Source organism: Homo sapiens, chromosome 4, assembly GCF_000001405.40.
Source record: "Homo sapiens chromosome 4, GRCh38.p14 Primary Assembly".
Lineage (NCBI taxonomy): Eukaryota > Metazoa > Chordata > Mammalia > Primates > Hominidae > Homo > Homo sapiens.
This window is the reverse complement of record NC_000004.12, coordinates 170,974,675-171,046,763: the sequence shown is the minus strand read 5'-3', so window position 1 is coordinate 171,046,763 and position 72,089 is coordinate 170,974,675. Positions and strand designations below refer to the sequence as shown.

Sequence of the window (72,089 nt, the reverse complement as noted above, 5' to 3'; positions counted from 1 at the left end):
CTAGCATGAGAGTGAGAAGCTCCTGGGAGCTGCAGAAACTCCTAGGAGCTATGGGTGTGGGGGCAACTTTTCATGAGTCTTCTCTCCCAGAAACACCTCAGTTCTTATGATGAGGAGCCAAGAAACACACTCTCCTGCCTCTGGTTTAGGGAGAGAAAGAGTCACCATCGTGATGAGCCTCTATATAATCCTCTATAAAAATATCCTATGCTGGAGGATAAAGGACTTTGCCAGAGCCTTATCTGTTGATAGGGGAAATCCTCCTCATCCCAGCTCTCTTCAGCCTTCCTGACTCATCTGAAAGAAAAATTACCAACAAAAATAACAAAATAGTTATCGGGTGTCAAAGCTTCAAAACATAGAGAAAGGCTGTTTCAACCAGCATAGACAGTAGCAGGTAAGAAAAAAAAAAAATCAACAACAACAACAACAAAGAACCAGCTATACCACTGGAGAAATACTTGTCAAGGTAACATCCCTGAGACATAGGCTCCGCTATACAACTGAGATTTAATGGAAAGATTACAGAATTCTCCTCTTCTCTCACAATTTACTACCACAACAACCAGGCTACACGGTACCTCTCTCTAAGGAGGAGTAAGAAGGGAAGCCCAAAGTCAAGAGGGGAGACAAAACCAAGAACACTACAGGAATTTAAAGCCTCTAGCACCTAAATGTAGCTACAACATACATTAAGCACAGTCCAACTCCCAGATTAACAAAAATCCTCAGACTAAAGGTCTGTTTACCACAGTTTCTTTTACCCAATACAGCATATCTGGCATTCAACAAAAAATGTCAAGGTATGACCGCAGGTAAGAAAAAAACAATCTGAAGAGAAAAGCAAGCATCAGAAGTAGACTCAGATATGAAACAGATACTGAAATTATCTAATACAGAATGTAAAATAACTGTGATTAATCCTAGGGACTCTAACGGAATAAGTAGATACACACAAGAACAAATGGGTAATGTAAGCAGACAGTTTAAAATCAAAGAAAGAACCAAAAGAAAATACTAGAAATCAAAACAGTAAAGGCAATAAATAATGCCATTGAAAGGCACATCAGAAAATTTGACACAATGGGCACAAATACTCAGTGAGCTTGAAGATGGGTCAACAGAAACTTTCCAAATTTAAATGCAAAAATAAAAATAATAATAAAAGGAAAGCAAGAACAGGACATAAGGTATAACATAAGTGCAATTGAAACACCAAAAAGACAAAAAATACAGATTAACAGCACTCAGAGAACACCAAGTAATACCAAAAGCCAAAAACAAACAAAACAAAAATCTAAACATATTCAAAATATAAAAACACAAAGAGAAAAAGAAAATCTTGAAACTGAGTAGAGAGAGATAGAGGAAGCACCTTACCTAGAGTGGAACAAAGATAATTACAGAAAACTTCAGTCAGAAACTGTGCAAGCAAGAAGAAAGGGAAATTAAATACGTGAAGTGTTGGGAAAACAAACTATCAACCTAGAATTTTATATCCCCAGTTAAATTATCGTTCAAAATGAAGAGAAACAAAATACGACATCTCATTCTCAGATAGTCCATGGCTCTGTTTCTTTCTCCCAGTTGTATCTGCACCTTTTATTTCTTTGTCTCTCTTGCCCTCATCCTGCTTAGGTTAAATTCTACTCCCAGAAGTTGTTTTCATCACGAGGATTACTCTGGAATTGAGCTTTTGTTGATTTTAAGAATTCTTTTAGTCATAAAACTACAGATTTAGTTTTAGATTGGTCAAGAGCTTTAACCTCTTTAGATATTACTATTATCTATTGACATCGCCTACTGCCGAATAATTGCCTGTTTCGGCTGCTATCCTCAATTTTCCTTGCTGAGTTTTTGATTGAACCCTTGTTTGCTTTTCTCAGTTCTCAAACTGGACGGACTCCATATTCCTTACTTCAGAGTCTTCCTGCACAAATGCTATGCCTTGAAATCCTGAGGTAACTGGCACCGTAAAAGTCTTGTAAGCATGGGTGGTTCGTGATCATGACTTCCTGTTTGAGGAAACTTTACCTCATAATTTTTTTCTTTTATTGGATACATACTTTCGTTATCCAATTTGTGTTCTTCTGCTTTTACACTTGCATTTCAACACATTCAAAAGCTATGCCTCAAATATAAACTTTCCACAATCCCTTTTATATTTTCTCTCTTTAAAGACACTTCCTAAAAGCAGCATGGGACACTTACACATTCCCGTTTGAATACAACTTAGTCATACTGCAAACCCAGCTTCACACGAGCTTTAAACGTTTCGTTTTTATTCTTGCCTGCCATGTGCACTGCTTAAAACCATCCGTTCATTTCGTGTCCGGAATTGGTGGGTGCTTGGTCTCACTGACTTCAAGAATGAAGCCACAGACCCTCACAGTAAGTGTTACAGTTCTTAAAGGCGGTCTGTTTGGAGTTTGTTCTTTCTGCTGTTCAGATGTGTGCAGAATTTCTTCTTTCTAGTGGGTTCGCAGTCTCCCTGGCTCAAGAGTGAAGCTGCAAACCTTGGCAGTGAGTGTTACAGCTCATAAAAGCAATGTGAACCCAGAGTGAGCACCAGCAAGATTTATTGCAAAGAGCAAAGAAACAATGCTGGGACACCAGACGGTTGCTACTGCTGGCTCAGGCAGCCTGCTTTTATTCTCTTATCTGGCCCCACCCCATCCTGCTGATTCGTCCATTTTACAGAGAGCCGATTGGTCTGTTTTACAGAGAGCTGATTGGCCTGTTTTGACAGGGTGCTGATTGGTGCATTTACAATCCCTGAGCTAGACACAAAAGTTCTCCAAGTCCCCATTAGATCAGCTAGATACAGAGTGTCGATTGGTGTATCTACAAACCCTGAGCTAGAGAGAGTGCTGATTGGTGCATTTACAAACCTTGAACTAGAATACAGAGTGCTGATTGGTGCATTCACAATCCCTTAATTAGACATAAAGAGTCTCTAAGTCCCCACCAGGTTAGTTAGACACAGAGTGCTGATTGGTGCATTTACAAACCTTGAGCTACATACAGAGTGCCGATTGGTGCATTCACAATCCCTTAGCTAGACATAAAGATTCTCCAAATCCCCACTACACTCAGGAGCCCAGCTGGCTTCACCCAGTGGATCCCGCACGCACCTGGGGCCTCAAGTGGAGCTGCCTGCCAGCCACAGGCCGTGCGCGCGGCCTCAAGTGGAGCTGCCTGCCAGGCCCCCGCCATGCGCCGGCACTCCTCAGCCCTTGGGCAGTCGATGGGACCGAGCGCCATGGAGCAGGGGGCGGCGCTCGTCCGGGAGGCTCGGGATGCGCAGGAGCCCTGGGTGGCGTGGGAGGGTCAGGCATGGCTGGCTGCGGGTCCCGAGTCCATCCCCGCAGGGAGGCAGCTGAGGCCCGGCGAGAATTCCAGCACAGCGCCAGTCGGCTGGCATTGCTGGGGGACCCGGTGCACCCTCCGCAGCTGCTGGCCCGGGTGGTAAGCCCCTCACTGCCCGGGGCCAGCCGGTGCTGCGAGTGCCGGGCGGCCAAGCCCACGCCCACTCGGAACTCTAGCTGGGCCGACAGCACCGCGCGCAGCCCCGGTTCCCGCCCGCGCCTCTCCCTCCACACTTCCCAGCAAGCTGAGGGAGCCAGCTCCGGCCTCAACCAGCACAGAGAGGGGCCCCCACAGCGCAGTGGTGGGCTAAAGGGTTCCCCGAACATGGCCAGAGCGGACGCCGAGGCCGAGGAGGCGCCAAGAGCGAGCGAGCGAGGGCTGCAAGGGCTGCCCAGCACACTGTCACCTCTCAGTTTCATAAGGTACTTTAAAACCATGGGCTACTTTCGTCAAAGAATGTAAGTTGAGGAAGGCAGCTAGCGGGACAGAAATCTGTACAGCTTTGTTCTGGAAGAATGATTCGAAGGGAACACACAGTCCCTCATTCTGTTGCTCGGTAAAGGCATATAGGAAAGAGGCAAATTCACCAGGCTGACAATATCAAACCGACTGTTTCAAATCTTTGTTTATTTTATAATTTGCTAAACTATGCTTGCGGGTCTTTCCCCATTTATTTTGTTTTTTTTCTGATTTCCCCACAATTTTTATGAAGTTCTTATTTAAAATCCTTCTGACAATTTTGAAGTTTCCTGAAAATGCTTATCATTTTCATGAAATGCCATCTTATTTCTATGAAGAAAGAAAATCTCATAATTATACAAAATATTTATATAAATACACATTTAAAAACTTGAACCTTTTAATATTTATATCTTAATATATTTACATTCTACATTTTTCTGTGGTAATATAGATCAACTAAAATAAGAGATTAAAATGTGATAGCTCAATTTCTCTAGCTTCCCTCCCAGTTCTTTATTAAAGCTATGTTTGATATTTCTTATATGTTATTTATTTCCATCATTTGGTAATTGGTTGATGTTTAGTTTTACTCATTTGTAAAAATACTTGAAGGTAGTTTTTTATTGTATAAATAGGCTCAATTTGAAAGTTTACAATGGGTTGGATAATTTGGGGGATGCTGTTCACTTTGACTACACCACGCTTTAGAATAAAACACTCCACCAAATTAGACATTTTGTAATCTCACTAGTAGCTAACTTCTGTTGAAATAAAACAAGTCAGCATGATGAAGTGGAAATAATTTTAAATGAGAAGAGATGCCTATTGGGTTGTAGACCAAGATATTCCAGTATCTTGCACTAAAGTTCATGTACAGGTCATGTACAGGCACTTATTTCCACTAAATGTTTCTGCAAGTTTTAATATTTCAGGAGAAGATCTATGTAAGTTATTTTTCTGTAACTTAAGATTTCTGATGTAGTTCTTGGCTTCCAAAGCTTTCAACTGAAAGAACATTGCTACTATTAGAGGGAACACATTTTATCTCTGCCTGGTTGACCTTACATGTTATGGAAGCTCAGCAGGTACAGTATTTCTAGCATCTCATGGCGTCTTCACTTTCTCAACACAGAGGAAATTGACTTCTCTGATAAGTAAACTTAAGGCGGAAAAAGCCTTAGTGGGTTCAGTTTCCTCTATTTCTTTTCTTCATAAAACATTCCTCCTTCAGAGGTAGGCTTTCCCAACTGTGGTTGGCCAACCGTGGGCCAGATTCCCTGAAGGGCCAGCACTTTCTCCCTCCTTTGGAAGCAGGCTGATCAGGAAAAGGCGTGGAATCTCCACTGCTTTCCTCCAAGCAGTAAATTTTACAGCAGCATGCTCTGACCCTTAGAGCAAAGTAGGAAGGCTGTAGTTTTTATTGGGATTAACATCAAAATCCCCAACATCTAGATGATTAGCCTTCAAACTATGAGAAATAAACAAATAGTAAAAACTGGGGAAATCAATAGAGCCTGGGTTAAAAAAAATCTTGCACAGAGTAAAGACTTTAAATGTTTTAGTCCTTTGCCACATATCGGGTGATGCAAATTGTATGGGGTAATGCCGATTGATGTTTAACTTTCAAGGCTTCATCCCTTGACAAATACGTAGGTTAAAAGGTCGCAGTAAGGAGGGGTATCAAGGACAAGATTCAAATGGAGGAAACAGAGAGACTTATTGTGTCCGGAAGTTTTGGACTTTATCAGGGTGAATATTTGTTACTATTGCTGTTCTTCTCAGCTAGGTCTGCCAGAAAAGTCTTTAAGTAGATAAATCATATATCTAACTATCATAACTACTACAGAGCACAGATATGTGAGGTATAAGGTGCTAACTTGAAATATGGGGTGGCACTCCACATTGTAGTATTATTAGGGTGTCCCTAATTATGTGCTTTTTTTTTTGAAATGTTGATTTCAGTAGCCATCAGAGCATACTGGGGAATAGTGGAGGGAATAACACAACCTTGAATCCATGTGGTTCGTCAACATGACTCGAGTAACTACCCACCCACCACTTCCCTCTCCCGTGCATGATGTTTCTGTTAGGTACTTACATATAAGAGAGAAACATCATAGCAGATCTCGTACTGAATTTAGTGCTCTGTGCAAGAGAGAATGATCTTCAAAAGTGAAATGGTGATTAAAATTTTTACCATACTAAGAAAAACTGTTCTAGAATTTTTCCTTACATGCCTGTGTATTTACTGTAATAAATATAAAGTTGTAATTCTACATAACTAGTATTAAGTGTTGACACTCCAGTGAAGCTAAGCACAGAAGATTTTCTATTAGCACTTAGTAACCTTTGAGTTTTTGTAATAGTCTTTGGTAACATTATGATGTTCTTGAAATAGAACTTTACTGGATAGAAATTCTAAGGGTTGAGATGTACCTATTTTTTAAAGTTGGCTATTGCGGGTTTTCAGTGCTTTGATATTGCATATGTTTTGATGTTTATTTGGAGCCTTTAGAGTAGAGATCCAGCCATTCGAAATTTGACATTTAGTTCATGCAAAGCTAGCTATCTGGAAAGAACAGTGACACCCATAGAAGTCCTAGTTCATTGCAATCCAGGCTCAAATTGGGATTGAAACTCAGAACTTTTACAAATGAAACTGAGGAATAAGGAGATAGTAGCAAGAGAGGTCAATGTTTGTAACTCATAAAGGAGAAGTTTTGATTTAAGAATTTACTTTCTTTGATACTGAGATTTTAACTTGCAAAGATTTGCTTCTGAAGCTTTGATTTCACCTTAGGATTTTGTGGCATCTTTTAGCTGTTGTTATTATGTTACTAATGTGTCATTATGCAATTTTCCTAGATTTTTTTTGTTTAACAATTATATGATGTTAAAAAAGTTATAATATCATTTAATATTATTGTTTAACCTTCAATAAGCAGATTGCATTATGTGGCAGAACATGAGTTGAAAAATACAAAAGAAAATGATGTTTCAGGTTTGAAATGAAATACTTTTTGATTAATAGAATAAATATTCTATTCAGATGCACTTGAGAGTTTTTTTCCAGGCAAATTCTAATTGAATTGACAGAATCCCACTAAAATACAGAAGAACTTACTGGTTTTGGCAGTGTGGATTAAGGAATGTGAGAGCAGAACAAATTGCCTCCTATGCCACAGAGAGCCAAAACTCTGGCTAATCATAGGCTTAATGTTCAATCTCAACAGGTAAATTAAGAAAATGAAAAAGAAAAAAACTGGGAAATCTTGAAAAAATATTTTTCACCATTCTTGATGCTTCTTTTTGATGTTTAAACAAGCCCAATAATATGCAACTGCTGGCCTCTCTTTACCCTTTTACTCATTCTACCAAAAAAGTGTTGGAGTTCTTTCACTGAATGATAAATTTGGGAAGAATCACCAGAGCCTGACTTGTATGTCTTCCAAGTAGACTGACCATGAAGTGATAGAGATCTCTGCTCTTCCAAGGACAAGACTTCCACATGGTCAAACCTGCCTTAGTCCATAATATCTGCAAAAGGGTAGATAAAACAGATCTTATCCCAAAGTGATGACCGCCAACTGAGTCCAAGCTATAAGTTGTGTGTTATGTATGTGTGTGAATGTGTGTGTGTTTCTCAAGAAAGTACTGAAAAACTTCAAGATCAAGTGAATTAGAAAATCATAATTAAGTCAAGGAAAACCAGCAAGGTAATTATGACAAGGGCAACATTTGGAAAAGCAAGAGGAGTTGGGCTATTACCTTAATGCCTGTATAAACAAAACTGTGGGCAACAGATTTTCCTCCCAGTTTGATTCTTAAGACCTATTATTTAAATTAAAGTCATTGCATTTCTTATAGTGAAGGAATGAAGTTAAATTAGTACTTAGATGGGAAATTATAGCACTTAAGGATTAAGTGGGAAACAAAAACCAGTGGCTTAAATTTTCACCTTGGATTTTTAGAATAAGTTTAAAATGAAACGCAAGCAGCAGAAAGAAATAAATGTGAGTAAAATAAAATAGAAAGCACAATAAGAAGATAAAATCAATGAAATCAAAAGCTGATTATTTTAAAAGATCAATACATTTGATAAACTGCAAACCAGATTCATCAAGACAAAGACAAAAATCACCAATGTCAGTAATGAAAGAGTTAACAGCGCTGCAGATTTTATAGATGTTAAAAGGAAAATAAAATAACATTATGAATAATATATACAAATAAATTCAGCATCTTAGATAAAATGAACACATTGCTTAAAAGTCACATGTAACCAAATCTCATTCAACAAATAATAGCTTATAGTTTAAAATCTTCCCACAAAGAATCCTATAGGCAAAGATAGTTTTGCTGATTAATTATACAAAGCATTTGGATGAAATATTACCAAACTCTTCAGAGTTGGATTAAAAAGAGCATATGAGGAAACATGAAAATATAATCACAAAACAAAAGAGACAAATGAGAAGTGAAACAGGCCCAAAGTTAATCTAGAAAATTGAGATATTTTGTAAATTTAAAGTGTTCATGGATATATAAAACAAACCTGACAACATTGACAAATAAGTAGAATATATAAAAACACAACAAATGGAAACTCCAGAACTAAAACGTTCAGAAATTAATACAATAGGTGGAGATAGGGCATAGCAAATACAAGACTAGTGTTACTTGTTACTTAATATTCAAAGGATTAACTTTGCTTTTGTAGAAAGCTAGACTCAGTAACAATCCAGATTACTTTAATCCGATTAGGGCTTCAGTCTTTGCAAAGGCCAATTAATTTCTAGTTCATTCTTACTGCTATTGTCTAGCCTTTCTGGGCCACAGATTACAGGATTGCAGGTGGTGGGAGAAGGTGGTTACCAAACGCTTTTTGTAGGTGGTCCTGAACTTCAAATTGCCTGCCTAGTTCTATGAACTTTCTAATGGTTCTGCTCAACTTCTCAATTAGTTAGGCACATCTGTAAGGAAGATGCATTTGGTCATATGATATAAGTGACTCCAAATATACGATGAATCCACTTATGCTTTTTTCTTTCTTTTGGTCCTTGCCTCATAAGTTTACATTGCTTTTTTGTAGCTCTCTGATGTCTCAAATTACATCTTCTTACTATTTTAAACCAAGTTTCTAATTATTTTCCACATAACTAATTTTCTGAGTTACCTTGTCTATGGATATCAGAGGTAGCACTTAAGTGTAATACAATGACAAAAATAAACTAAGGTATTTTGGAAACATGATTGGTTGACATACTTCTTGCCACACAGTTCATGTTATACTACCAAATATCTTCAATTAGCGGGGGTTCTCTATGGCAGTTGCCCAGTGATTGACTTGAATTCAGCAGGTTACACATTCATATTTAAGAATGTTTGCGGCCTGGAGCAGTGGCTCACGTCTGTAATCCCAGCACTTTGGGAGGCCAAGGTGGGCGGATCACGAGGCCAAGGGATCCAGAACATCCTGGCCAACATGGTGAAACCCCCTCTCTACTAAAAATACAAAAATTAGCTGGGTGTGGTGGTGCATGCCTGTAATCCTAGCTACTCAGGAGGCTGAGGCAGGAGAATCGCTTGAAGCCGGGAGGCGGAAGTTTCAGCGAGTCGGGATCACACCACTGCACTCCAGCCTGGGTGACAGAGTGAGACTCTATCTCAGGAAAAAAAAAAAAAAGAATGTTTGCAATGTGTTTTGACACACTGCAATATATAGTAAACATAAATTAGTTAAGTGATTGCCCACTCAGTCTCTGGAATCAGACAGACTGAGTTTATGTGATGTTATATTTACTAGCATTTTGACAGTGGGCAATTTTATTTTGTTTTATTTTATTATTTATTTATTTATTTATTTATTTTGAGACAGAGTTTCACTCTTGTTGCCCAGGCTGGTTAGAGTGCAATGGCGTGATCTCCGCTCACCGCAACCTCCGCCTCATGGGTTCAAGCCATTCTCCTGCCTCAGTCTTCCGAGTAGCTGGGATTACAGGTGCCCGCCATCAAGCCTGGCTAATTTTTTGTATTTTTAGTAGAGACGGGGTTTCTCCATTTGGTCAGGCTGGCCTCAAACTCCCGATGTCAGGTGATCGCCAACCTCGGCCTCCCAAACTGCTGGGATTAAGGTGCGAGCCACTAAGCCCGGCCGACAGTGGACAATTTACTTAATAATCCGTGACTTGGATTTTTCAACTATAGAATGATGAAAATAGTATATTATTCTTACAAAGTTTGAGTAAAATATAAAAGCAATAATGACACTGTGTATTCTTATGGACCAAAGCCTCCTCCACCAGCTTCAAACTATTTCATTGATTATTTTACCTTATATATTACATTGGAATTCATGTGTTTTGTTTGTGAATAACAGCAGTCTTTGCTGTCAAGAATTAGTCTATCAGTCAAGAATTTGACAGAAGTACATTATTTTAAATAATTTTGTTAACAATCTCAAAGCCAGATATAAAGAAACTGACCATCAGATAGGTTAAGAAATGTAAAGTTATATAAGTTTTTTTCTTTATCTTCAATAAATAAAATGAAAATAGGGCACACAGTGTGCAAAGATAAAACCCAAACAAAGGCAAAAAGCAGCAGCTTTAGCTGAACACAATGAATATTTCAGAGAATAAATAACATCACCGACTACAAATGTCACCAAGAGTAGAAAGAGTACTAGAGAGAAAGAAGTTCAATAGCAAAGAGTCAATTTGGCTAGAAAGTTTACCTTTTTCACCGGTCTTTCAAATAGTAACTATCTGACTCAATAACAATAAGTACATATAATTTTTTGCTATATCTAGATGTTCTACAAACTTTCATAATGATTCAAAATGTATTAGTCCATTCTCACATTGCTTTAAAAAAATACCTGAAATAAGTAATTTGTAAGAAAAGAGGTTTAATTGAGTCACGGTTCTGCAGGTTGTACAGGAAGCATAGCAGCTTCTGCTTCTAGGGAGGCCTAAGGAAGCTTCCAATCATGGCAGAAAGGAAAAGGGGAACAAGTACATCACATGGTAAAAGTAAGAGCAAGAGAGTGAGGGAGGAGGTGTTACATATGCTTGTAAACAATCAGATATCATGGGAACTCAATGACTCGCTTGGGGACGGCACCACAGGGGATGCCTTCATCTGGCATTCATTTCTTAGGAATGCCAAACCATTCATAAGAAATCTGCCACCCTGATCCAATCACCTCCCACCGGACCCCACCTCCAACATTGGAGATTACATTTTAATATGAGATTTGGGCGGGGATATACATCCAAACTATATCACATAACTTTCCCAAACCTCTCTTTTTCTTGAAGCAGGGAAAGAGAACTATACTTCTTCCACAAAGTAGTTTTCTCTTCAACAACTTACCCCTGCCAGTACCATCCAAGAAGGGTATTCAGTAGCATGATACTGTATACCTTTGACTACTCACCAGCCATATTTGGGTAGCTGCTATACAGAAATTAAACTTTCTCAGTTTGTGCTATAAAAAAGTTTAAGAAAGACTCATCAACATCCAATAAGCCCCTAAGTTTTGTCTTTTCTACTCCCAAAATATGTGCTGCACATGCTCATCCCCATCTGGCCTCATCGCCACCATCTCTGTGAAGTACATAAGCATCTTTTCACAGGTACTGAAGCAGCAACAATCTTGATCATTCTAACCCATTCTTCACAAAGCAGCTGGAGTGAAATATTTAATAAGAACTGATCATGTTACATTCTTGCTTAAAATGAATCAGTGCTTTTTCATAGGCCTTGGAATATAATACAAGCTCATACCATAACTTAAGAGAATCCCTTATAAGAGACTTTCAGTACTAATTCTCCTAGCATCAGCTCAGGCCATTCTATCTTGCACTTTTTGCTCCTGACATACTTGACTTTTTCCAGGCCTTTTAATCTGTCAGGCTCAGATTTAAATGAGACATATACTAATCGCTTTACCTGGAATACATTTACTGACACTTCTATTGGCCCCACCCCCATCCCCATGGCTATCTCCCAATCATCCGCAAAATATCATACCACCTGTAAAGCTTTTCCTGACCCCATACATTTTCATAAGAAATCAACTACTGCATCTGTATTCTCCTGTTCCTGCTGTAACATAACATGTTATGTAATATAACATGTCTTTCTGATTTGCTTTCCTACACCCAGTAAGTGTTGTAGTGTTTGGTGCACAGATAAAAATGAAAATCAGATTTCTTATGGAATTGTTCTTTCATATTGGACCCAGAAGTCTCTTGTGAACTCCATGTATTTAACCTGCAACTAAGAAATAGCGGATGCTTCTTTACTTACCCTTCAAGTGTTTGTTCTCTGAATCATTCCCAGAGCATATTGGCATTTTAAAAGTATAAAAATATTGTTTTAGAGCATTTCTCATAACACCCCAGAGTAAGGAAATAATAATGCACATCAAGGTTTTAATTTATCTTATGAGCAGCTTCTCCTATCACCCTCTCTATTTAAAAAAAAAATTGATTAGCAAGGTCAAGGTTCAGGGTAGTGGGATTTTTAGACCTGAGTTTGAGGTGAAGAATGTGGTATCAGCCAATTCTCTCAGTTTGAACTGTGAACCATCAACATAGCTCATTTAGGGTATTTGCAAGATCAGTCTAGTGTATACGGAGATTAAAAGGCTAGGGAAAAATGGACATAGTACCCCTTCCCAAGGAGCTTACATGCTAGATAGGGAAATTAACATTAAACCAAAAATTTTATACCAATGAATCTATAAATACAAACTGAGATGTGTGTTGTAAAAATATAAAACATAGTTTCATGGGAACTTAGAACAAAAGATTGTAATCTAAACTGTTATTGGAAGGGAAAGCTTAAGTTGAAATCAGAAAAACATAAAATTTAATTGAACAGGTAGAAAGTATTCCAGTGCAGGAAAAAATAGATGCAAAGACCCTGAATCAGGAAGAATTACTGCAAAACAGTGCAGCTGAAAGAACACAATGGGGGGCCAGGACACAGTCATTATCTGTTTTGGAAAAACTGTGTATTAGGCCATTCTTGCATTACTATAAAGAAATACCTGAGACTGAGTAATTTATAAGAGAAGAGGTTTAACTGGCTCAGTTTTGCAAGCTATTCAGGAAGCATGGCGCCATCTAATTCTGGGGAGATCTCAAGTACTTTTACTCATGGTGGAAGGCAAAGTGGAAGCAGGCACGTTACATGGCAAAAGAAGGAGTTAGAGAGAGATTGAGGGTGGAAGTGTTACATGCTTTCAGTCAACCAGCTCTCACAGGAACTCACTATCTGGAGACAGCACCAAGGGAATAGTGCGAAATCATTCACGAGAAATCCACCTTCATGATGCAATCATCTCCCACCAGGCGGACCTCCAGCACAGGGGATTACAATTCAACTTGAGATTTAGAGATCACATATCCAAACTATATCATATTATTTTTTATTTTTATCTTGAGGGCATAGGCAACCCATTTTTAAAATTAAGGTAACATAATCAAATTTGTATTTTGAAACAATTTATTTTTATGTGTGACTTGGTATCTAGAAAAATCATTATTGTTTAGCTGCTCGGTTTTTCCCATTCTAGTTTAGGAAGGCAAATTAAATTATTGAATGAACAAATGGAACAATCAAATCCTATGAGATCCTCAATGCTTCCTATGTTGGCAGGAAAGAGTCATTAAATAACTGAACTAAATTCTCCTTTCTTATGCTTCACATATTTGATGCTCAGTTTTGTTTGTTTGGTTTTGTTTTTTTTTGAAGTTGTGAATCCTTTGAGCATAGAATAAAATCTTTACTGCCAGGCATACACAGTAGTGTGATATTTGAAGAAGGAAAATCTTAATTTAATATAATAGGAAGAAACAAGTTTCAAGGCATCTTTAATAAAAAAGAGCTTCAGAGGTCAGTATTTTGTGTCAGAATTCAAAACAACTATAATAACCAGAAATTAGATAGCAGTATAAACACTATTGCTTGCGGAAAGTATGCATGCTTAAAATAAAAATACGTGGATATAAACATGATATTTAAAAGGGCTTAGCAAAAACAGTATGATCAGCTATATACAAAGTGATTTATATCTAAAGCTAAATATTTTAGCATTTGCATTCCATTTTCCACACTTCATAGTTCTGCCATGATGCTACTTGCCTCTTAAAGTTTCACATCATAGTAAATCAGCTGGATGCTTCAGCAAATAAGGAAAATGAAATTTAAAGTTCTTTTTTTCAGATGATAAACTATTCTGATTTAAGAATGAATATAATTTTATGGGTTTTCTGAGTATAAAAGGCAAAGATCTCAAGTATAGTCTAGGGTTTGTAAAGCTTAACAATTTTTTTATGTTTTATTTGGAATATTTATTAATTGTTTTTTATAGTTTATCATTAATGTATTTCAGAGTAATTATAAAGTTAAAAAGTCAAAATATAATGGTAATGACATAGTTTTTGTTACTGATAGGGACAAAATTTCATTGTTATTATCACTTACTAGGTAGGAAAAACAGGCTATGGAGTTAATTCTAACATTGAGTTCCAGCTCTTCCACCTTGGAGAAATTACTTAACCTCTCTAGGCCAAAATTTCTCCAATATGAAACATACTTCCTTCAAAGTTTTACAGTGGCTATTAAAAATCATGCATATAGATGAATAAAATATGCCTTGCCCATAGGAAGAGTATAAGCATTTTTGTGTCATAGCGGGAACTACATAACACTCCCAAATTGGATAGTTTGAAGAGAGATTTTATAAAGAACTCTTGAGAAAGAATTGTCTAGAGTTTAGGAAAACCACATGATGTAGGGAAGTAATCCAGGGCTAAAACCCACAAGATAAAGGGATTAGATTGAAAGGCTCACATAACAGAAGATTTGATCTTCAGTGATGGACACAGCCCACCTTACACGGAGGGAGCTATGTATTAAACATACTGATCTTACTCTCTTATTTCTCTTCTTCTCTATGGATCTTCTAGCACTGCTTATCTCTGACTGAATTTAGCTAGAAGCTAGAGAATAAAGAATACACTGATTCAGCCTTTACAGTTCAGCCTTCTGGGACACAGAGGAAGACAGAGCACACAGAAGAATGAGGCAAATGGAAGATGTACAGCTTAATAAATATCAACAGGTTTTTGTGTGTGTGTAAACTTTTCTGGCTAATAGAGATGTTCAACAAACAATAAAATAATACATTTGATAAATTTTTACAAAGCAATTATCAACCAATTCAAGAAACAGAAATATAAATTAATGGTTTCAGCAATGAGAATATAGCACAAAGTGTAGACCAAAAAAAAAAAGGAAGTTATTTTTCTTGAGCTTTTCCTCTCAAAACTGAAAGTAATTGCACCTTTGCACCTTGCTTATTGGCATGAAGTCCCTCTCTCCTAAGATGGTCCCTGGTTGTTTTCAGTGTTTCTACCTTGTATCCAGCTGCTTTAAGGCGAAAGGCCATTAGCAGTGGAGCTGAGGTCTGCCTGTGTCAAAGGGAACTGAGGAACATAGGCATCTGTCTAAATATGCTGGGAACTTGAAGGAGGGCAGAGACTCAAACTTTTATTACTCCACTGGTTACAGAAATGCAGACACTATCGTATCCACCCTTATGGGGACTGGTTTCATTTGGATTCAACTGTTGGGGTTTGCTGAAGGTCCATACTGAGGTAGGGAAGTTAATGTGAGCTCATGTTATGGGTAGAGCTCTTTGGGCCAATTCAATGTCCTGCTTTTGAGCTTTTTTATGGGAATATATAGTAGAAATTAATGTGTTATATTCTTATATTTCTTCATCTCATAAATGGCAAAGGAGATATGATGAAACAGTAAGATTCATTTCATGAAGTGCCACTGGGACAGACAAATCATTCCCAAAGCTTTTACATCCCCCCTGCTTTTTCCTAGGTGGTCTCAGCCTCCCGAGTAGCTGGGACTACAGGCACCCGCCGCCACCATGCCAGGCTAATTTTTTATATTTTTAGAAGAGACGGGGTTTCACCATGCTAGCCAGGATGGTCTCCATCTCCTGACCTCGTGATCCGCCTGCCTCGGCCTCCCAAAGTGCTAGGATTACAGGCATGAGCCACCACACCCGGCCTGGAACCTGTGTTTTTAATTTAATTTACATTTCTCTTTTTTATTATTATACTTTAAGTTCTAGGGTAAATGTGCACAATGTGCAGGTTTGCTACATAGGTATACATGTGCTATGTTGGTTTGCTGCAGCCATCAACTTGTCATTTACATTAGGTATTTCTCCTAATGCTATCCCTCCCCCAGCCCCCCAGCTCCCGACAGGCCCCAGTGTGTGATGTTCCCTGCCCTGTGTACATGTGTTCTTGCTGTTCAACTCCCACCTATGAGTGAGAACATGAGGTGTTCGCTTTTCTGTCCTTGTGATAGTTTGCTTAGAATGATGGTTTCCAGCTTCATCCATGTCCCTACAAAGGACATGAACTCATCCTTTTTTATGGCTGCATAGTATTCCTTGGTGTATATATGCCACATTTTCTTAATCCAGTCTATCATTTATGGACATTTGGTTTGGTTCCAAGTCTTCGCTATTGTGAATAGTGCCCCACAATAAATATACGTGTGCATGTGTCTTTATAGTAGCATGATTTACAATCCTTTGGGTATATACCCAGTAATGGGATCACTGAGTCAAATGGTATTTCTAGTTCTAGATCCTTGAGAAATTGCCACACTGTCTTCCACAATGGTTGAACTAATTTACACTCCAACCAACAGTGTAAAAAATTTCGTGACTTTTTAATGATCGCCATTCTTACTGGCATGAGATGGTATCTCACTGTGGTTTTGATTTGCATTTCTCTGATGACCAGTGATGATGACCATTTTTTCATGTGTCTGTTGGCTGCATAAATATCTTCTTTTCAGAAGTGTCTGTTCATATCCTTTGCCCACTTTTTGATGTTTTTTTTTAAATTGTAAATTTGTTTAAGTTCTTTGTAGATTCTGGATATTAGTCATTTGTCAGATGGGTAGATTGCAAAAATTTTCTCCCATTCTGTAGGTTGCCTGTTCATTCTGATGATAGTTTCTTTTGCTGTGCAGAAGCTCTTTAGTTTAATTAGATCCCATTTGTTTATTTTGGCTTTTGTTGCCATTGCTTTTGGTGTTTTAGTCATGAAGTCTTTGCCCATGCCTATGTCCTGAATGGTATCGCCTAGGTTTTCTTCTAGGGTTTTTATGGTGTTAGGTTTTACATTTAAGTCTTTAATCCATCTTGAATTAATTTTTGTATACAGTGTAAGGAAGGGATCCAGTTTCAGCTCTCTATGTATGGCTAGCCAGTTTTCCTAGCACCACTTATTAAATAGGGAATCCTTTCCCCATTGCTTGCTTTTGTCAGGTTTGTCAAAGATCAGATGGTTGTAGATGTGTGGTGTTATTTCTGAGGCCTCTGTTCTGTTCCATTGGTCTATATATCTGTTTTGGTACCAGTACCATGCTGTTTTGGTAACTGTAGTCTGGTAGTATAGTTTAAAGTCAGGTGGCGTGATGCCTCCAGCTTTGTTCTTTTTGCTTAGAATTGTCTTGGCTATGCAGGTTCTTTTTTGGTTCCAAATGAAGTTTAAAGTAGTTTTTTACAATTCTGTGAAGAAAGTCAGTGGTATCTTGATGGAGATAGCATTTAATCTATAAATTACCTTGGGCAATATGACCTTTTTCACGATTCTTCCTATCCATGAGCATGGAATGTTCTTCCATTTGTGTACTTTTTTATTTCATTGAGCAGTGCTTTGTAATTCTCCTTGAGGAGGTCCTTCACATCCCTTGTAAGTTGGATTCCTAGGTATTTTATTCCCTTTGTATTAATTGTGAATGTGAGTTCACTCATGATTTGGCTCTGGTTGTCTATTATTTGTGTATAGGAATGCTTGTGATTTTTGCACATTAATTTGTATCCTGAGACTTTGCTGAAGTTGCTTATTAACTTAAGGAGATTTTGGGCTCAGATGATGGGATTTTCTAAATATACAATCATGTCATCTGCAAACAGAGACAATTTTATTTCCTCTTTTCCTAATTGAATACCCTTTATTTCTTTCTCTTGTTTGATTGCCCTAGCCAGAACTTCCAACACTATGTTGAATAGGAGTAGTGAGAGAGGGCATCCTTGTCTTGTGCTAGTTTTCAGAGGGAATGCTTCCAGTTTTTGCCCATTCAGTGTGATATTGGCTGTGGGTTTGTTTTAAATAGCTCTTATTATTTTGAGATACGTTCCATCAATACCTAGTTTATTGAGAGTTTTTAGCATGAAGGGCTGTTGAATTTTGTCGAAGGCTTTTCTGCATCTATTGAGATAATCATGTGGTTTTTGTCATTGGTTCTATTTATGTGATGGATCATGTAATTCAACATATGCAAATAAATAAATTTACATTTCTTTAATGACTAATGAATGGCAGTTTGGATATGTATAATGTTACTGTTGAAATTGTTGCCTATTTTCACCTTGGGCTGTTTTCCTTCAGGTAAATTTGGTTTACTCTCTGATTTCTTAGAATGAATTGTTTCTAGACATGCAGGCCCATGTTCTGATATTTGAGAACTTTGAATTACAGGTTAAAATCTGGAATATCATTTTAGATTTTCAGTTAAATGTACTTGTTGTAACTATACATTTGGGAATTCCTACCTTAGTTGCCAAGTCTGTATGAAGCCATGCCATTAAGAGAGTAATCCTGAAATATGTTTAATTGCATTACCTATTTCCTTGAACATACACAAAAAAGAGATTTGCTAAATAGCACAAGGAAGAGCCTTGTGTATTTACAGTCTCTGCTGACATCATGATGTTCTTTAATCTTCTCTGTCAAAGTAAGTCTTTTGTACCAAAAACCTTGCTCCCAAATTATTATCTCCTTGCCAAAGGACCACCACAGATTAATTCTATTCTCATTTCTCCTTCAATATGCCTTTGATAAAAAAGTACTTGAGATGCATATAGAGTTTTCAGTAAGATTTAGTTTTATGCAGATGGCAATTCTCTGCAAATATATAAATTTATTATAATCTCAAAAATAATTTCCTAGAATTTCAATATTTGTAAAGTAACTTTCAAAGGAGAAATAGGTAGTTATACTGAAAATGTAATAGAAATTTGCCCTACCATATTTAAAAATGTTTTGTAAAGCAACACAAAGTAATCAAAAGTGGTTTCTAGTGCAAAAGGAAGGTCAGATTAATCATGAGAATATAAGATATGTGATATATCAAATAAGTGATGTGTCAAGTTAAAAAGAAAAACATCAAAGATCATTTTAATTTCTATTACAGAGAAAATTGCAAATCTCAATGAAGTATTTGTATCTAATTATCAATTAAAATTGTGAAATTTCTGTATACTTCAGGATATGAAAAAATATATTCTAATACAATACCTATAGTTTTAAAACTACTGTATTTCTAAAAATATCTTGATAATATTTTAGTTTTAGTATTTTCTCTTCCAAGAACTAATGAAAGAAATTATTAGCCAAAGTATAAAAAGGTATGCACAAAGAGTGACCATATAAACATTGATTATTATATGAAACTTCTTTTTAAAGGACCTTGGTTAATTAATATGTTATGTTAGAAAAATTAAATCATAAGTCATTCAAAATATTTATGTAGTTATACATTTGATGGATCAAATTTCATAATTATTTGTAATGGAAAACAATCTAAAATACATGAGCATAAATTTTTACAAAAATATTTATGTATGTGTATCTACATGCAAAATCTATTATCATATACAAAAAGAATCTTAATTTTCTCTGGAAGGAATATAGATGACATTTTTACTTATAAAATTCATTAGCTCACAAATTTTTTTTATATAAGCTTTTAAATTTTGGGCATTATTTTATTTTATAATGAAAAATCTGTTTATAATGTTTTAAAATCAACTTTTAAACATTTTTCCCCAAAAGATTATGAATTAATTGTGTGTCAAAGACTATTTTAGGAATAGTGAATGACCTATTTCTAGGAATGACCTATTTCTAGGAATGACAGACAATTTGTACTTCATAAAAGTTGAAGTAAGTTATCATTATGGATTCATTCAATTCTAAATTCTGAGTTTAAAGTTAATTTGTATATATGTATAGCATGTATAATATACATAACATATATGCTTATAGAAACACAAAATTATATTAATAATTAGCAGAGATGCACGATTATACAGTGGCTAAACAGTTGTCAAGTCATTTCTGTTTGTCTGCTTCTATGTCATAATTTATTTGTGTAAAATCACTTAAAGTGATTTGTGTAAAATCACTTAAAGTGATTTGTGTAAAATCACAGGTCCTAGAATTTAATTGTATCTTTCTATGTTACAAATCATAATTTAGTCAATCACTATTAAAAATACAAAATGTAAGTTTCATGAAGTCCAGTCCTTTGTTTTCGTTACTATTTTTGTTAGATCCGGTATCTAGAATGAATCTGGCACATAATGGGTACTCAATAAGTATTTGTTAAATAATGAAAGTCATTTGGTAATGAAGATTAAGTTATCAGACATAAAGTAAAATTAAAACATGGATAATATTTTATGTATTTTATTTTACATTATTTTACTTTCTTTCCATGCAATCATAATTTATCAAAAACTTTATGGGATTTATAATTATATTTTTCATAGAACCATCTTATATATAGCATTGGAATAGCATTCTGATTTTTTCATTTTCAATATTACCTTCCAAATTCTACATTAAAGCATGATATTTTTTAAACTCCTTGGCCTTTGTAAAATGCCAAGTTTGATTGCACTGAGAATATGAGCAGTAGTTGTCATACTCTGAAATTATAAAGCCAAGAAAAAAAGAGACAAGCAAGTCAGTGATATCGCAGTGAACCACAGCTTATTGACTGAAGCTGAGTCACATAATAAAACTGTCATTCAAGCGTGGAAAGGAAAAACTCATATATTGCTTCTAATTTTTCTCCAAGATCAGTTTGTGGTAGGAAGTCCTGTGACAGCTGTCTGCTACTAGCTAGCTGATGTAAAATGGTCTTTTTATTTGCAGAAGTAACCTCTTTGGAAACATTTTCATTGAGATTTTCTTCAGTAAATACATACACAAAATCTGACCATACATAATTAATATAAATGAAAATGCATTAGCACATTAATCATCATTCAAATGCATGTCAGATTTTTTTAAATAAAGACTTAGTTTTCTAGATGTATAGATTGCATTGTGGGTTCCTAAAAATTAGTATGTTAATGCTTTAACCCCCAATATGACTGTATTTGAGAGAGAGGCCTTTAAGGAAATAATTAAGGTTAAATAAGGTCATATGAGTGTAATCCTCATCCAATAGGACCGATGTCCTCATAAGAAGACAAGGAGGCACCAGGAGGGTGTGTACATAGAGAAAAGATCGTGTAACCACACAAGATGGGAGCTGAGAAGGAAGCCATCTAAAAGCCAAGGGGAAAGGCCTTACTAGAAACTAACCCTTCCAGCACCTTGATCTTGCACTTCTAGCCTCCATAACTGTAAGGAAATAAATTTCTGTGCTTTAAGCCATCCAGTTTGGTATTCTGTTATGGCAGCTCAAGCAAACTAATATACTTAGTCTATGAAACAGATATTCAAGTCAAAATATTCTTTCTCAGCTTTTGTTCTTTTTATTATTCCAATGTAATTTAGAGTCAAATTTAGTGAAATTCCAAGCCAAGTTTCACCCAAGTATGTGTTCTTGGAGTTTCATTATCCTCAAGCACCACCTCTACTTTCATTTTTACCAACTTTCAGAGCACTGTTTCTGTAAGGTGTTGGTCACAAGTGCCCCTCGTTCGTTGTGGAATACACAAACTGAGAGCTCGGCAGGTTGTCAGGACAGAGGCATGCTTCCTAGAAGTGACTGGTGGAGGTCTCCCAAGAGAATATCTCCAAATTTCCGGAGACATCATTTACCTCTCATGTGGTTCCCTTAAGCAGAACATCTTCATGCCATCTCTGTGATTGAGTGCCCTAGGTCTGTTTCTCTCTCACTATGTTTTTACTTTCCATTCATGTAGCTGGAGTGCCAAATAAGCTGTAGTTCACACACAAAAAAACCTGCTCTTATTCTAGTTGGGTAGAAAAAAGTCTTATAAGCAAAAAGAACACATGGGTGGAAAAAGTCCTTTTAGGATAACAGATGGATCAATGTAAACACCTACTCATTCACAGAGCCAGAAGTTTTCAAGGTAAAGGAAAGAAAGAACTATGAATAAGAGCTATTTTTCCCAATATAAATCTGTTTTATTATTCCCATTTATTACTATTTTTGAGAAACATTTTTCAGAGTCAGAGAGTGTTTAATTTTTTAAAAGAATGAAGCACAAGAAAAAATAATTTATGGTGAAAAAATGTTTTTATATAAAATGCTGATCCCTCCATAAAACTTTAAAACAGTGAGGTTTTAAACTCACACCAGTCCTTGAAAGCAGAAAACTGTCCACAACTCAAACAAATTTACTTCTAATTGCTTAAATTAGGAAAGTTTGTATGTTTTCAAGACGTTTTGGTATATTTAATTGTAGACTGACTGCAACCTAAATTGTTTTAATTAGAGAAGTTCATATATATCATAGATTTTGGAATAGAAGAATTTGAAAAGACAAAATAATCGAAACATTAGAATCCATCTGAAAAAAGCAGATTCTAGGGCCATGCCCCAATAACAGTGTTAAAATTTTGGTCAGCAATATAGAAATAAAGCTCATAACTTTAATAGAAATATACCTGAACAGAATTTAATTAAGAAAAAGTGAGCCAAAGGAAATTGCATTGTTCATGGCCCTCAAAGATTGATGTGTGAGGATAATCATTTTGTACTTACGGAATTCTTCTTATGTATACTTCCCATTTATTGAGCATGTGCTATATTCCATACATTTCTCTAAACAAACCCACAAACAATGACAACAACAAAAATACAGATTAGGTATTATTTTTATTATACAAAAGAAGAAATTGAAAACAGGTTAACTACTTGCCCGTGGTCAAATAGCTAGGTAATGCGACGCCAGGACTCTAACCCTGGCAGGCTGGCTCCAGATTCAGCATTCTTCACAAATGTGCAACACTGAATCCCATATATGCTTCCCTGTAGTGTCAAGGAGACTTTCTTTTCCTTTTTTTTTTTTTTTTTTTCTTTTGAGATGGAGTCTCACCCTGTCGCCCAGGCTGGAGTGCAATGGCACCATCTCGGCTCACTGGAACCCCCACCTTCCGGATTCAAACGATTCTCCTGCCTCAGCCTCTCGAGTAGCTGGGATTACAGGCACCCACCACCACACCCAGCTAATTTTTGTATTTTTAGTAGGCACGGGGTTTCACCATATTGGCCAGGCTGGTCTCGAACTCCTGACCTCGTGATCCGCCCACCTCGGCCTCCCAAAGTGCTGGGATTACAGGCATGAGCCACAACACTGTCTGCCAAGGAGACTTTCATAGCTTGTCTAGGCTGGGTCCTTGTTTCAGAGAATTCTGCCCAATATTAACCCATCACATTTTTGACCTCCCTCCCTTGTGCCTTCATTAAAACCTAAGACTGAGCTGCTTTTCTAGACTGTAAAGCCTGTGTGCATTATTGTTTGATATCAAGGAAATAAGATCAAAGAGGGAAAGACTTCAGAATCCTATCAAAGAATTGCCTCTAAGTCTGTTCTAGAAATGTCTCCAAAAAGCCCATGTGGCTGTCCTCTCTTGCAGTGCACACAAAGGACTCCATACAATCAACAATGGTGGTGACAGGTGCTTTCAATGTTCATTATATAGCTAACCAAGGGCATATTCAATCGATTCTGAACTTCTGATAGTAACATGATTAACAGCCGTGTTAAATCAAATGTAACCAGCATATATTAGCAGTCAAGTTTTTCTGGAGAAGTGAAATATTTCAGAAACAAAAGCAACAACAACAATGACAACAACAAACCACCATCCCACTGAGTTCTGTTTCAATCAGGGCGTTTGTCTTTTGGTTGTTTTGTTTTGTTAATGTTAGAATGTTTTTCAATGTGCTGCTCCAGCAGTCAGGGCCTCATTGCTTTGATTTCAAATGTTAATGCTGCTATTTTGCTGAGGTTATTGTTTCTTAGGTTTGCTGCATGTATTAGTCTCTTTTAAATTATATTTTAAGACTGTAAGACTATTTGATAAATGAGAACTTTTTATTCCCCCCTGTAACCCTATCTAGAGTATTTAAATTAAAAAAAATCTCATTGTTTTAGCCTTTAAAAAAAATGAAATCGAGTTTTTTTTAGAAAAATTTTTTCTTTAATTTTTTATTTTAAGTTCTGGGGTACATGTGTAAAATGTGCAGGTTTGTGTAAAATTTGTAAATTTTTAAAATGTGCCGGTAAACGTGTGCCATGGTGGTTTGCTGCACAGATCAACCCCTTGCCTAGGTATTAAGCCCAGCATCCATTAGCTGTTCTTCCCAATGCTCTCCCCCCCCAGCACCCCACAAACAGGCCCCAGTGTGTGTTGTTCCCCACAATATGTCCACATTTTCTCATTGTTCAGCCCCCACTTATAAGTAAGACAATCCAGTGTTTGGCTTTCCGTTCCTGCGTTAGTTTACTGAGGATAACGGCTTCCAGCTCCATCCATGTCCCTGCAAAGGTCATTTTTAACCTCCGTAAACAAAAAAAGAAAAGTTTTAAAAGGAGAATTTTCTTTAAATCTATTTCATATTTATATATTTAATATTATTATAATGTTCTATATTATTTTTGTATGACTTCTGAAAAATATGCATAAATTAAAACAAGGAGTAAATGATGTTTTTTTAAAAGCTGCTCAGTTGGCTCATACACCTTTTCTTCACCTTGTTCTTCATTCTGGACAAAGTCGTATTTACTGCTCTCAGTTCTAAGAAGAAAAAAGGTCTGAAAATTTGCCCAATTTAAACCCATGCATATTACAAATAAAAAAGATTTTGTTGTTGACATACCAATAAAGAACAGTAAGTTCTCACTTCATGTCATTGGTAGGTTCTTGGAAACTCTAACGTTATGCTAAATGACTCACAGCAGTTCCTTGAATAATATCATTTCCTTTAATGTCCTTTCTCTATAATGTTAATGAGAAAAAAATGGTTTTGTTAAAAATCATTTTCCTTAAAGTTGCAGTTTCCAAGGACATATTGACAATGCATACATATTCTCTCAATTGATTGCGAATAGCCTTCTAAGACATTCAATTGATGTAGGCATAATTAATTACCTTCACCATGTAAATGTAGGGTAACATTTAACATTCATATTTTCAAGAAAAGATTATAGCTCTATAAAAATTTAAATCTAAAGAGAATTTATTCTAAAGCATAGATAAAGTTAACTGCGAAAATTACCATTTTAAATCACTGGAGTCTCTGGTCTTGCTTTACTGTACCATTTTCCTCTCTTTCATAGAAGTCCCATTCTTTGCTTTCAGGTATTTCAGACTTTTAATCCTTTCTTCCTTTCAAAAGTCTCCTAATCACTATATGCATTCAGAAATTTCCTGTTCACAGAGATAGTAGTTAGGTCATTCAAGACATTTTTCCAAATAAAAAATCGCTGAAAATCACATAAACAACCAAATCCTTGATAAACTAATTTTTAAAATCTTAAATCATGAAAATGTTACTGGAAAGTGGTTCTGATCCAGACTCCAAGAGAGGGTTCTTGGATCTCACGCAAGAAAGAATTCAGGGTGAGTCCACAAAGTGAAAGCAGGTTTATTAAGAAAGTAAAAGAATAAATGAGGGTTACTCCATAGGCATAGCAGCCTTGAGGGCTGCTGGTTGTCCCTTTTTATGGTTATTTTTTGATTATACGCTAAACAAGGGTTGGATTATTCATGCCTTCCCTTTTTAGACCATATAGTCGTTAAGTTCCTGATGTTGCCCTGACTTTTGTAAACTGTCATGGCGCTGGTGGGAGTGTAGCAGTGAGGACGATCAGAGGTCACTGTCATCGCTATCTTGGTTTTGGTGGGTTTTGGCCAGCATCTTTACTGCAAACTGTTGTATTAGCAAGATCTTTATGGCCTGTGTCTTGTGCTGACCTCCGATCTCATCCTGTAAGTTAGAATGCCTTCAAGATCTGGGAATGCGGCCCAGTAGGTCTCAGTCTCATTTTACCCAGCTCCTATTCAAGATGATGTTGCTCTGGTTCGCATGCCTCTGACAAAAGTCAAAAGTAGTGACAAGACAGTAATAATTTACCAAGTAAAAAGTTAAGAGAACACTAGAAACAAACACAAATATCACTACCACTTTTTGCTACAAAGGCATTCTCAGATTAAGGGAAAGTAAAACGTTTAGTTTTATGGCCTCAGCGAACAAAGGTAATTGAAATAATATCCTAGGGCTTTTGCAAGTGGTCTAGCAGTATAACCTCTCCATGATAAGCCTGGACAGCTATGAACTAAACCCTTAATGCAAGAATGAATAAGTGAAAAAGCCCACATAATAATATAGTGTTGGATTGAATTTCTAATATTAAGTTTGAATTTTATGTAACATGTCCTTATGTTGGTAATGTCTCCAGAAACTTTGTAAAAACAAGTGTAAATTCTCTCTGGAGGAATACGTATTCATTTTATGTCTTAAATTATTCCTGCAGATAGTTTTTGACATGCAATATTCCATAAAGAGTCGAAGATAATCAGACAGACAAAGAAACTACACCATATGATAAAGAACCAACAGAAACAACATACAACAGAAAAATACTTATATTTGTATATGTATATGTCCTAGGTGCGTGTATGTGTGTATATAAATAAATAACAATATCAATATCATATCCAATACTTATCCATACTATAAGCAATTATGCACACACTATGTGTATGTGTATACATATGATTATATTACATATATATACTATAATATATACATATGTATAGTATACACACACTATATGTGTGCATATATATGTGTGTATATTTAATATATATAAAATTATATATACAAATGTGTGTATATAATTATATAATATTAATTATATATACACAGACATACAATATGCATAGGTATTGGCCTTAATATATATGAAATACTATGAAATACTTTTATTTCATATGTATTACTTTTTTTTTCATGAACTCAATGTATATGAAGTAACATTCAGGCTATTTAAAAACATAGAGGATAAACTTAAAAATATATATAAAAGACAGATTTGAAAAAATAGGTAAAAAAGTTTTTTAATTAAATTAAAATTTTAGTTAAAGTGTAGAAGTTAAAGTGTATAAAGTAAGAACAAAATGAAATACATCCATATTTTTTAAAGTCTACAAGGCACATTAGACACAACATATGAGCAATAAACTAGAAGGTAGATCAGGAAAACATATGCCAAATATGGCATATATACACACATTAGCATAAAGGAGAAGACAGAAAAGGTGAAAAGGAGGAACGTAAAGGAGAAAACATTATCTTAGTAGGAAAAACAAAAGGGTACAAAGAGAAAGCCAAATTGCCTTCAGAAGGTGATTTACACACCCACTGGCCATGTAGATATTAATTGTATACGTGTTTGATTTTTATCATTTATTTTCATCTCTTATTTTAGCCAAATTTGGATAGAAGAAAACCTCAACAAAAAAATAAAATAATTTATTAGTTCACCTCAGTAATATTTAGTTTCCTGAAGTACTGATAAAACTTGCAGATTTCAGAATACAATTTCAAGGGTCAGATTGCTCGAGTTTGAAACCACGTAAATTACTATGTAATTGTTGAAAAATAAATAAAGTGCACTTCTCCGAGGCTTTATTTACTCCTGTATAAAATGTAGATGAAAACATTTCTCATCCTTTAGATGATATTGTGAACACCATAAAAAATTGCACAGTGTCTGGCACAAAGTAATTGCTATTTTTAGTAGAATTATATTCACAAGTCATGTATGAAAATTGTAATAGTATTTAATATATAAAATAAGTAGTATAGGTCTAAGTATTTGCCTACAATACAATTTCTTTGTGCATCTCGATGAGAAAATCCCTAAGGAGAAAGTCACAACTTCTTCCTCTTTCTTCCTTGGCTCTCTGCAACCTCCACCTCCCAGGCTTAAGAAATCCTCCCACTTCAGCCTCCTATGTGATTGGAACTACAGGTGCATGCCACCTCGCCTGGCTAATTTTTGTAGTTTTAATAGAGATGGAGTTTCGGTGTGCTGCCCAGGTTAGTGTCAAACTCCTGAACTCAAGCCATCCGCCTGCCTCAGCCTCCCAAAGTGTTGGGATTATAGACGTGAGCCACCGCGCCCGGCCTCTTCCTCACTTTCAAACACATACTCACTGTTCAGTACGTCGTTCCTTGTCATGATTATAACTTGTAGAATAGCTGCACTTTCTGCTTTGGTAAAGCTTAATTTTATCTAAATTGGGTTGGAAAATGCTATCAGATTATGCAAGGATATGTATTTCTAGTACTAATGCCTTTTTGAAATTTACAAGTTGCTAGTTGCAGATACAAAATTATCTTAGCTCTTCTTAAAATTGTTACACATTTACAGATGTGTAGTTTTCCCTTCCACAGTTGCAGCTGCCAAATTCTTTTTGCAGCTTCGCTTTGTCTTTAGGAGCATGTTTTGTAGTCACTCCCAGACTCTGCTCAATGTGTTGTCTCACATGTTAAGCTCTAATCTATCATTTCAAAAATAAATTTACACAATACCAGGATATATTAGTTTTCTTAGACCATATAATTCCTACATTTGATTATTTAGAGGAGTAATTTTCAGATTTCAAAATTTACTATAATCTATACCCTGCTTACATCAACATATTTCACAAAATGTCAAAAGATGATGTAAATATTTAATGGCATAGAAATGTAGATTGCTTGAAAAAGTAGCTGGAATGCTTTCCTTCCATGTAATCACTCGTACTTGCAATGTGACTTCTCATGTTTTTTCCTCTAGAAATATAATCTGTCTGCTTTTGTGGCTCACTTGAATCAGGATTGTCTTTTGAATACTTTTGACAAATAGAATGCAGTGAAAGAGGCATATGTCTCAAGAGGTCTTTTGTTCATCATCTTGGAATGCTGCCCAGACACTATGAGAATAAGTCCAGGCTAACTAACCCGTTGGATGATGAGAGACAATTGAGAATCCTACTGTCCCAACAGACAGAGAGCCAATCACCAGACATGTGAGTGAGACTATCCTACAGGAGCCAGTCTCCAGCCAACTGCCATCTGACTACAGATGCATGAAGGAGCTAAGCTGAAATTACCCAATCCTAGAGCATGTTGCAGAACTGCTGAGTGCCCAGTTAACCCAGATTCCAGACTCATGAGCAATATATATATACACACACACACACACATATATAGTATATAATGTATAGTGTGTGTATATATATATATATACACACACATTATATATGTATATATATATATATCTTGCCAATGAGTCTGGAATCTGGGTTAACTGGGCACTCAGCAGTTCTGCAAATGTGCTCTAGAATTGGATAATATGTATATATCTATACACATATGCATATGTATATATACACATATATGTACATACGTATATACATATATATGTGTATATATACGTATATACGTGTATATATACGTATATACGTGTATATATACGTATATACGTATATACGTGTGTATATATAGTATATACGTATATATGTGTGTATATATACGTATATACGTGTGTATATATACGTATATATGTATGTGTGTATATACGTATACATGTGTGAATATATATACATATAGGTATATGTGTGTATATATATGCGTACATATATATGTGTATATATATACAGACACATACATATGTACAGAGACACACACACACACACATACATATATATATACTCAGACACATATCAGTCATTCTGTTACACCAACAGATTTTAGGATAATAATGAAATCAATCCTCTAAAACCGATTTAGCATGAGTTTAAACCTGGTAAGTTAATGTAACTCTTACCATTAATTGGCATTTTAGTATGTATCTTAATTATGATGTTTTTGTTGTTTTTATTTAATCTCTGAAGTTTTTTAAAACCTAAGGATTTTCATATTAGTTAGAACCTTTAGTTAACCATTATCTTATAAGATTGTCATTTTTATTATTCAATAGATTTAGTTTTCAAGTTTGATAGATTCTAATTTGATACCTGTATAGGTCCACCTACTGGCTTTTTCTGTCCAAAAGAGATTTTCAAAGATTTAATTTCTTTATTATATGTATTTAAATAATTGTGCTTTCTGAACAATAAATGTTAATACTGTCCAAACAAAGAACCCATGTATAATATAGCTGTTTAGATAGTGTGTCTGAATTCCACTCTTTCAAAAGACAACTTTGTTCTCTTCTTTTAGTCACTTTATGGTATGTATTTGTCTATATCCTTTCTATATTCCTTAAAATCGAAGCCCAATTCTTTTAATTAATTTGGGATGTCCTAAAGTTGATGGAGTCTTTAACGGAGTTTTCCTGGAAATTCAATATTTTTAAATATTTAATGGTTACTTCATATTAATTTAAAGATTAATTCATGGACATTAAATATTCAACATAAAGAAATATTAAATAAAATAATACAACTATTTCTAATTTTATAAATGTTAATTTTTTAATTATTAAAAAACTATCTAAACACAGAAGTGATTCTCCAGGAATCTTAAGCAACAGACCATTGTGCAGAAATGTTTTGTTTCCAGTGTAAACAAAAAGTACTCCAACATATAATTTTCTCTAACAATCCTTTTTCATGTGTTACATTACAGAACAAAATTAATATTTTCCAAAAAAAATCTTTTACGGTTCTCTCAAAAAGAGTTAGCGCACATATTTCTGTGCTCCCAGTAAGTTTTTCTCTTTGTATTTATTTACTTGTCTCCCCAGTTCAACTATTTCTTAGGTTTCTGAAGCTGATGCCATTCTCATACTAAGGACTTTACAGAATTGTACAATCTAACGGCCCCTCAAGAGTGAATAAATAAATTCAGTCTGCATTAAGCAGCCTTACTGTTAATAAATGTTTCTGCTACTCAATTACTATGACCTTTAAAAATGTGTGATTTTTTTTTGCTTGAACTCTAGAAGTAAGAAAACATTTTATGTTTTCATTGGATGACAGGGTTAAGGGACTAATATTTTATTAGCTTTTGGAATAGATAAATTAAAAGATTACATCTTCTCATTTGAATACTTCTTTCCTTCCTTCCTTTCTCCCTTTCTTCGTCCATGTAGCCACAGCTAGACCACAAGAAGATATGTTGATAGTATTTGCAAGCTTACTAATCTGGGAAAATATGATAAGTATTTTTCCCTAAAAGTTTGAAAAATGATAGAATAAATATGCAAAGGGAAAGTATAAAATTGAAGAATAAACTTTGGATATTGCTGTATCTAAAATTGCCATGTTCTTAAGTACACAGAAAAGACAAATTCTGATATACAGTCTCCATTTTTTTAAAGAGATAGGCGAAAGAGATTAAATGTGCTCTTTGATTTTCTACAGAATGATTGGGTTGAAGCAACAAATTTGACAGAGACACAGGTATCTCTTTTTCAATGCCATTTCTTATTCATTTTTATACAATATATAAGTATATATATGATAGACAAATTAGAAAGATAAGTTATAGATAAATGGATAGATAGATAAGCAGATAGATGTAGTACAGTCTTTAAGTGCATAGGGGTAGTTTGCTCTGTTTTGTAAACGTTTGCTTCAGTAAACCCTCCTAGCATAATTTCTAGTTTTGCCAATGATTTCTTTGTATTGTTATATGTACTTACACATATGCATACTCACAAAGGTCTTTGACACACTGAAGGCTCTTTTCTAAAAATCTACTCTTACTATGACAGTGCATTCTTGCTCCCATCAGAGTTTCTTCTAGGTTTCCTTGATTTTATGTCTTGGAGCAAAAGCATAAAACATTGTTTTGATTTCAGATTTCATAGCAACTAAGAAAACTGGGAAACTGATGTAGTAAAACTATTGTTCAGTGTATAGGCCTGTTTATGCCTTTGATACAGCATTCTGTTAGAGCCAGTGAATTATTGGGGTGTATATGTCCTTCAATCTCCTAGAAAACTTTTAGAGCTCTGTGCACTGTTAAAGAAATTTGCCCTTTGCCTCCCTGTTTCCTTAAGTTAAAATTTGTCAACAGTTCTGAAAGAATGTTCTAGTGGAAATGTGAATATCTTATATCAAAAATTGCAAGGTTTTAGTCCAATAACAGGGACTAAAAAGAAATGATGTTTATTTATTAGTGTAACATTCATTATGTGTGAATACTAAAGAGTATGTAAGAATTTGACATCTATAACATACTTGAATTATGGGAGGTCTTACATGCTTATCTATGCATAGAAAAAGGATATTCGATGTCAAAGAGGCATCTAATTCATTTGAACCAGTCTCATACTGTAGGATATTTCAATTATTTTGTGCATAAACACCATTCTAGGAGTTTGAATAAAATCTGGGGCATCAATGTTCAGAAGTGTGTGAATTTTCAGGGATATTTTTAAACCTATGCAAAATATTCATTGGAGGAAGCCTAAAGGAAGAATCAACTTGTTATATACTTATTGATTAGAAGTTAGCATTTTGGAACATATTCTTAAGGAATGACTGCATAAGATACAGCCTGTATTCACTTGGCACTTGGCTGTAGGCTGACAATAATGAATGATATGGACAGAAGCTGTCAGGAGGCATGCCCATAGACAGGGTCTTCATTAAGAATAGTAATGGTGATACTTACAGCTCCCTGCAGTGACACCACAAAGACAAATATCCATACATGGATACTGACAGATGGTGAATGACAGTTTTATAATTCGATAGTAAGTTGGAAGCTAGCAGATAATGTTCATGTGCTAGATTTATATTTTACTCACTTGTGGGCTTTTGAGAAACTTACTTTCTATAAGAATTATGTCCGCCTTTGTATTCTTTATCTTCTCTACTGCCATGTATTCATTGCATTTGTTTCCTTTTTAAAACACCGAAAATATTCTTTTTGATATTCTTTCCAGAATATTTCACCATGACCTTTACAAAATGAGCTTTCTGAATTATTTGAAAGAAAGCATTAGACAAATGAGAATGAACTGAAATTTACTCAAATTTCTCTAGATATCATGATGAGTTTATTTTGAAACATTTTTGTAATGTATTTGAAATCAGAACAGTTCCAAATCAAGTGTATAATGGAGGAAAAAATCGTATTTATTCCTTTTAGAGAAGTGGAATAAATCAACATTAGCAGGATTGTAGACTCTCAATTCCCTTTAATCACAAAGAAGTTTAAAATATACACTTTTATATCCTTGTACCAGTAGAAATATCTCACAGCAGTTTCCAATAAAATATAGTCGTACAAAATAATGAAAGATTTATTTATTTGATTTATTTTATTACATAAGTGATTGCTTACAATAGACTTTTTCCAGTTTTTTTTAAACCACAAAATTCTAACAAACTGTATGAAAAATTTCAAAATAGTATAATAGAAACATTTCCTAGTGACCCCAGGTAGGCGTGTGTGGTATAAATATGAAATAATAGAGTGTACTAGGCTGTTCTTGCATCGCTATAAAGAAATACCTGAGGCTGAGTAGTTTATGAAGAAAAGGGGCTTAATTGGCTCAGCGTTCTGCAGGCTATGCAGGAAGCACAGTGCCAGCATGTGCTCTTCTTCTCATGAAGGCCCCAGAAAGCTTTCAATCGTGGTGGAAGGCAAAGGGGAGCAAGCACACTACATGGTATGAGTGGGAGCAAGATAATGAGGGATAGGGAGGTCCCAGACTTTTACATAACCAGAGTTCATGTGAACCACTTAAGGGCGAAGTCACTTATAACCAAGGAAATGATGTTAAACCATTCATGAGGGATCCACTCCCATGATCCCATCGCCCCTCCTCAGGCCCTACCTCCAACATTGAGGATTACATTTCAACATGAGATTTGAGGGGACAAACACTCAAAGGACATCATTCTTCTCCTGTCTTCAAATCTTACATCCTTCTGACATTGCAAAATACAATCATCTACTGTCAGTAGTCTCCAAAAGTCTTAAACTTGTTCCAACCTCAAGTCCAAAGTCCTAAGTCTCACCGGAGACTTATCTCCTTCCACTGATGAGCCTGTAAAATCAAAACAAATTATTAACGTCCAAGATACGATGGTAGTACAGGCATTGACTAAACATGACAATTTCAAGAGGAAGAAATTAGCCAAAAGAAAAGGATAATAAGCTCGACAGAAGTCTGAAACCCAGCAGGGCAGTCATTAAATCTTTAAACTCCAAAATTATCCCTGACTCCATGTCCTGCATCCAGAGTGATAACAGATTGCGTATCCCCTCCAAATCATGCTGCGATGTAGTCCTCAGTGTTGGAGTTGGGGTCTTGTGTGAGGAGTTTGGATTGTTGGAGCAGTTTTCTCATGTGTGGCTTGGGCTATCCCCTTGGGGATAAGTGAGTTCTTGCTCTGAGTTCACACAAGGTGTTCTTTAAAAGTGTGTGGCATCCCCCCACTCCTTGCTCCTGCTTTTTCCATGTGATGTGCTAGCTCCTGCTTTGCCTTCTGTCATGTTTGTAAGCCTCCTGAGGCCTCCTCAGAAGCAGATACCACTAGGCTTCCTGTGCAGTCCACGGAACTATGACCCAATTGAAAAATCTCATAAACTATACAGCCTCAGATATTTCTTTATAGCAATACAAGAATTGACTAATATACAGAGCATACTGGGACAAGGGGTGGACTTCCAAGGCCTTGGGTAGCTCTGCTTCTGTGGCTTTGCAGGATGCATCCCCTGAAGTTTCTCTCACAGGCTGGAGTTGAGTGTCTGCAGCTTTTTCAGGAGCAGGATTCAAGCTGCTAATGGATCTACCATTCTGGGATCTAGAGCAAGGTGATACCCTCCTTGGCATTGCCTTAGTAGAAAATCTCTGTGAGTGCTCTGTCCTTTCAGCAAGCTCCTGCCTGGGCACCCAGGCTTTCCCATACATTCTCAGAAACCTAGGTGGAGGCCACCAAGCCTCCTTCACTCTTGCATTCTGTGTACCTGCAGACTTACCACCTCCTCCAGAGGGCACCAAGGCTTATAGTTGGTGCCCTCTGGAGCAGTGGTCCAAGGTGTACCTGGGACCCTTTGAGCTGGAGCTGGAGCAACCTTGATGCAGGGGGCAGTATCTCAAAGCTGTGCAGGCTTGCAGTGTCCTGGACTTAGGCCCTGAAACCATTCTTTGCTCCCAGGCCTCTGGGCCTGTAATGTGAGGGTCTGTCTTCAAGATCTCTGACATGCCTTTGAGGGTTTTTTTTCCCATTATCTTGAATATTAGCACTTGGCTCCTTTTTAGTCATGTTAATTTCTCATTCTGCAAGTAAGTGGTTGCTCCACATCCTACTTGGATTTTTTTTTTTCTCTGCTACATGGCTAGGCTGCAAATTTTCCAAACTCTTATGTTCTGCTTTCCTTTTGAATGTAAGTTCCAAGTTTAAGTCATTCCTTTTCTCCCCTATCTGATTATAGGCTGTTAGAAGCAGCCAGGCCTTGAATGCTTACTGCTTAGAAATTTCTTCCACCAGATACCCTAAGTCATCACTCTCATCTTCAAACTTACACAGATCCCTAGCACATGAACATAAAGTAGCCAAGTTTCTTGTTAGGGCATAACACAGATGGCCTTTACTCCAGTTCCCAATCACCTCTTTATTTCCATAAGACCTTGTCAGCCTGGACTTCACTGTTCATATTTCTATCAGTATTTTGGTCACAACCATTTTACTAGTCTCTAAGAAGTTTCAAACTTTCCTTTACCTTCTTGTCTTCTTCTGAGACCCTCAAGCTCTTCCAACTTGTGACTGTTAACCAGTTCCAAAGTTGCTTCCACATTTTCAGGTATCTTTATAGCAACACCCACTCCTCCATACCAATTTGCTGTATTAGGCCATTCTTGCATTGCTATAAAGAAATCCCTGAGGCTGTGTAATTTATGAAGAAGATTGACTGGCTGGTCGTTCTGCAAGCTGTACAGGAAGCATGATGCCAGTATCTTATTGGCTTCTGGTGAGAGCTGTAGAAAGCTTTTTTTTTTTTTTTTTTTTGAGATGGAGTTTTGTTCTGTCACCCAGTGGCATGATCTTGCCTCACTGCAACCTCTGCCTCCTGGATTCAAGCAATTCTCATGCCTCAGTCTCCAGAGTAGCTGGGACTACAGGCATGTGCTGTCATGCCTGGATAATTTTCATATTTTTTTTAGTAGAGATGGCATTTCACCATGTAGGCTAGGCTGGTCTCAAATGCCTGACCTCAAGTCATTCACTCAACTTGACCTCGAAAGTGCTGGGATTATAGGTGTGAGACACTGTGCCCAGCCTGTAGAAAGCTTTTAATCATGGTGGAAGGCAAACGTGAGCAGACACATCACATGGTGAGAGAGAGAGCAAGAGAATGAGGTGGGAGAGGTGCCCTGTTTTTAAACAACCAGATCTCAGGTGAACTGAGAGAGAACCCACTTATGACCAAGGTCAGCCTTAGCAACATAGCAAGACCTTGTCTTTAAAAAGATAAAAAATAAATATTAAAAAATTAGATAATATTAAACAATTAAATAGCAAGTAAAACATATAATATTGATTTGAACAAGAATGCAAAAAACCTTTATATTTTAGTAACTTTAATAGCACTTTCTTAATAACTTTTTTTGAAAATGGGACCCCACATTTTTGTTTTAGAGTAAGTTTCACAAATTTAGTTGCTTTACCTTATTAGAGGCATTTTCCCTTACTGTGAAAAAGATTACATGCATTTATTTCTAAATGTGTGCTAATTATAATTCTGCTCACCATTAATTTCTCAATATAAAAACAGGGAGTGTTTTAATGCATTGTGTGCATTGTTCCACGCCATTTTAACACATGTGAAGGTATGTGTAAGCACTGACACAAACGAAATTTAAAAATACTCTGTGATCACAAAGCTATCTGTCATGGAACCCTTTGATAGTCTCAATCATGTTCCTCTCTCCAAGCCCATGTAACCCATGGTCAGCACTAACCATGTGTATGTACCTCTTTTGTATAAATATTTTACTAATCACTCTAGGTATTACATTAGACATATAAAATTTATCACAATCTACAGATGTCAACATTTTACTAGTTTGTATGAAGTGTAGAAAACTTGAGGCCAAGGGGTGGATCAGTTGAGGTCAGGAGTTTGAGACAAGCCTGGCCAACGGGGTGAAACCCGTCTCTACTAAAAATGTAAAAATTAGTCCAGGTGTGGTCGCAGGTGCCTGTAGTCCCAGCTACTTGGGAGGCTGAGATGAGAGGATTTTTTTAACCCCGGGAGGCAGAGGTTGCAGTGAGCCGAGATCGTACCATTACACTCCAGCCTACATGACAAAGCAAGACTCCATCTCAAAAAAAAAAAGCAGAAAACATCTGCCTTTAAGTTTTCCTATTGTACTCTTGCTATAGAATTGTCCTAAATATTTTCATTACATACATTGAGAATGACATCAATGTTTTAACATTTGTTTCAACTGTCAAATATAATTTTTAAAACTCAAGAAACTGTCAAGTCTATTCTGTTTACCCATATTTTAAAGTTTGCAATTTTTTTTTTTTTTTTTTTTTTTTGCTTACTTCCTGATGTTCCGGAGTTTCTTTTTAAATAATTTCTATTTTGTTTCAAGAACTTCCTTTGGCTATTTCATTAAGGGTAACTTTTCTGGTGACAAATACTCTCAGCTTCCTTTCATTTGAAAATGTCATGATGTTTTCTTTTATTTTCAAGGAATATTTTCACTGGATTTAGAATCCTGGTTTGATAGTACTTTTTCTTTTAGGATGTCATCATTTTTCATGAAAAATCCACTTTTATTCAGATTGGTTTTCCCTTATAAATAATATATTGCTTCTTTCTGGATGCTTTTAATTTGCTTGTTTGTTTCTTTTTAGTTTCAAAAGTTGATTATAATGTTTCTTGTAATTTCTTTGGATTATCTGATACAAAGGTTCACTCAGTTTCACACATTTTTATTTTAAGGTACTTTTTGGACCAAATTTGTGGGAATTTCAGCAATTATTTTTTAAAATTCTTTTTCAGCCCTCCCTTTTTTCTCCTCTCATTTTGATACTTCCATTTTACAAATATTAGATATTTTGTTATAGTCCTACAAATTCCTGAGTCTCCAACAATTATTTTTCAGTCTATGTTCTCTGTTATTCCAAGCGGGTCATTTTTATTTAATTATCCTCAAGCTCACTGGCTGTTTTCTTTGTCCTCTCCATTCCACTGTAAAGCCCTTCTTTTGCATCTTTTATTGCATGTATTGTATTTTTCAAATCTAAGTTTTACATTTGGTTCTTTTTATATCTCTATTATTCTGCTAGGATTTTCTTTTTAGTTGTTTCAAACAGGTTTGTAAGTGTTTAGTGATTTTTATTGTTACTGCTTAAAGATCCTTTTTGGAAAATCTCTTTATCTGTGTTATTCTTGGTGTTGGCATTTATTATCTTTTCTTGTTCAAGTTGTGATTATTTTATTTCCTGGTATGATGAGAGTTTTCCCTTGTATCCTAGACATTTTTTATTATTATATTGTAAGACTTTGAGTAACCTTTAGATCTTCTCTCTTAGCTGACTTTCTATAATGCCTACCAGTAGGAGAAAAGAGAATACCCCACCTGCTGTTGTCAGGTGGGAGTAGAATCCAAGTTTTTCATCTGGCCATTGTTTACACCCTAGGGACTGCTTTCTTACTGCTGGATAAAGGATGGGAGTTCAGACTCCCCAGTAGACCTCCACTTACATATCTTGGCTGAGAGTAAGGGGTACACCTCATTATTGCTTCCATGTGGCCTCCACTAATACCTTTGTTACTTTGGGGTGGTGTTAATATTTATGGGTTCCACTAAGCTTGTGAGACATCCTCTCGCAAGAAAGGGGAGGAGTACCTCCTTATTGCTGGGTGAGGGTAGAAATCCAAGCTCCAACATGGTCTCCAGTGATACTGCTGAGGGGAATTGGGCTTGCTATTATGAGGGGAATACGGAAGTCTCAGTTCCCCATTTATTCTTCTCTGAAACCACATGACACACAGAACAACAAAAACAAAGACAAAGAACACATTAGAGTAGTCCCCCTTCTACAGGGAAAATACATTCCAAAAGCCCTGGTGAGTGCGTGAAAGCACAGACTGTACTAAACCCTATATATACTATATTTTTTTCCTGTACCTACATACCTATGATAAAGTTTAATTTGTATATAAATTAGACACCATAAAAGATTAAAACAGTAACTAATAATAAGATAGAACAATTATAACAACAGTGTAATGAAAGTTATGTGAATGTTGTCTCTCTCTTTCTGAAAATATGTTATTGTATTATACTAATGGTAAATGAAACTGTGGAATTTAAAACTACAAATTAAAAAGCAAAGCCTGCATTTACAGAAGCACAAAGAATAGAATGGCAGCTGACTTATTACTAAAACCTGTACATACCAGATGACAATACATTTATATTTTAATTAATTTATATTTTAAACAATACTGACTACAAAAGACAAAACAATAAAAATGCTCACCTTAAAATTCTATTCTCCACTAAATAAAAATGTTTTAGATCAGTAAGAGCAGAGAAAATGAATCCCTACCTGACCTGCACTACAAGAAATGTTAAGGATGTTTATTACTCAACAGAAAAATCCTACCTGATTTATGTATGGATCTACATGAAAGAATAAAGATGGCTAGTAGTGATACTTTTGAAAGTGAATATACAATATTTTATATTATTTTTCTTTATAACTGTTAAACAAATAATAATAATGTTATTTTTATACCATATGAAGAAAAATATATGGCAACAATAGCACAAAGAATCAGAGAGAGCAAATACTGGTCATATTTTAAGATTTTTACATTATTATTGATGTAATATAATGTTATTTGATAGTAGAAGGCAATAAGTAAAAGATGTGCCTTGAAATCCTAGAACAACAATTAACTAATAAAATACAGACATATAGCTAAAATGCTAATACTAGTGATCAAATGAAATTATTAAAAAATAATCAAACCATGAAAGGCAAGAAATAAAAATAAACTGCACATAGAACAGATGGGAGGCACAGAAAATAAAAAGCAAATTGGAAGACTTAATATCAAGTATATTGGTAATTACATAAAATATAAATTATTTAAACATGTGAATTAATGTGGAAGGCACAACCCACAAGCCTGACACATAAGAATTATGTGTTTTCTCTGCCCCTGGTTTGTCTCATTTGGTCATTATGAAGATTTTAAGAGAAGTCTAAAATTTCTGACACTGTTAGCATCTTTGATTAATCCTAGGGCCTACAGTAATGTAAATTAAATTTTATTTGTGAATTCAATTATAACTATAAGTAAAAAATTAGATAAATCTGTTTTCTTTCTTGTGATCAAGTGCTTTTCTCTTCAGTCCTCCGGAAACCAGCCAATCTAAAGTATTCCATACCTTTGTTTATGTATATGTTATCAAATGAACTAAGATCTCTAGATAGTAATTGAGTTTGTAATTCCTTTTGCAATTAATTCTATCAGAAAAAAATATTGTTGAATTTTATTTCTTATGCAATTTTCTCTATTTATATTTATACAATATTGTAACATCTTGGTTTTGTCATTCATTGACACTGTTTTGTTAACATTAATTTTCAAAACACTTCTGAGAATTGAAAGTTTATAATAATTGCCATTTGCAGTGAATAACTCTTCCCATTTGAAAGTATAAAGTTAGTCAGTGAGGTGTTTAAGCCTATAAATTACATATCCTTGATTAAATAGTGTCTATACAGTGTAATGAAGATTTTGAACAATTTGACAAGAATAGTTGGGTTTCCATTACACAAACAAATACAATGAAGATATATGCACAAATTAGAAAATCTAGAGAAAATGGATAAATTCCTGGAAACATACAAACTCCCAAGATTGAACCAGGAAGAAATAGAAACCCTGAACAGACCAATAACAAGTGATGAAATTCAATTAGTAATAAAAAAAATTCCAACGAAAGAAGCCCAGGATTAGACAGTTTCACAGCTGAATTTTGCCAGACATACAAAGAATGGCAGATAACCAATCTTATTGAAAAATCGTATCAAAATAACTGACAAAAAAAATTATCTATAACTCATTTTACAAATACAGTATCACCCTGATACCAAAATCAGTCAAATACACAATAACTCCAAAATAAACAAACAAAAAAACCTATGGACCAATATCCCTGATGGATATAGATGCAAAAAATTCTCAACTAAGTACTAGGAAACCAAACCCAACAGGACACCAAGAAGATAATTCATTACAATCAAATGGGCTCTATTTCAGATATGCAAAGATGGTTCAACATATGCAAATCAATAAATGTGATTCACCATATAAACAGAATTTAAAACAAAAACCATATGGTCATCGCTATAGATACAAAAATAATTGTATAAAAATCCAACATCCTTTTATGATAAAAGTCCTCAACAAATTAGAAATCAAAGGAACTTACCTCAAAATAATAAGAGCCATATATGACAAACCAATAATCATCATCATACTGAGTGGGGAAACATTGAAAGCATTTTTCCTAAGAACTGAAACAAGGCAAAGATGTCTACTCTTATCATTCCTATTAAACATAGTAGTGGAATTTCTAGCCAGTGTAATCAGGCAAGAGAAAAAAAAATAAAAGGCATCCAAATTAAAGAAGCGATAGTCAAATTTTTTTTCACTGTTGACATCATCCTACACCTACAAAACCTTAAAGACTCCTACAGAATACTCCTAGACTTGATAAGTGACTTCAGTAAAGTTCCCAGATCCAATCAATGTAAAAAAAATTAGTACCATTTCTATACACCAATAATGATCAAGCTGAGAATCAAATTAATAACTCAATTCCATTACAGTAGCCACACACACACTAAGAAAACCTAAGAATATACTTAATCAAAGCAGTGAAAGATCTCTACAAGAAGAACCACAAAACACCGATGAAAGAAATTGAAAAAGACACCAGCAAATAGAAAAACATCTTATGCTCATAGATTGGAAGAACCAATATCATTAAAATGATTATATTGCCCAAAGACACTTATATATTCAATGAAATTTCTATCAGATTCATTTCATTTTTCACGGAATTAGAAAGAACAATATTAAAATTCATGTGGAACCAAAAAAGAGCCCAAATAGCCAAATAAATTCTAAGAGACATTACATTGCCTGACTTCAATTTATACTATAAGGCTATAATAACTAAAACAGCATGGTACTGATACAAAAGTAGACACACAAATCAATGGAACAGAATAGAGCACCCAGAAATAAAGCCTCATCCCTACAACTAACTGATCTTCAATAAAGTCAACAAAAATAAACAATGGGGAAAGGACACCATATTTAATAAATAGTGCTGAGAAAACTGGCTAACCATATGCAGAAGAACAAAACTGGATCCCTGACTCTCACCATATACAAAATTCAACTCCAGATGAATTAAAGACCTAAATTTAAGACCTGAAACTATAAAAATTCTAGAAGAAAACCTAGGAAAAATTCTGGGTATCAGCCTAGGTAAATAATTCATGAAGAAGACCCTAAAAGCAAATGCAACAAAACAAAAAATAGACAAATGGGAATTAAACCATAAAACTTCTATACAGAAAAAGATAGAATCAACAGAATATACAGACAACCTACAGAGTTGGAGAAAACATTTACAGATGATGCCTCTGACAAAGAACTAATACCCGGAATCTACAAGAAACTCAAACTGCTCAATATGAAGAAAACAGCCTAATTTAAAAACTGGGCAGAGAAAACGAACAAACATTTCTCAAAGAAAGACATGCAAGCATCGAACAAAAACATTAAAAAATGTTCCACGTCACTAATCATTAGAGAAATGCAAATTAAAACCAAACTGAGATCTCATCTTACACTACTCAGAATGTTAAAAAGTCAAAAAACAGACATGGATGAGTGCTGAGAGAAGGGAATGCTTATACACAATTAGTGGGAATGAGAACTAGTATAACTTCTATGGAGACTAGTACAGTGATTTCTCAAAGAACTACAAGTAGAACTACCATTCAACCCAGCAATCACACTACTAAGTATCTACCCAAAAGAAAATAAATTTTTATATAAAAAAGACAACTGCACTTGTATGTTTATCACAGCAGTATTCACAATAGCAAAGTCAAAGAATCAACCTAAGTGTACACAGACTGCTGACTGGGTAAGAAAATGTGGTGTAAACACCGTAGAATGTGAAGTAGCCATAAAAAATAAAATGGTGTCCTTTGCAGCAACATAGATGGAGCTGGAGGCAATTATCCTAGTGAAACAACTCAAACAGAAAGTCAAATACCACGTGTTATCAATTATAACTGGGAACTAAAGAATGGATACATGTGGACATAAATACGACAATAATAGACACTAGGGACTCCAAAAAAGGAAAGGGTAGGCAGGAGCGAAGTTTGAAAAATTAACTACTGGGGATAATATTCAATATTTGAGTGATGGATACACCAAAGTCCAATCCCCATCAACACAAAATATACCCATACAACAAACAAACATATGTATCCTTTGAATTTAAAATAAATATAATTTTATTAAGAAAAAAATATACAAAAAGAAAATCTTTCCAACTTGGTAGCACGGTCTCATGGGTGTACCACACTGTGAAAACATAACAGCATTAGGTGACTTTGGCTAAAATTCCATTATAAAAGAGCTTTTTGAAACTGGATTTATGGGATTTTACCATCAAAATCACATATGATATATTTATCAGAACTTTCATGACTATAGCTCAGGTCTACCAAATCAGAATTACTATAGGTTTGGTCAGGATTCCACAATTTTAACTAAGTAATTCCTATGCACTCTAAGGTGTTGCTAACACTGATTAAGATACAACTTCCTTCATGGTCCCCAAATGGCACCTATTTGCCTTAGGTAACCTAGAAATAGCATAATCATTGGATCGCCTTCATGTGCAAATAATTGTAATATTTTTCTCCGTAAAAGTTGGACTGTAAGTATATTGAATCAAATCATGCAGTACCCTTGAAAAGGTCGGATACCAACCTGAAGTTATTATATTGCTTCCTTATATTTTTAACACTTGTTGATATAATTAATGATTTCCTGATGTTTATAAAATTATATTTTTCAAATATATTTCAAAAATTTAGCACAAGATATGTTTTAAAAATTTATAACATAATGAACAACTTTCTTATGTCTATCAAATATACTCTTCAAATATATTTCAAATATTTAACACAAGATAGACTATAAAATGGGAAATGATTCGTATTTTATCTCAATGAAACACTTGACTTTAAAGTAGCAATGCAAGTGATCTATTTTTGCTTCATCAGCTAAAATGACCTTGATGATTTATAAAATTGTTATTCATTTACTTATGATAGAAAACTGATAGTCAGAAAACTTACAAGGGGAAAAAGAATATTGAAAAGCTGATGAGTAGAAGATGGGAAATTTTCAGAATCATTAAACTCTTTCACACAGTATTTTATCTATATCTTTCCAATATAAATAAAATGATAGTATATCAAATAAAAGGACATAAATTTAGTTGTCATCCTGATATAATTCATTCTAGGAAACTAAACAATTCATGTAACAATTTTATTTCATAAATAGCTTACTAAATCATTGAAAGTTAAGGACAAAAGCATATATTTAGAATTGTAGATTTCATTAGCAATTTCATGCAGACCATTTTTACTGCTTATATGGAGTTTATTTCAAACACATGGATTGATACACTATCACTGTTCTCTAAATCTAGTATTCTGTCAGGGGATTGTATGTCTTTTGAGTTTAAAAATAACCTCATTGTTAGATATATGTAAAGGGGAAACAATACTTTGAAAGAAAAAAACAACATATTTCACTGAAATATTTCTGAAGCAGCAAATCAAAGTAAGTTTATAAAATATAGTAGTAAAACAATTAATTTTATTTTCATTTTTAATTGAAACATGAATTTTAAATAATCCTTTGTTTTCATTTATGTTAGCACAATCTTTAGGAATAGAAATTACATAGACTTTTCGTGTTCCCATGAATCTCTATAATTTATCAGTAGCTTTGCTTACAATAAAAGTTTTAGAGGTAGAGTTTATATGTGTGACATAAATTATAATTCTTCAGTAAAGGAATGAAGTCTACAGTCAAGAAATAAATGCCAAGAAAGGTCTGTAATGAGAGATGTTTAGCAATAAAAAGAAAGAAAAAACACGCTCAAAACATGTTCAATATCTTCATTTGTTTAATTTAAAACATCTTTATAGTATTTTTAAGTGATGCATACAATGTAATAAATTAATCTTGACTCAAATAATTTTGTGGTGTCTAAATCTGAGTTTAAACAAAGAATCACCATTAAATTTAAAGGTTGGGCCTAAATTAAGTATAAACAAATATACGATTTCAAAGACATTGGATTAATTCTTTTGTTTTGTTTTGTTTTTGAGATGGAGTCTCACTCTGCCACCCAGGCTGTAGTGCAGTGGCATGATCTCTGCTCAGTGCAACCTCCGCCTTCCGGGTTCAAGCTATCCTCCTGCCTCAGCCTCCTGAGTAGCTGGGATTACAGGCGAGAGCCACCATGCCCAGCTAATTTTTGTATTTTCAGTAGAGATGGAGTTTCACCATGTTGGCCAGGCTGGTCTCAAACTCCTGACCTCAAGTAATCCACCCGCCTCAGCCTCCCAAAGTGCTGGTATTACAGGTATGAGCCACTGCGCCCGGCCAAGATTAATTCTTTTTTTTTTATTTTGAGATGGTGTCTTGCTCTGTAGTCCAGGCTGTAGTGCAGTGGTGCAATCTTGGCTCACTGCAACCTCCACCTCCCGGGTCCCAGTTCAAGCAATTCTCTTGCCTCAGCCTTCCGAGTAGCTGGGATTACAGGCACGCATCACCATACCCAGCCAATTTTTTTTGTATGTTTTAGTAGAGATGGGGTTTCACCATGTTGGCCAGGCTGGTCTTGAACTCCTGACCTCGTGATCCACCCACCTCGGCTTCCCAATGTGCTGGGATTACAGGCGTGAGCCACCATGTCTGGCCAGGATTAATTCTTAACAATCTAAAAGTAGTATGCCCCTTTCCTTGGTCTTTAAGCCACTCTCGCTTTTGCTGCTTTTACTCTGCTATAGCATTCCCTGAAGAGAGTATTTATGCTAAGGCCCATTTTGGTCCCAGAGCAGTAGGCATTTCCCTATGCTTTCACACTGTTGGGGCTAAACTCTCTCATGGCCTTCAACTTTGCCTGCATTTCTGAACACAACTGTCCCATACTCTTCTGAGATAGAAATGATGTCCCAGACCTGGATTCATGAAGCATAATCTTTGCTAGTTCCCTCTAAATCTTCACTTGTGTGTACATTCTACATCATTCAGAATAGTCTACTTAATTTTGCGGTAGCAGGTAATTCTCAAATCTTCATAGTTTAAATTTACAAGCATCTATTTCTTCCTTGTAAAATGTATTATCACCTACAACCGTGCTTATTATTGTAGTTACTTAGGTTTCCAGGGAGAAGAACCTGAGTGAATATTTCAAATATTACCGGGTGAGGAAAAAAGAGAGCAAGGAAGGATATTGCATTTACAATTGTCTAGCCTGGAAGTGAAAAATGTAATTTCTACTTCAAGTTCATTGGACAAACCAAGTCACAAGGTTCCATTCAACCACATGAAGCCTAGAAAGTGCATTGTTGCCATGATATAGAATAAAAGTGGAAACATTTGGTGAACAGAACAGAACTACCACACTCACTGTCATCTTTACCCATTTAAGAGAATTTAACACACCTCCAACTTTCTCTACCACCCACCCACACCGCAAGACGAATGGGATTCTGCTATTTTTTTTTAATTTATGAGATTCCTCTCCAATGAGACCACTAGAAACTATTAAATTACTTATTTATAATTGTTGTTCTTGTTTTAGTATCAACAGTAGAGGCTTTGCTAATTAGCACTATGAACTTAACACTGGGTAAAATCAGTGTTGTTCAAGATATGTGCATTAACTAAAATAGTTCATATACATCCCTCACCATTATATTTTAAAAGCATAAAAATGTACTACACACTTTACTATTTGTATTAAGTTTCAATTTCTGTGTTGTCAAATTACCAGAAACATAGACGCTTAAAGAAACACAAATTGGCTCACAGTTCTCCACTTCAGAATTCTGGCAAGTCTCAGCTTATTCCTACTTAGGGTCTCACAAGGCCAAAATCAAGGTGATAGCACGGCTGGGGTCTTATCTACATGTTCTAGAAAAGAATCCACTTCCAACCTAATTCAGCTTTGATACCATGTTCTGTGCCTTGAGACTGCAAGAATGAGGTCCCTGTTTCTTGGTGGTTGTCAGCTGGGCATCTCTCTTGACCCCTGAAGTTTGCCTGCATTTCTTCTCATATGGTCCTTCCACCTTCAAAGAAACAGTGGCACATTAACCTCCCCTAATGCTTCAAATTCATCTGACTTTCTCTCCTGCTTTCTTCTCTGTCTTCCTCCTCTGCCACTACCTGGAGTAAGTGTTCTGTTTTTAAAGAACTCAGGTGACTGAATTAGGCCCACCAAGGTAGTGTCCCAATCTTAAGATCAATTGTGTTATATAACATAACATAGTCATAGGAATGAAGTCTGAAGATATCTATGGGTTTTCTCATACTCAAAGTGGAAGGGGTTATACAAAGATAAAGGTCATTGGAGGTCATTCATAAATTCTGCCCATGTACAATTTTTTCTTAGATTTTGCATTCTATGCTTGATCTTTAAGAGTTCCTGAGTCCTACTGCTAATCCTGAGGATTTAGGTTCATCAATAGGTACTTAACAAAATCTTATCACTATGATTTTATGATTTTGATAGGAGAATCTTACTTTCAAGGTGCTCAGGAGCACAAAAAAAAAAAACCAAAAAATAAAAACAAACGATAGTTTCAAGTGAGAATACATAAGAATGTGTGCAGTGTTGTCACTGATACTGTTGGTGAGCTCTCCCAAGTCTCATCCTTCAATTTAGATCACCAGGAGCTACAGCAGGCTTTTTGCAGCACACGTGGTACCTATCACTTCAATCACAGCATTTCTCTTCTCCGTTTGAGGTGATCTCTGGCTGACACTAAGGAAACGTTTTCTCTCAGCTTCAAGCAGATACAACTAGGAAAATGTGAGCATTAAATTTCTTGTGGTCAACGCTTATTCAATGGTGGCATAAGTTTCTTAGGCTGCTACAACAAAGTACCACAAACTGGGTGCTCTTCACATGATATTCTCCTTCTCTGTGTATCTGTTCCTATGTTTCAACTTCCAAGAGACACAGTCAAATTGGATTGGAGCCTACTCTGATGCCTTCATCTTAATTTGGTCATCTGCAAAGAGCCTATTTCTAAATAAGGTCACATTAGCAGTTGCTGGAGGCTAGAGCTTCAACAACTTTTTGGAAGGACAAAATTCCATCCATAACAATGGGGATAATAGCAGGAAAATGTCTCAATGCTCAAATAACAAGATTTTGAGGTGTATGATTTCACACAGGATCGGTTGCCAGTTTCCTCCATAATAACCAGCACTACATTGTGTGTTGAGCAGGGGGTGGTTTCTGGCCTTCTCTGTGTCACTCTTCTCACTTTTTCACATGTACTACCTGAGATCACATTCAAAATAACTTATTTGCACTCAAGTCCTTGTCTCATGATCTCATACTTCTAGAGTAAACCCAAATAAATCTGTAGATAGCACAAGTAGCTCTTAAAAAAATCATAGTGCAAGCCCAGTATCAGACTACTTACTTGCCAGATGACAATAAAAACCATTTTGCTTATGGTAAAAGACCTTGTGCTACTCCTGGCATGCTGTTGAATAACAATTCGTAAGACTCTCATCTATAATAGATTAAAGTGAGATACTGGTGAAAATGGAAGACTGTTTATGCATTAACTTTAGCACTTTAAATATATGGTAAAATAGTAATTGTAGTGATTGTAGAGTTGGCTTTTAATCATCTGGGAAGTACTACAGAGCTCAGGTGTGCCAGCTCTCAGCTCATGGGTGGAAACCAGAAGACCTCCTTGGCAGAGAATCTCATCTTCTGAAGCTGGACAGAAAATCATATTGGCGATAAGGCCCAGGATTTAATCATAAGAGCATTGATGGAAAAAGAGGCTGACATGTTCTTAAAACAAAGTCTGGCAGGTCTTCTAAGCTATAGACAGGAAAAGAAAAGGAAGGAGTGGGAGCTAGAGATGTGGACAAGAACATCTGTGTATATGCACTTGGCACTTTTACACCCTAAGATATCCCAGAATCCTGGAGACAGGAAGAAGAAGGAAACACTTTACCAAAGGAAAAGGTCCTTGCCATTCATTGAAGAACACTTAAGGCCATACCTAAGTCAGATGACTCCCAAGATCATGTGTATTCTTTTCAAGATCTATCATACCTCTCCATGGCATATAAGCCATTGGCTGTCTGGTTTTTGCACAGTTTGAGTAGAGAAAAGTAATCCCAGCTATAGGATGCATTAGCTTGTTTACTAAAATAGTTGCAGGACTTCAATACTACATACCAGCAGGAATTGAGGGAACATGATGAGAGTAGATATTGAGGGTGTTGAAAAGAAGTGAGAGGTGTTGACCAGAGACAGAATAAAGCCCTGGAGGATATGTTTATGGACAAAGGGACACTTTCTCATAATTTTGTTTTTAATATAATAAAAATGATACCTATAGTTGATAATAAATCCCTTCAGGGACCATTTCTTAAAATTCAGACATGACAATGGCCTATAGAAAATGAGTTGGAAATGCTAGAAATGTGTTGTCAAAATATATAGGAAGATGTCAGTAAGCTTAAAGGCTGGAGCATGTTAAAATAAATTTTACCATGTGAGAATAGAGAACTCACCCTATGTTAATGTTCTTCCAGAGAGTCCATAAAGCATGCCCTTCACCAAAGCACAAATATTTTGCATGTGTATCATTCCATAGTCAGTGGCAGCTGCAGCTGTAGACTATGGTTGAAGGTAGGAGATACTTTCATATAATTGAGTCCATTCTTGTAAACAAGAGTGTTTTATTGGTGACGGTTCTCCACAGAAATAGAACAAATAATATATAAATACGTATGGAGAGAGAAAGAGAGAAAGAGGAAGACATAGACAGAAAGACAGATCTATTTGAAGGAATTGGCCCTGATAGTGGAGACTTGCGAATCTAAAATCTTCAGGGGGTCTAGCAGTCTGGAGATCCAGGGAGGTTTTTTGGCAGAACTGCCTTTTCTTCAGAGGAGGTGAGTCTATTTATTTATTCTTTTCCATTAAGGCCTTAAACTAATTGGGTGAGGCCTACTCATATTATGGAAAGTATTCTGCTGCACTCAAAATCTACTAATTTAAATGTTAATCTTATATAAAAAAATACCTCATGGAAACTTCTTGAATAACATTTGACGAGATATCAAGGTACTGTGGCCTAGCGAAGTTGATGCATAAAATTAATCATCACATTGTGATTAAATTAGAGAGATTAGCCGATAGTACCTAACCGTCCAGAATAAGGTAGATAAAATTAATTATCACAGTGGGCCACTAAATGTCTACCAGGGGATTGTGACCCACAGGAATCTGTAATGATGGCTAATAGATAAGAATGATAGAATGACAGTGAGGCTATAACAAAAAAATAAATATCTGGTGAGCAGAAAGCTAGTATCAGCCAACATAATGGAAAACTATAATTTGTTTTTCAATATCCAGAGTACTCATGCCCAAATACTATTATAAGTTAGTTCCTCTATGGAAGGAACCTTGAACACCACTGCAATTATATACAAAAGCTGATCTTTCCATCTTTCACCAGTATCTCTATAGCCATTGTTCTGTGTGACTGTTTATTAGAAAGAGGGATATCAGATCTTTTTGAGGTTATTAGATACAGGACCTGAGCCTCCATTAATTCTAGGGAAACCAAAATGCCATCATAACTTAACTGTAGGACTGAGGGTAAATGGTGGCATGATAAAATTTTAGCCCAAGTTCTTCTCACAGTGATGGATCTAAAAAAGCTGTAGAACCACCTCATTTCTTTTCCCCACCACCAAAGTACATAATTTAGATAAATATAACTTGCAGCTGGAACAACCTCACATTTGTTCTCTAATCTTTGAAGTGAGTTCCCTAATGAAAAAATTAGGGTAACTGATAAGCCCTAAAACTCTACACATCTTTCTCCTGGAAAAAAATAGTAAATCAGAAGCCAAATGATACTCTGGGTGAAACAGCAGAGGTTAATGCTGCCTCAAATACACAAATGATTCAGTGATATTTCACCTTATTGTATTCTCAATTTAATTCACTTACATAGTTCTTAAAAAGGAAACAGATGGATCATGGCAGACGACAGAGAACTACGGCATAATTAAGCATGTGAAAACTCAATTGCAGCTCTGTGCTGGATGTAATATCATTACCAGAAGAGATCAATACCTACTGTAACTTTTGGTAAGCTTTTATTGATCTGGAAGATACGTCCTTTTTAATCGCACAAAGAGTGTAAATGTAGTAGTTCAAATTCACCTAGGAAAATATAGACAACACTCACTATCGTATCACAGGGGTAGACTACCTCCATCCTCTCTAGAAGAAGATACCGTTTTCATCTTGGCATTCAACAGAGCATCATTGTGGCCCTCTATTGTAATAATATTGTGTAAATTGGATTTGGTGAGCAGACCATGGCAAATAATTTCCTAGCAAACATGGCTGCCAAGAGTCAGAGATAAAACCTATAATCATAATTACACTGCCATATTGGTTATTACTTTAGTGATTTAATGATCTAGTCCACATCAGAATATGTACTCTAAACTCAAGGTCAAGTTATTTTTCTTTGTACCTACTACCTCCAACAAAAAGGCACAGTCTTGTGTGGAACTTCTTGGATTTTGGAGGAAGAATATATCATGTTTAAGAATATTGTTTTAGCCTATTAGTTAGATAATTCTTAAGGCTGTCAGTTTTGAGGTTCATAGAAAAAGAACTCTTAGGAATAGATTTAGCTCTGTTGCTACTTGACCATGAGACCTAGAAGATTCTATGTTAATAACCAAACTGTAGAGTTTCTATGAAGTGTTGAAACATGCTTTTTAAAATTTATTCATTTTATTTTTATAGATTCAGTGGGTATATATGCAGATTTGTCACATGGATATATTGTGGAAAGCTGAGATTTGGGCTTCTAATGTTCCTATTACCTGAATAATGAACATTGTATCCAGTAGGTAATTTTTCAACTCTCAAGTCCCTCCCAAGCCCCTCTTTTAAAGTCCCCAGCCTTGACTATTTTTCTCTGTTTGTACATGTCTCCCATTTATAAGTGAGAACATGTGGTATTTGATGTTGTGTTTCTGAGTATTTTGACCTCCAGTTACATCCATGTTGCTGCAGAAGACATAATTTTTTTTCTACGGATGTGTAGTATTTCATGGTATTCCACATTTTCTTTATCCAATCATCTTTTGATGGAAACTTAGGTTCATTCCATGACTTTGTTACTGCGACTAGTGCAGTGATAAACATATGAGTGCAGATATATATATATAACAATTTCTCTTTCTTTGGGTAGATACCCAGTAGTGGGATTGCTGGGCCTAATGGTGGTTCTATTTTTACTTCTTTGAGAAATCTCTATACTGTTGTCCATAGAGGTTGTACTAATTCATATTCGCACCAACGGTGTATAAGTGCTCCCTTTTCTCTGCATCTTTGTCGACATCTGTGGTTTTTTGACTTTTTAATAATGGCCATTCCGACCGGTGTGATGTGGCATCTCATTGTGGTTTTAACTTGCATTTCACTGACGGTTAGTGATATTGAGCATTTTATTTTATGTTTCTTGTCCTCTTGTATATCTTCTTTTGAGAAATGTCTGTTCCTATCTTTTCCCCACTTGTTAATGAGATTATTTTTTCTTGTTGAGTTTAGTTCCTTGTAGATTCTGGATTTTAGTCCTTTGTTAGATGCATAGTAACAGGCATTCCTGAGGGAGAAAAAGAAGAAAAATTAAAATATCTGGAAAACATTCTGGATAGGATAATTCAGGAAAACTTCTCTAGTCTATCTAGAAGCATACTTCTTTAAATATGTTTCTTACCAAGAAGGTGAAAAGCTTTGTTGCAAACAGTGTTATTTCAGGGAGTGGATGTATCATATGTAATGAACTTGTCTTGAGATGCATAACAGCTCTGTGTAAAGGGCAAGCCCATTTATGCAATTCACAATACATACCCCCAGTGCTTTGGAACAAGGCTCTTCTTTGTAGCATAAACCACAAGGTTAGGTGACTGCACCTGTTCTCATAAGCTCAGATCTCTCAGATACACCATATCACAAGGTGAGACAGGTACAGCATCAATCTATCACACTATGAAAATAACATTTTGGGATCACACCAAGTAAGTCCAGAGGACAGAATTAATTTATGCAAATAGGTGGCTAGAATCCTATGCCACTTCTCACTTTAACACTGACTCCTCTCTAAATTTAGCATCTAATAGCTTCATAAACTTTCTTTATGATGAGTTGAAGAAAGAGAAAGAAAACTGGGACCAGGTTCGCAGGTGGTTCAGCTTAATGTGTTAATGGGACCAAAAAATACTGGAGCTGCATTAAGTGGCACTTAGGGGTGACTGTAAAGAAAAATAATGAAGGAACAAATCCTTCCTGTACACAGATTTATAAGTAGTGCACTTCGGCATTTACATTGTATATAGAGGGATGGTCTGAAATAAAGATATAGACTCTTGGTCAGTGGTAAATAGTAAATGATTGATTGGTCACTGGTATAGATTAAAAGATTCGAGACAAGCAGTTTGACGGAAGAGGTATTTTGGCTCAAAGTGCTCAGATGTTGTACCTTACGTCAATTTCCACCTGAGATCATTCATTACAGAGGAGACAGTTATCCAGTGATGGTAAGTCACCCTCTATCGTCAGCAACCCCAGTACTGCACAATAGGCCCATGATTAGGAAAGTCACAGTGGCAACATGTACTTCTTTTCACAAAATATTTTAAAGCAGCTGTTTCTACGAAATTCCAAAATTATTAAGTTGTATGGATCAAAGAGTTTGATGAAGGTCCAAGACATTATAATAAACAAACAGCCACTCAGTGGCAACTCGATTACACCAAACATCTTCCAAGTATAAAATTCAGATGTATCTGATATAATAAAATAAAATGACTCCATATAATATCAAAAGGAAACTTTGGTGAATTCCTCTGTAGAACAGAAGACTGAAAAACTTTTCTATGACTCAAAATCCTAAAAAAAAAAATAAAGGAAGAGTGAGGTTTCACGGAACTAAAATAAAGGGTAGGAGGAAGAAAGGAAGGAAGGAGGAAGAAAGAGAGAGAAAGAGAGAAAGATAGATGATAGATAAGGGAAAGAGAAAGAAAGAAGAGAGAAAAGGAGAAAGAAAATAAAAGAAAAAAATAAAAGTAATGAAAGAGGGTTTTCTGAAAGATGGATGACTAGATGCAACCAGGAAGTGCCACTCCCACGGAGAGGGACCGGAATTTTGACTAAACCAACATAATTTTAACACATTTTCAGAGAGAAAATGCTGAATGTGGATGGAAAAAGGATGCACACACCAAGCCTGAAGAGGAAGGAAGCTGGGAACCCCTGTCGGGTACCCAAATGGAAGGGCTGGCTACTGGCCCTGAATGGGTCCTGGAGAAGGGGTGAGTGAAGGAACTGGGGGACTGCCCACTCTCTCCATAGACCTCTGGTATCCTGGTTCCAGAGATTAGGTGGAGATAAGGCTTCAGCAGGTATGGAGTGATCTTTGTGCATAGGACAGCTTCTATGGAACCCAGCCATAAGTGCCATCCCCCAGGGCTCCCCATCTTCCTCTGAGCGACTTTGGCACCAGCTAATAGATGAACTGGAAGAAACAGGGCTGGCTTCCCTGCAGGGTTGGGGTACATCTGTCCTATAGGCCTACTTACCTGCCAGCCTCTCCCAGGCTCCTGCTTGGCCACTCTGCAAGAACATGTACACAATGCAGCCCCCACTACCCGGTACTGATGCTTTGCTCCATCTGAGTGCAACCTAGCAGACCAGGAGCCTTTCAGATCCTCCAGCACATCCAGAACTCAACCCTAAGTATCTGGAGCAGGGAGCTGAGAGCAGGTCCTGGTGCCTAAGAGCTCTGGCTCGTGATTCAGGAATACTAAGTTGGGATCGCTGCCCAGCACTTGAGGGAGGAAGGAGGCCACACCCCCATAAAACTAAGAGAGGTGAGTTCCACAGGTTGCAGGCTGTTGTGGGACCTGGTTGTGCCTCCCTCCACAGGGCTGGTCTAGTAAGAGTGTGACCTGTCTCCCTGAAAAACCTCTACCTAAGGGAGCCCCCACTCTGAAACGCCTAACAACAACAACAACAACAACAAAAAGTCAGACACAGTGCCAGTGATCGGAAGTGACCCAGGAGTGTAGCCGGTGAGAAAGTCACATCTCTCCTGCTCACAATACAGAGCACAGCTGCAAACCAGAAGATGCACAAAAGGCTCGTGCAACAGAGTAAGAGCCTATCTACTACTCATTGCTCACAAGCGCTATCTACTGGATCACAGTCCAAACTACAACAGCAAAAAGCAGCTGCTTCTCTCTCTTGGGAAGCCGAGGGCAAGAATTCAACAACAAAGACCCTGTACAGAGCATTATAAAAACTTTCAGAAGTAAAATAAACTGACTATACTCAATTTACCTACAGTTAAAGCAACACCAACCCTCCCAAATGAGAAATAATCGGTGTAAGAATTCTGGCAATTCAAAAAGCCAGAATGTCCCCTTACATCCAAACAAGCTTAGTAGGACTTCAGCAATGGTTCTTAACCAATCTGAAATGGCGGAAATGACAGATATGGAATTCAGAATCTGGATAGCAAGGAAGCTCATCAAGATTTGGGAGGAAGTGGAAACCAAATCCTAGGAAGCCGAGCAATCCAGTAAAATGATTCAAGAGCTGAAAGACAAAATAGTAATTTTAAGAAAGGCCTAAACTGAATTTCTTGAGTTGAAAATTCAATACAAGAATTTCATAATGCAAACAGAAGTATTAAGAGCAGAATGCATCAAGCTGAAGAAATAATTTCAGAGCTCAAAACTGGTTCTTCAAATTAACTCAGACAAAAATAAAGAAAAAGAATTTTATAAAATGAACAAAACCTCCAAGAAACATGTCATTATTTAAAGAGGCCAAATCTATGACTCGTGTGCATCCCTGAGAGAAAAGGAGAGAGAATAAGCAACTTGGAAAATATATCTGAGTTTATAGTTGATGAAATTTTCCCTAATCTCACTAGAGAGGTAGATTGCAAATTCAACAAATATAGAGAACCCCGGATATATACTATAAAAGATGACCCTCCCCAAGACACATAATTGTCAGATTGACCATGTTCAACACAAAAGAAAAAATCTTAAGGTCACCTAAAGACAAAGGTCAGGTCACATACACAGGGACCCCCATCAGGCTGCCAATAGATCTCTCAGCAGAAACTTTACAAGCTAGAAGTGATTGGGGCCTATTTTCAGTATGTTTAAAGAAAACACATGCCAACTAAGAATTTAATACCTCATTAAACTAAGCTTCAAAAGTGAAGGGAAATAAAATCCTTATCAGACAAGCAAATGCTAAGGGAATTCATTTCAACTAGACCACACTTATGAGAGGTCCTTAAGGGAGTGCTAAACTTGGAATCAAAAGAATGACACTTGCTACCACAAATAGTCACTTAAGCACATATCCCACAAACACTATAAAGCAACTACACAATTAAGTCTACATAACAACCATATAACAGCATGATGACAAGGTAAAAATATCACATATCAACACTAACCCTTAATGTAAATGAGCTAAACGCCCCACTTAAAACACATATGAAATGGCAATCTGGATAAAAAGATGAGAATCAATAGTGTACTGTCTTTAAGAGACCCATCTCACACATAATGACATCCGCAGGCTCAAAATAAAAAGTTGAATAAATATCTGCCCTGCAAACAGAAAATTTTAAAAAGCAGGAATTGCTATGTTTTATATTAGATAAAACAGACTTTAAACTTTTTACAATTAAGAAGCATAAAGAAGGACATTACATAATGATAAAGGGTATAATCCAACAAGAACTAACTATCCTAAATGTCTGCACACCCAGCATTGGAGCACCCAGATTCATAAAACAAGTTCTTCCTGACCTACATGAAGACTCAGACAACCACACAAAAATGGTGGGAAACTTCAAAAATCCACTGACAGCGTTAGACAGATCATTGTGGCAGAAAACTTACAAAGAAACTCTGGATTTAACTCAACACTTGACCAATGGACCCAACAGACATCTACAAAATATTTCACCCCATAACCATAGAATATACATTCTTCTGAATAAAATATAGAACATAGTCCAAGAAAGACCACATGCTAGATCATAAACAAGTTTCAATAATTCAAAAAAATCAAAATAATACCAAGCAGATGTTTGACCATAGTGCAATAAAAATGGAAATCAGTATTAAGAAGATATCTTAAAACTACACAGATATATAGAAATTAAACAACTTATCCTGAATAACTCTTGGATAAACTTTGAAATTAAGGCAGAAATCAAAAAAATCTTTGAAATTAATAAAAATAGGGGCATAACTTATCAAAATATCTGGGATACAGCTAAAGCAGTATTAAAAGGAAAGTTCATAGTGATAAACACCTTCACCAAGAAATTAGATAGACCTCAAATTAACATTCTAACTTTTTTCTAGTTTCTATCCTAAAGAAACTAGAAAAAAAAAACAACCTCAAAGCTGGCAGAAGAAAAGAAATAACTAAAATTAGAGAAAGGTTGAATAAAATTAAAATGTAAAAATTCATACAGAAGATCAATGAAAGCAAGTGTTTGTTCTTCAAAAGACTAAATAAAATTTATAGACCCCCCCCCCCACAGCTAGATTAACAAAGAAAAAGAAAGGCAAGACCCAAATAAACGCAATAGGAAATGACAAAGGTGGTATTACAACCAACCACATAGAAATACAAAAGAACCTCAGAGACTACTATGAATGACTCTATTCATACAAATTAGAAAGTCTAGAGAAATTCCTGAAAGCACAAAATCTCCCAAGATTGAATCATGAAGAGAATGAAACCCAGACTAGAACAATATTAAGTTCTAAAATTGAATCAGTAATAAAGATCTTAACAACCACAAGAGCTCTGGACCAGATGGATTCACAGCTGAATTCTACCAGACATACAAATAATTGATACCAATCCTACTGAAACTCTTCCAAAATATCGGGGAGGATGGGCTCCTCCCTAAATCATTCTATGAGCCAGCATCAGCCTGTACCAAAATCTGGCAGAGACACAATGAACAAAGAAAACTTCAGGCCCGTATCTTTGATAAATATATACACAATAGACACGAAAATCTTCAATAAAATATTAGCAAACCAAGTTCAGCAGCACATCAAAAAGTGAATTCGCTACAATCAAGTAGGCTTTATTCCTGGTATGCAAGCCTATTTCATCATAGACAAATCAGTAAATGTGGTACATCACATAAACAGAATTACAAGTAAAAACCATATGATTATCTCAATAGATGCAGAAAACGATTTCAATAAAAATAAATTTCCTTCATGATAAAGGCTCTCATCAGACTAGGCACTGAAGGAACATACCTCAAATAATAAGAACCATCTATGACAAACCCACAGCCAACATCTACGGAATGGGCAAAAGCTCTAACTACTCCCTTTGAGAACTGAAACAAGACATGCATGCCCACTCACACCACTCCTATTAATAGTACTGGAATACCTAGTCAGAGCAATCAGGCAAGAGAAACAAATTTTAAAAAATCCAAATAGGAAAAGAATAAATTAATCTCTCTTCACTGATTTGTTTCAATACCTAGAAAATCTTAAAGACCCTGCCAGAAGTCTTCTAGAACTAGAACTAATAACTGACTTTAGTAAAGTTTCCAAATACAAAATCAACGTACAAAATTCATTAGCATTTCTTTACAACAACAATGTTCAGGAGAGTGAAAAAATCCCACTTACAATAGCCACAAGGAAAATGAAATACCTAGGAGTACAGCTAATCAAGGAGGTGAAAGATCTGTACAAGAAGAACTAGAAAACACTGCTAAAAGAAATTAGAGACCACACAAATAAATGGAAAAATATTTTATGCTCATGGAGTGGAAGAATCAATATTGTAAAAATGGCCATACTGCCCAGAGCAATCTGAAGATTCAACACTATTCCTATCAACCTACCAATGTAATTTTTCACAGAATTAGGCAAAACTATTCTCAAAGTCAATTGAAACAAAAAAAATAGCCAAATAGCCAAAGCAACCCTAAGCAAAATGATCAAAACCAGAGGTATCACACTACCCTACTTTAAACTACACTATAAAGCTACAGTAACCCAAACAACATGGTACTGGTACAAAAACAGAGACATGGACCAATGATACAGATTAGAAAACTCAGAAATAAAGCCACACACCTACAACTATCTGATTTTTGTCAAGGCTGACCAAAACAAGCAATGGAAACGGACTACCTACTCAATAAATGATTCTGGGATAACAGGCTAGCCATATTCAGAAGACTGAAGCTGGAACCCTATCTTTCACTATATACAAAAACTAACTCAAAATGGATCCAATTTAAATGTAAGACTTCAACCTATAAAAATTCTAGAAGACAACTTAGGAAATACTCTTTTCAACACTGGCCTTGGCAAAGAATTTTTGCCTATGTCCTCAAAAGCAACACAATGAAAACAAAATCAGACAAATTGGACCTAATTAAACAAAAGAGCTTCTACACAGCAAAATAAACCATCAACAAAGTAAACAGACAACCTACAGAATGGGAGAAAATATTCACCAACTGTGCATCTGACAAAGGTCCAATATCCAGAATCCACAGGGAACTTAAACAAATCAACAATAAAAAAAAGAATAACCTCATTTAAAAGAATGGGCAAAGAACATGAACAGACACTCTCCAAAAGAAGACATACAAGCAGCCAACAAACATATAAATAATGCTCAGCATCATTGATCATTAGAGAAATGCAAATCCAAACTTGAAGAGGATACCATCTCACACCAGTTAGAATGGCTATTATTAAAAACTCAGAAAACAACAGATGCTGATGAGGCTGTGGAGGAAAGGAAATCCTTATACGCTCATAGTGGGGATGTAAATTAGTTCAGCCACCGTGGAAAGCAGTATGGAGATTTTTCAAAGAATTTAAGATAGTGTTGCCATTTGACCCAGCAATCTCATTAGTGGATGCATACCCAAGGGAAAACAAATCATTCTACCAAAAAGACACATTAACTTATATGTTCATTGTTACACTATTCACAATAACAAAGACATGGAATCAACCCAGGTGCCCATCTGTGGTAGACTGGGTAAAGAAAATGTGGTACAAATACACCATGGAATACTACACATCAGTAAAAAGAATGAAATCATGTATTTTACAACAACATGGATGCAGTTGGTGGCCATAATTGAGCAAATTAACACAGGAACAGAAACTCAAATACCACGTTTTCATTTATAAGTGGCAGCTAACATTGAGCAAATATGGGCATATATATATATGAACAACAGATACTGTAGACTACAAGAGGCGGGAGAGAGTGAGGTGGCCACAGGTTGAAGAATTACCTATCAGGTACTATGCCCTCTGCCTGGGTAACGGGATTCATACCCCAAACCTTAGCATTATGCAATATTTCCATGTAAGAAACCTGCATATTTACCCCTTGTATTTAAAATAAAACTTAAAAAATAGTTTTAAATTTTGATGACAAGTAAAAAGAATAGAAAACATAAAGAAAAAATGGCCGGGCACGTGGCTCACCCCTATAATGCCAGCACTTTTGGAGGGGGAGGTGGGTGGATCACTTGAGGTCAGGAGTTTGCCACTAGCCTGGCCAACATAATGAAACCCACTCTCTACTAAAAATACAAAAAATAGCTGGGCATGGTGGCAGATGCCTGTATTCCCAGCTACTCGGGAGGCTGAGGCGTGAGAATTGCTCGAACCCGGGAGGCGGAGGTTGCAGTGAGCGGAGATTGGAGTGAGCAGTAGAGTGCACCACTGCACTCCAGCCTGGGCAATAGAGCAAGACTCAGTCAGAAGGAGGAGGAGGAGGAGGAAGAGGAGGAGGCAAACAACAACCAAAGAAAGTCATCATTTTTGAATGGCAAAATTATTCTAGACTTCCTCTACAATACTTTAAAATTCCTTCTTTAAAAAAAATCAGCACTTTTATTACAATGCGAACATTTTATTAAACATTCCTTCATTTTACCATTTTTAATGTATTTAGTGGCTTTGAAAATTTTCATGGTATTATTACATTTTTAAAAGTGAATTTGTTAGCTATATTCCAAACTTATTATGTGCGATAGCAATCTACTTTGAAAAATTCCTCATGGAACGTGGTAATTTGTCAGGTGCCTCCAGTGAGATAACTTGTGTTGATAAATATAAAGAAAAAAAAAACTTGCCCCAAAGCATAAGCTTGTTCAGTGCGAAAGTGGCTATCTTCAAAACTGAAACAGATCCCTTAATATGTTGCCTCTCAAATGTGGCAGTGATGAACGGGCTCACAACAGATTTCTTTCTCAGTTGAGTTTTATTGAACTGTCTTTAATCTTTCTACTGTCTATTATATCCTTGACATACTTGCCAGGTTTAATTTTTTGAAGGGTAGACAAAAAAATTACTCCTCTATTTAAAAGAAAAGAGTCTAGGTTCCTTAGAAAGGCATCCAAGCATCTCTCATTAATCCCAACCATAGTAAAATTACTTTATAAGCAATATTTTAAAAGATAAGTAAACAATCTAGATATAATTGCAACATATATTGTAGAAAAGTGTTAATGTTCTTAATATAAAAAATACAGAATAAAAATATAAAGACCAACAACATATGGAGAAAAATTGCAAGGCATAGGAACACAGCACTGAAAGAAAAAGAAACAAGATGGATAAGATGAATACTTTAAAATGTGGTTACATATATGGTGGGAAGAAATAGTATAGAAGAGCAAGGATAGTAATGGAGAATCTCTAAATCTCCTTTTTTTATTTGACATTGGAACTAAATAAGTTTGTTACTGAAGTCCTTCATAAAAAAGATGAATATAAGTAAAAATTGCATTGTTTGACATGGCTTATTTTTTACATGTGAATTTATAGCTAATATGCTCACAAAATTAGGTGTTAGAATATAAATTTATTTGAAAGCAGGAAGAATAGATTATTGTTAAATTATTTCACATAAATCCAAAATAAATAACTTAAAAATAATTCCATAATTGCAGAAAAATTTCAAGAGAGATTAACACTCTTGAAATTTAAAAACTTAAGAGCTTTGAGAACTAATATAACTGGTAGTTAGAATTTCTATTGATAGCCATAAAATGTACTTTTATTTATGCCTAGATTTATATATATTTTGTTGCTTTAAATGATTCCAGTAAGAGTATCATTCATATTTTAGCCCCTACTCATTTCCACAAAATCTTATAAGAAATGGGTAATTAAGAAATTCATTCATAGGAAAAAAATAGAAGTTATCACATATTTTTTGCTTACAGGATTCTGTGAATTTCTACTTTTAAATTTCTTACTCTACTTAGCTTTAGATATTAACATATAGTTAATAATACAACTAGATTTTAAGATTTTTAAGGGATTCTTGGACAAATATTTTTTTAATATAGCAAAAGTATCAACAAGAAAAAACAATCCAATTTTTATTTATTTTTATTTTTTATTTTTTGAGATGGAGTCTCACTCTGTCCCCCAGGCTAGAGTGCAGTGGCCTGATCTCTGCTCACCGCAAGCTTTGTGTCCCAGGTTGAGGCCATTCTCCTGCCTCATCCTCCCGAGTAGCTGGGACAACAGGCCCCTGCCACCACGCCAGGCTAATTTTTTGTATTTTTAGTAGAGATGGGGTCTCACCGTGTTAGCCAGGATGGTCTCGATCTCTTGACCTCGTGATCTGCCTGTCTCGGCCTCCCAAAGTGCTGGTATTACCACCATGAGCCACCAAGCCTGGCCAACAATCCAATTTTTAAAATGTGCAAAGGATTTGAATACACGTTTCCTCAAAGAACATATGCAAATGCCCAAATAGGCACAGGAAAAGATAGCATCACTAATCATTAAGAAAATGCAAATCAAGCCCGGTGTGGTGGCTCACGCCTGTAATCCCAGCACTTTGGGAGGCCAAGGTGGGCAGATCATGAGGTCAGGAGATCAAGACCATCCTGGCTAACATGGTGAAACCCCGTCTCTACTAAAAAAAATACAAAAAATTAGCCAGGCGTGGTGGCGGGCGCCTGTAGTCCCAGCTACTCGGGAGGCTGAGGCAGGAGAATGGCGTGAACCCGGGAGGCAGAGCTTGCAGTGAGCTGAGATCGAGCTACTGCACTCACTCCAGCCTGGGTGAGAGAGCAAGACTCCGTCTCAAAAAAAAAAAGAAAATGCAAATCAAAACTACAGTAAGATGAGCTATCAATTCACACCCATTAAAATGGCTATTATTATTCAAAAAAAAAACCAAAAACTGAAAATAACAAATGTTGAAAATGTAAAGAAATTGGACCCCTTGTACATTGCTGTGGGAAATGTAAAATGGTGCAGCTACTGTGGAAAACTGTATGGCAGTTCCTAAAAAATTAAATAATATTACCATATGATGGATGGAGCAATTCTGCTTCTGAAAATAGAGTTGTCCCTCAATATCCTCAGAGAATTTGTTCCAGGAACCCCCGAGGATAGCAACATCTGTGGATACTCAAGTCCCTTATGTGAAATGGCATAACATGTGCATATAATTTATATACATCCTCCCGTATACCTTAAGTCATCTCTAGATTACTTTTACCTAATACAATGTAAATGCTATATAAATCATTATACTGTATTTTTTAAAATTTGTATTATTTATTGGTGTATTGTTTATTTTTATTGTTTTTATTTTTAAAAAAACATTTTGGATCTGCAGTCGGTTGAATACGCAGTTGCAGAGCCCACAGATACAGAGGGATGATTGTTTACCATAAAAGAATCGAAAGCAAGGACCAAAACAGATATCTGCATCAATAGATAAACAAAAGTGATATATGCACACAATTGAATATAAATAAACCTTATAAAGGAATGAAATTTAGATATATGCTACAACTTGAATGAACCTTGTGGACAGTGCACTAGGTGAAATAAGCAAGACGCATTTCACTTATATGAGGTACCTAGAAAAGTCAAATTTATGGAGACGGAAAGTAGAACAGAGGTTACAAGGGGCGAAGAGGAGGAAATAAATAAATGAGGAGTTACTGCTTCATGAGGACAAAGCTTAAGTTTAAGACGATAAAAAAGTTCTAGGCATAAAAAATAGTGATGGTGAGCAACAATGTGAATATTACTTAATGCCACTGAACTTTACACTTAAAAATGATTCAGATGGTAAATATGATGGACACTTTATTTTACCATAAGAAAAGTCTTCAAAAATAACTTTCTTTGTAGCTAAAGAAAAACAACAAGATATATTTCTGTGTAATTTTTATTATTTGATTGTTTGACCCTGTCTCTGTATACCCTTGAGAGCAAGAAATGTAGTTTATATTTGCAAAATCACCTGAGCTAGATGGTTTTAAGGAATAAACATTACTTATTTTTTCATTCTAAGAGTAAAAATGATTCCTATTAAAAATGATTCATAAAAAGTAAAATCAAAAAATTAGATATTAAAGATTGAAAACATTGCCTCTCTCAATAATAATGTAATATCTGGTGAATACTATTCCAAACATGACTCTTGAATATAACTTTAAAAATTAACTTGAATTTAACTTAAAAATTTTAAGATGAAGGAATTCCTAATTTTTATACAAGTATTTTTCTACAACAAAAATATAAGTACTACAATATAACTGCTGGGCCAAAAACCAAGTCTTAAAAGACTGTAGAACATTAAAATCATCATATCCTTTCCAGCCACAATGGTATGAAATCAGGAATAAATACACAGAGGAAGATTTTCAAATATGTCCAAATTAAACAACATATTCCTGAATAATCAATAGGTCAAAGAAGAAATTAAAACTGAAGAAAAATGTATCTTGAAACAAATGAAAATTTTTAAAAAATGTGAAAGCTTATTGGATACAGCAAAAGCAATAAAACTGCAGCAATAAAACCTGCATTAAAAAAAAAAGTCAAATAAAAACCCTAATGTTGCACCTCAGGGAACTAGAAAAAGAAGAACAAAGTAAGCCCAAAGGTAGCAGGAAGAAGAAATAAGAAAACTTCAATCAGAAATAAATGAAATAGAGACTGGAAAGACAAAACAAAACTGAGAGTTGATTTTGAGAAAAGAAAAACAAATTTGACACATTTTTAGCTATGCTAATCAAGAAAAAATGAGAAACAAGTCAAATCAATAAAACCATAATTGAGGACACATTAAAACGGATACTACAGAAATACAAAGGATCATAAAATATTACTATTATGAACAATTATACTCCAACATATTAGATAGCCCAGAAGAAATGGATAAATTCCTATAAACATACAATCTTCCAAAATTGAATGATGTAAAAATAAAAAGTCTGAACAGGCCAATAAAGTACAAAGATATTAAATCTGTAATCAAAACTTTTCCAGCAAAGAAAAGCTCGGGACTAGATGGCTTCACTAATTAATTCTATCAAGCATTTAAAGCCAATTCTTCTCCAACTCTTCCAAAAAATTTAAACTTATTTGATAAAGCCAATTACTGTTATACCAAAGCTAAATAAGGAGACTACAGAAAAAAAAATTATAGGCCTAATAAACACACATGCAAAACCTCAACAACATACTAGGAAACTAAATTCAAAAGCCCATTAGGAGGATCATACACCATGATCGCATGGAATTTATCCTTAGGATGCTAGGATGGTTCAATCAATAAACAAGATACATCACATTAACAGAATGAAGTATAAAAAGGTCATGCCAATAGACACAGAAAAGTCTTGGACAAAATTCAACATCCTTTTGTGAGTAAAACTCAACAAATTAGGAATAGAAGAAACACTTCAACATAACAAAAGTTATGCATGTCAATTTTCTAAGTTCGGAGTCAGTGTTATAAACTCAATAATTAAAAGCTGAAAATTTTTCTTTAAAATCAGAAATAAGACAAGGGTGGTCACCTTCATCACTCTTACTCAGCATAGTACTGGAAGTCCTTTTAGAGAAATTATGCAAAAGGGAAGAAAAAGGCATCCAAATGAGAAAAAAAATGAACTTGTTGATATTTGCAGATGACATGATCTTATATATAGAAACCTCAAAAGACTTCATCAAAAAAACTGTTAGAACTAATAAACTAATTCAATAAACTTGCAGGATAAAAGTCAACATACAAAAAATGAGTTGCATTCTTATACACTAACACGAAACTATCTAAAAAAAGAAATTTAAAAAGAATACCAGGAAAATAGCAGATAGGAAACAGCACTAACTTTCAGCTCCCATTCGGATAAACAGAGCAGCCTCTGGAGACCCACAATGTGAACTTTTGCTCCAAGAACTATAGCGGGAACATACCAGGAAAGCCAAGAGAATCCACAGACCCTTTGAAGGAGGTGGATAGCCACTGCAGGCTCTGTGGGAGAGCCAAGAAACTGTGAGTCAGCTTGCTTTTCTAACTTGTATAAGATCATATACAAGCCAGGAGTGAGAGTGAGAGTATATATAAGATCATATGCAAGCCACTCAGTGGGAGTGAGACCAGCCTTTCAGGCCGCGGGCTGCGTGGGAGCTGGGAGAGTTCTGTGACTGGCCGCTTTCCCCCACTTCCCTGGCAACCTGTGTGATGCAGCAAAGGCAGCCAATACCCCCAGGAACATAACTCCATTGGCATGAAAACCACACCCCCATTCCCTACAGAAGACACCTCAAGCCCCACCAAAGGAGAATCTGAGCTCAGACACGCCTAACTCTGCCATCACCTGATGGTCTTTTTTTTTTTTTTTTTTTTTTTTTTGAGACGGAGTCTTGCTCCATAGCCCAGGCTGGAGTGCAGTGGCGCGATCTCGGCTCACTGCAAGCTCTGCCTCCCGGGTTCATGCCATTCTCCTGCCTCAGCCTCCCGAGTAGCTGGGACTACAGGAGCCCACCACCGAGCCTGGCTCATTTTTTTTTCTGTATTTTTTTAGTAGGGACGGGGTTTCACTGTGTTAGCCAGGATGGTCTCAATCTCCTGACCTCGTGATCCGTCAGCCTTGGCTTCTCAAAGTGCTGGGATTACAGGCATGAGCCACTGCACCCGGCCACCTGATGGTCTTTCTCTACCCAACCTGGTAGCCAAAGATGAAGGGCATAATCCCTTGGAAGCTCTGTGGCCCCACCTTACCCTAGGGCAAGCTTGTATCCTCCCTATACAACAGCAGCTGATGTAATCTTGAAAGCGCCACCTCCTGGCTGGAGGCCAACCAACAGAAAACCAGTGTGCTTAACAAAAATACAACCAAGGACCGTCATAAAGTTCGCTTAACTTCCCCTGTTACCTCCACAGAAGCAGCTGCTGGTATCCATGGCTGAGAGACCTGAAGACAGATCACATCACAGGTCTCTTTGCAGACACTACCCATTACCAGCCTGGAGCCCAGTAGCTCTGCTGGGTGGCTAGATCCAGAAGAGAAATAACAATCACTGCAGTTCAGATCTCAGGAAGCCCTATCCCTAGGAGAAAGGGTAGAGCACCACATCAAGGGAGTACCCCATGTAACAAAAGAATCTGAACAGCAGTCCTTGAGTCCCAGACCTTCCTTCTGACACAGTCTACCAAATGAGAAGGAACCAGAAAAACAAGTTTGGTAATATGACAAAACAAGGTTCTGAAACACCCCTAGAAGATCACACTAGCTTACAAGCAATGGATCCAAACCAAGACAAAATCTCTGAATTCCCAGAAAAATAATTTGGAAGGTCAACTATTAAGCCAATCAAGGGGGCACCAGAGAAAGGTGAAGTCCAACTTAAATAAATCAAAACAATTATACAAGGTATGAATAGGAAAATCTCTAGTGAAATTGATAGCATAAATAAAAAACAATCACAATGTCTGGGAATACGCAACACACTTAGAGAATTGCAAAATGCACTGAAAGTCTCAGCAATAGAATTGAACAAGTAGAAGAACTTCAGAGCTTGAAGACAAGGTTTTGAATTAGTCCAAACCCACAAAGACAAAAACAAATTTGGAAAAATGAACAAAGCCTCCAAGAAATTTGGGATTATGTTAAATGACCAAACCTAAAAATTATTGGTGTTCCTGAGGAAGAAAAGAAATTTAAAAGTTTGAAAATCATATTTGAGGGATTATTTGAGGAAAACTTCCCTGGCCTTGCTACAGATCTAGACATCCAAATACAAGAAACTCAAAGAACACCTGGGAAATTCATCACAAAAAGATCATTACCTAAGCACATAGTCATCAGGTTATCTAAAGTCAAGATGAAGGAAAGAATCTTAAGAGCTGTGAGGCAGAGGCATCGAGTAACCTATGAAGGAAAACCTATCAGATTAACAGTAGATTTCTCAGCAGAAACCCTACAAGCTAGAAGGGATAGGGGCCCTATCTTTAGCCTCTTTAAACAAAACAGTTATCAATCAAGAATTGTGTATCTAGCAAAACTAACCTGCATATGAAGGTTAGAAGGAAAGACAGTCTTTTTCAGACAAACAAATGCTGAGAGAATTCACCACTACCAAGCCAGCATTACAAGAATGGCTAAAAGGAGCTCTAAATCTTGAAACAAATCCTCAAAATATACCAAAATGGAATCTCCTTAAAGCATAAATCTCACAGGACCTATAAAACAACAACACAATGAAAGAAAAAAAAAACAACAAGCTATTCAGGCAACAAATAGCAAGATGAATGGAATAGCACCTCATATCTCAATACTAGTGTTGAATGTAAATGACCGAAATGCTCCACTTAAAAGATACAGAATGGCAGAATGGATGAAAATTCACCAACCAAGTATCTGCTGTCTTCAAGAGACTCACCTGACACATAAAATCCCACATAAACTTACAGTAAAAGAGTGGAAAAAGATATTCTAGGCAAATGGACACCAAAACTGAGCAGGATTAGCTATTCTTACACCACACAAAACAAACTTTAAACCAACAACAGTTTTAAAAGGCAAAGAGGGACACTGTATAATAATAAAAGGTCTAGGCCAGGTGTGGTGGCCATGCCTGTAATCCCAGCACTTTGGGAGACTGAAGCAGGTGGATCACCTGAGGTCAGGAGTTCAAGACCAGCGTGGCCAACATGGTGAAACCTTATCTCTACTAAAAATACAAAAATTAGCTGGGCATGGTGGCAGGCGCTTGTACTCCCAGCTACTAGGGAGGCTGAAGCAGGATAATCTCTTAAACCTGGGAGGTGGAGGTTGCAGTGAGCTGAGATAGTGCCACTGCACTCCAGCTTGCATGACAGAGTAAGACTCTGTCTCAAATAAATAAATAAATAATAAAAGGTCTATCCAACTGGAAAATATCACAACCCTAAATATATACGTACCTAACAGTGGAGCTCCCAAATTTATAAAACAATTGCTGCTAGACCTAAGAAATGAGATAGAGCAACTCAGTAAGAGTGGAGTGCTTCAATACTCCACTGATAGCACTAGACAGGTCATCAAGACAGACAGCCAATAAAGAAACAATGAACTTGAACTATACCTTAGAACAAGTGGACTTAACAGATATTTACAGAACATTCTACCCAATAAATGGAGATGTTGGTTTATAGCAGGGCTACTGATTTGGTAACATTAATTTTATATCCAGAAACTTTGCTGAATTAATTTCCCAGTTCTAGGAGCTTTTTGGATGAGACTTTGGGGTTTTCTAGGTGTATGATCATGTCATCAGCAAACAGCAACAGTTTGACTTCCTCTTTACTGCTTAGGATGCCCTTTATTTATTTCTAGTGTCTGATTTCTCTGGCTAGGACTTCCAGTACTATGTTGAATAGAAGTGGTGAAAGTGGACATTCTTGTCTTGTTCCAGTTCTCAGGGGGGATGCTTTCAACTTTTCCCCATTCAGTATAATGTTATCTGTGGGTTTGTCATAGATGGCTTTTATTACCTTAAGGTATGTCCCTTTTATGTAGATTTTGCTGAGGGTTTTAATCATGAAGGGATGCTGGATTTTGTCAAATGCTTTTTCTGAGTCTATCAAGATGACCATGTGATTTTTGTTTTTAATTCTGTTTATGCAGTGTATCACATTTATTGTCTTGTGGATATAAAACCAACCCTGCCTCTCTTATGTGAAACCCACGATCATTGTGGATTATCATTTTGATATGCTATTGGATTCAGTTAGCTATTATTTTGTTGAGGAGTTTTGCATCTATGTTTGTCAGGGATATTGGCCTGCAGTTTTATATTTTTGTTATGTCCTTTCCTGATTTTGGTATTTTGGTGATACCCACTTCATAAAGTGATTTAGGGAGGATTCCCTCTTTTTGTATCTTTTGCAATACTGTCAATAGAAAAAGTAAAAATTCTAATTTGAAAGCCTAGTAAAATTCAGCTGTGAATCATTTTGGTCCTGGAGGTTTTTTTTGTTATTAACTTTTTTTTTTTTTTTTTTCCCACATGGAGTCTCACTCTCACCCAAGCTGGAGTACAGTGGCATGATCTTGGCTCACTGAAACCTCCACTTCCTGGGTTTAAGCGGGAAGCCTCAGGCTGGGACTACAGGTGCATACCACCAAGACCAGCTAATTTTTTTATTTTTAGTAGAGATGGGGTTTTGCCATATTGGTCAGGCTGGTCTTGAACTCCTGAACTCATGATCTGCCCACCTCAGCCTCCCAAAGTACAGGGATTACAGGTGCGAGCCCACCAGTCCTGGCCTGTTGATAACTTTTAAATTACCATTTCGATATCACTACTTATTATTGGTCTGCTCAGAGTTTCTATTTCTTCCTGGTTTAATCTATGAGTGTTGTATATTTTAAGGAATTTATCCATCTCCTCCAGGTTTTCTAGTTTGTGTGTATAAAGATGTTCATAGTAGCCTTGAATGATTATTTGTATGGCTAAAACAAGATAGGCTTGGTGGCTCACACCTGTAATCCCAGCACTTTGGGAGCCTGAGGCAGGCTGATCATAAGGTCAGGAGTTTGAGCCCAGTCTGGCCAACATAGTGAAACCCCTTCTCTACCAAAAATACAAAAAATTAGCCAGGTGTGGTGGTGTGCACCTGTAACCCCAGCTACTCAGGAGGCTGAGGCAGGAGAATCACATGAACCTGGGAGGCAGAGGTTGCAGTGAGCCAAGATTGCACCATTGTACTCCAGCTTAGGTGACAGTGCAAGACTCTATCTCAAAAAAAAAAAAAAAAAAAGAAAGAAAAGAAAAGAAAATCAAGACTAAGCAAAAAGAACCAATCTTGAGGCACCACACTACCCAACTTCCAACTATAATATAAGGGCATAGTCAGCAGAACAGCATGGTACTGGCACAAAAATTGGTGTAAAGACCAATGGAAAAGAATAGAGAACCCAGAAATAAAGCCAAATACTTACAGTCAACTGATCTTTCACAAAGCAAACAAAAACATAAAGTGGGGAAGGGACACTCTGTTAAACAAATTGTCCCAGGATAATGTGCAAGCCACATGTAGAAGAATGAAACTCAATCTTCACCTCTCACCCCATACAACTCAAAGTGGATCAAAGACTTAAATCTAAGACATGAAACCATAAAAATTTTAGAAGGTAACATTGGAAAAACCCTTCTAGACATTGGCTTAGGCAAAGACTTCATGACCAAGATCCCAAAAGCAAACACAACAAAAAACAAAGATAAATAGATGGGACTTAATTAAACTAAAAACCTTCAGCACAACAAAAGAAATAATCAGCAAAGTAAACAGACAACCC

The 72,089-nt window shown here is 36.0% G+C and overlaps 2 long non-coding RNA genes across 2 annotated transcripts in view; both read right to left on the bottom strand.

Moving 5' to 3' along the window:
* LINC02431 (long intergenic non-protein coding RNA 2431) overlaps positions 1-6,162 on the bottom strand; it is an 18,559-nt gene extending 12,397 nt beyond the window's left edge. The window contains exon 1 of the long non-coding RNA NR_038838.1: positions 5,930-6,162. This is a non-coding gene — a long non-coding RNA (long intergenic non-protein coding RNA 2431). The remainder of the gene's footprint in view (positions 1-5,929) is intronic.
* Positions 6,163-52,113: 45,951 nt separating this feature from the next.
* LOC124900869 (uncharacterized) lies at positions 52,114-66,992 on the bottom strand. The gene is made up of 2 exons (XR_007058486.1): positions 66,636-66,992; positions 52,114-53,027 (listed from the first exon to the last, which is right to left on the bottom strand). It is a non-coding gene; the product is annotated as an uncharacterized LOC124900869 (long non-coding RNA).
* Positions 66,993-72,089: the final 5,097 nt, after the last annotated feature.